The 72,089-nt window shown below is 36.3% G+C and overlaps 1 protein-coding gene and 2 pseudogenes across 1 annotated transcript; 2 read left to right on the forward strand and 1 right to left on the reverse strand.

The window, feature by feature from the left end:
• The first annotated feature begins 13,009 nt into the window (after positions 1 to 13,009).
• LOC149166663 (serine/threonine-protein kinase PEPKR2 pseudogene) lies at positions 13,010 to 13,348 on the forward strand (annotated as a pseudogene).
• Positions 13,349 to 14,383: 1,035 nt separating this feature from the next.
• LOC149166664 (auxin-responsive protein SAUR76 pseudogene) lies at positions 14,384 to 14,773 on the forward strand (annotated as a pseudogene).
• A 9,778-nt stretch (positions 14,774 to 24,551) lies between these two features.
• LOC149166665 (uncharacterized) lies at positions 24,552 to 25,100 on the reverse strand. The gene has a single exon (XM_089430217.1). The coding sequence runs from the start codon at positions 25,098 to 25,100 to the stop codon at positions 24,552 to 24,554; it is 549 nt and encodes a 182-aa protein (XP_089286343.1).
• Positions 25,101 to 72,089: the final 46,989 nt, after the last annotated feature.

The following is a 72,089-nucleotide window of genomic DNA, read 5'->3' on the forward strand; positions in this document are numbered from 1 at the left end:
AATTTATAAATTAAGGGAGTTACCTCAATCATTCTATATAACATATTTTTTTGTTCTTGCTCTAAGTGTTTGAGTTGAGCAATATTGGCTACTATTATGCTTGAACCCATCAAACATTATAGCTTGTTCAGTGCTTCATTTCTTAGAATTTCAATTCCATTGGTTAGGACAACAAGAGGAAAATTGTTATGACAACAATAGTTATGTTGTTAGATTTAGCCTAACAATATTTTTCACACAAAAAGCAACTATCTAAAGGATAATGGAATGTTTGAAGATGAGTATGACAAGTCTGATCTAGTTGTGTCTCTTTCACCTCCACCGCCAAGCGTACTACTGCCAACTCCACTACCGCAACTAGCAGTAGAATATTTGTGCATTTCTCCTTAATAAATACGGCATACTGCCTCCCACACTAATGCTTGTATAAAAGACTCCACAAATGTTTAAGAGTATCAGATAACCATAGCATGCCAATGCAAACAAATTACTCTTCCAAGAAAGTTGGTGCATCGATTATGTAATCCAACCAAAAATAATTCGGGTTCAATAAAATTACACAAATTACACTTAGAAAGAAAAAGGCAAAAAGGAAGAGAGTAATATAGATTAATGGCTAGAATCCCATTACTTTTAACACTATTAAACTAACTGACAATAACAAGAACATCAATAAATTATGTCTAACAAGTCAGGACAACCTTACCGCACTATCATGGGCAAATTTTTAAAAACATATGTCTTCCATAAGACATATTAGCATAAGGACCAACTTCCACATATGTAAGCTAAAATGAGCTGTGATATTCAAAAAATTGATCATATCACAGCAAACTGTAAATAAATATTGTTCAGATTAATATCAACTATAATTGCTACATTATACCAGGTTTTGTACTATATTAGAATAGATTCCAGGGAATAGAACTTTATCTCGACTTTCACTCCTACTAAAACTTGCTATCTTGATTTATTAGTCCCTGCCATCTGGCAATGGCCAGGGACTATAGTAATTGAAAATGATGTAGTTAACATTAGTTGACCTGTTTTCTCGCGCCTGTTTATCGAGTATAACCAAAGTTTTTTAGTCCATAGTGATTTACGGTCTTATTTGGCCTCTTCCTGAGGCAGAGGCGCTGAAAGCATATATTATCTTGCATTTGTCTGGTTCTTTCTCGTTCATTTTTCGGAGCTGTTGATTAATGCTAACATTAATCTAGTAGTATGAAATGCTAGCTCCCGGATATTGTTTATGCGGGACTGATGGGCTTTCTTTGAAGTTGCCAGCAACAATGTCTCTGAAATTGCCACCTGTTGCAATGTGTCTACTTTGCATGCTGCTGTGGTGTTCGATGTTGTGGTGTCTACGGAACAGATGTTATTGCGCTGTCATCTCCGTCGATAAGCATAAAGCCGAAGAATCAGAAGGTTGGATATGCAAAAAGAGGTTGGATATGAAAAAAAAGGGGAGAACCAAAGGGTAGGGAGGCTTATAATAAGATTGAAGGAGGGGATTATGCGTGGCTCTGAGGACCACCAGCGGAAGTCGATGAAGCCAAGAATGGAATGAAGAAGGAGGGGTGATTCGCCAGCTATGTGAAGTATAATATGGATATATAAGTACCATTAGAAAACGGAACAGGGAGAGTTAAGGGCCTACAGGAGATTGCCGGTTGAATACTCGGAATACAAACAGAGACATGAGATTGCTGGTTGAATACCAGGAATAAAAACAGATACATGAGATTGTTGGTTGAATACGAGGAATAAAAATAGAGACAAAAGATTGCTAGTTGAATACCCAGAACCATGATGTCTTCTTTAGCAATTCAGCAACCCCGGACACCAGACCACTGGAGGCAAAAGAATCCCCTGCACGGCCTGCAAAAAATATACATTAAATTTAGCAGTGCCATTAGCTTTCTGTGCAAGAGCTACCAACAACAATTACCAGTTTTTTGTGCAGCAATGGCGAGCATGGCGAGAGGAGGAGAGGAGGTGTATTGCTGCCATTACCTTTCTGTGTAACAGCTACCAGCTTTCTGTGCAACAGCTACGAGTTGGTCTGACAGATGTGTCGCAGGTTCGAGTCACATCGAAGAAGAAGCCTCTTTTCACTGCTGAAGCCTATTTTCACTATTTTTTTCATCTGCAGTTGGTCTAATACCATGATTTCATGCAGAAATCATGGCAACAACAGAGATTCATGGAGAAATCATGGCAATAACAGAGCTTCTAGAGAGCTAACAACAAAGCTTCTAGAGTGCTTGTAATGGTCTTGACAGCTCTGCAGAGAAGACAAACCACATTCACATTTTCAATTTCAGCTCTGTGGAGATGACAAGCCACATTCACATTCTCAATTTCAACCTCAGCTACAACATCAGTCACAAAATTTACAACCCACAACATCAGTCACAAAATCTACAACCCATCAGTGGGAAAACCAGTGGGTTGTTTTTTTATTGATGTCTCTTTGACATTTCTATTCAGTTTGATTATGAAATATAGCAAAGGAGAAGGCAATTACCTCAGCTGCATTGTTTAGACGATTTTGGGGCTGCAGATTTTGTATTGTAAATACCGTAATAACACAACGCTCTGGATTTTGTATTGTAAATACCGTAATAACACAACGCTCTGGTATTCCAGGTGTTTGGCACTGGTGCTAAATCCTGTCCTTTATGCCTTTCCCAACAACCCTGTAACTTATGCGTGTCCCTTGTGAAGCCTGGTCCCATCATCCCATTAATTCCAATGAGGCTCTATGAGGAACCATAATCCAAGAATTCATCTGGCACAATTCAAGCAGTTAAATCAGTTCAACGAGATAAGTGAGCTAACAACCCTATAAGGCTACTTGACTATCCCGCAGGAGCATGGTGAGCGAGCATGGTGAGCTAATACAAGGTCCTTGACTGACCACCCACAATCTATCCATCTGCCCCTTCCTGGTCTGATATCAAGCAATCTATCCCATCCATGCAGGTTGGCACAACTTTCTTTTTGTAACTGAGAGCAAATTACTTGAGGGATCTCAATTTTTTTTAGCAAACCGTTGATGCCCAGCATAGTAGCAAACCGCTGATGCCCAGCACAGGATGAAAACTCAAATTAGGGACTGGGACTAGGACGGAGAACCAATAGAGCCCCTTATTTCTCCTCTCATATGTCGTTCTAGCAATCGTTCAAACAATCTCTGTCTTTTTCCTCTCATATATCGCTCCAGCAATTGTTCGAACAACCTTTGCCTATGCTCTTCCAAATCTATTTCATATTTTTCACATAAATAGTGAATAGGTATCATCGTGTCAAATAGTGATATGTATGCATGTTGGTGCTCATAACTGATAGATACGTGGTTGTAACATGAGCCAGCTTTTACATTTTAATTCATATTTAATTAAATTGATATATTTCCTTTAATACCTAGTTAACTGTAACAATTATCACCATGCACTCTGCCAGATATTAGATTTCGGATGCATTGCAGGGTATCCTGGCCACATGCGTTAAGTTTATACATGCACTCTGCCAGATGCATTACAGGGTCTCGTCACCACATGCTCTAGCCAACATGATATTCTGGTATGCCAATGTCAATGGCCTAATATACCGAAAAATGATGGGATAATTCGCATTTGTTAACAAATTTTTGGGAACAATGGGTATCAGGGGTTCTGCGTGGATATTTCAATGAAGTGCCAATCTTTAACTCGGTCGAGTACTAATAAATCATTTTTACAGGTCGACTGTTCTATACAGTGGGTGTACATCCTACAAGATGCAAAGTAAGTTTTCCATTCTTTCGCTCTTCTGTGTCTTTTAAATTCTGTTGTTTATGGAACCTGTTATCACTCAGGTTGTCCTTAAGCTCCGGAAAAGGATACGGCCGAGGTAACCACAGACCAACTTTGGACTGCAGGTTCTAGCCAACCTGCAATCAGAGAGGGCTCTCTCTTTTAGATTTAGCTTTGTTTTTTAAAAAGGATGTTAGGCTAGGTCTCGAGTTCAGAGGGTTTTTTGTTTTGTTTTTTGGTGGGAAAATTGATGTTTTCAGACAGAGAGGCAAGGCATAGTCTGGAAGTTTCAAACCATTGGGCGTGGAGTCAAGGAGTCGGACTACTGGTGCGTTTTCTTGGTCACAAGAGAAATAAAGAGCAAGGTAGCTGCTCATGAAACAACACTTAAAGCTTAAAAGGATGGAATGAGGGATAAGGAATGAGAGGCAACGAAGAATCTCTCACTATGCTTAAAGGGGGAAAGTGAATGAGCTCTATCTAGGAGCAGTTAAGAATTCCTAGACAATTGTCAAAGATGAATGGATTAGGGGAAATATGAGCCGAAGGGAATTCATATTCATGATTGATCCAGAGGAAAACATAAAGAAACAACAGAAATTGAGCATAGAGAGTATTTAAACTAATTCTAAGCTATTCTTTCTTCTTGCTATTTAGACGGTATATCAATGGAAAAAACAGAGATAGGAAAACTTATTGAGTCATGTTGCAGCACATGAATTCCAAATTCACTTCTTGAAACCATTAAACACAGAGCAGACAGTATTTCCTCCAAGCTTTTCAGCAGTCTTTGATTACAGAAAACATATCAGGTATACAGTACGAGTCTCCACTGAAAAACTATCAACCAACCGACCCTTTAAACAATACAGAGGGTGGTATATATAGGGAATATTTATCCAAAATTATCTATTACAGCCGACCTAATAGGTCTGACAAAAATTGATTACTTTAACCTAATCCTATCTAGAAATAAATGCCAGAAAATATCTTTGAGCTTTGCTGGGGGCAGCTGTATCAAAATGAGTTAATATCTGTCCTGGTGGCTCTGTGCTCTTCATCTGTCATAACTGTGCATTGGTCTTTGCACCCTTGCTGTTAGGCGGTTTTAAATGCCTCTGACTGTGATTTGAGAGCTAGGATGGGCTTACTCCTCTTGATTTGACTTTCTGGAGGCTCATCAATGTTTAAGTGCTTCGAGCCCCTTAAAAAATCTTCGACTGATACTCTTTGGCTCTCCCTTCCTCTGATACCCTTTGGCAATAAATTGATGTTGTTCTGAGGTGCTGTGGGTCTTATTCACAAATAAATGGCCGCTGTTCGGCCTCTGTTTCTTTCGAAACTGTTTTCTGCCCCTTCCGGCAAGCTTTGCGAGGAAAAATGGATCATTCGGCGTCTTTCGGGCTTGCTGCGGGCCGCAGAATGAAAAGATTCCCTGAAGATTCCCCATTCAGGCCCAAAAAATCTAGCGATGAGCGATTTGCTGCTCATCAAAAACTGCCTCAGAATCGGATTCCGGGGCTCCGAAGTGCGATTTTCACGCCTTTGCGCCCAAAAAGTGTTGATGACGTCAGCATGATGTGACAATGTACGGCGGGTGACGTCAGCATGATGTCAGCAGGACGACGTGGCGGGATGACGTCAGCATGACGTCATCATGTACAGATGGTGACGTGGCAGGTACGGTGGCAAGGATACGTGGCAGTGACGTGGTAGGAGGCCACGCAGGTAGGTGACTCGACATAGTGACTGGGCAGGGGGTGACATCACTTGGCAGGCGGGTGACACAGGCAGGGGCGGTTTCCGGTTTTGTGGCGCACTGCTTATGGTCAACGGTGGTTTCGGGGGAGAGGGCTCCGCCACGGCCCAACGCTTGACGCGTGGCGGGAGGTACGGCGGCAATACCGCCCATCTCCCGGACACTAATGGCGGTAGATGCGAGGCGGTAGTGGGTTAGTGGGCGGGGATATTCGCGGGAATATTCCCATTTAAATATAGCGCGCGGTGGGTTTAGACTTTAGAAAATGGCGGGTTTATGGGTTTTTTGAGCGCGGGTTAGCAATTTGTGTCCAAAACTTGGGGTAAACGGATAAAAAGTGGGTTTTTGAGGGTTTTTAGAGTAAAGGAAGAGGTTATTAGTCTGACCAGGTGTCAGATTAATCCCTGCTATGACTCGGATGGGCTAAAAACAACCCCAGATGGACCATTTTTTCCCGGACTTTATAAAAATATGGCTATATTGCCAGGGAGGGAATATTTACATAGGGGAGTTTTATATGCATAGTTTAATAGGGGAATGGGAAAACTGATAGGGATTTATATAATACTGTTAGTAGTTAATATGAAGGTGACCAACAAGCGCTAAGGTTAGGGACCTTAGGCTAAATTTGGGAAAAAGGACTTATAGAGAACTGAGATCCTTGAGTGAAGCAGATCTTCACCAAGGCAACTGATATGGAGTATGATGAGACTAAGAGGCAAGCAAATCTTGACCTCTTTGGGAAGTTAGTAAGTGGCTTTGGGGAATTTAGAAGAAAGGGGAGTTAGTGATGTTCACCTTTGAGCCCTTTTGCATAAAATTGCCTGTATTGTGATCTGAAAAGATAAAATACTTTGTACCACAAAACTGATCACAAATTATCATTCTGCAACCACACAGCTACCTACCCAGCCTACTTTTCTAACATTTTTTCTTCTTTTTTTATGGGTGGGTGCATTTAGACTTGCAGACCCAGCTTTACAATTTTTCTTTTTTCAAATTTTCCTATCTAAATCTACACTTATTTCTGCCAGGGCCTAGATTAAACAGTTGGGTCCCTTTGATTCTCTACTTATCTACAAATCTGCCAAGATTTAGCTGTTTGGACAGATACATTCTCTATATTCTACAACAGGAAATTGAAATCTGGGGAGACCAAGATTTAGTTGTTTGGTCTTCCCTTAACTGAAAAACTTATCAAAAATGGAATACAGCAGTGGCATTTGGACCAGCACACTTTCATTGCTTATTGTGAAAATATGGAACACTGCAGCTTGCAGAGTATGACATATTTGGTATGTAAAAAATGTCAATCATGAAAAATGAATACCTGCTGCAGCAGGAGGCTGACAGTGGCTCCACTTGGGGATGGCTTTTTCTTGTGAAAAGCCAAGAACAGTAGGTCATACTGTCTTGTTTTCAATTGTTGCTGTATTCTGCAAAATTTGCTTGGCCGGTTGCCTTATTAATCCTACCTACCTACCCTAACCAGTACTTACTTTGCCGTTAGGTGAAATGAAACAGCCAATGCAGCCACTTAAGCATTATAAATATGAATGGACCCTGCTGCTTGTGCTTGTTGTTACCTGAAATGGAGATCTTGCAATCTGATATGGCTTTATTAATCTTTGAGAAGATCAGGAAGCTGCTGACCTTTTTTGCTGAAACAAGAAACTGTACAAAAGGGTCCTGTAGCATATATACATTATTGCTGGACTGAACTAAAGAACTGTACAAAAGTTTGGGAGAGCTATCATGCTTTAGAATTGAGGGATCATCAACCACTTGATACCATGGTTCGCAGCCTACTAGCGGAGAAGAGCAGTGTTTTACCTCATCACGCAGTTTACCATCAGATGAATTCTGTAAAACATGGGATGGTAGCTGTAATTCTTTGAAAGCTGGCTCAGATGGCACTTGACAAATTTGTGCTGACTGCTCCTTTTCTTCTTCAAATATCTGAGATGGCTGGTCACATGCTGCCATTTCTGAGTCGTCCTCAATCTGACATTCACTAGCACTTTGGGGCTGCAAATCTAGTGTTAATGCTTTAGGAGCAGGGCCTGGACTTTCCTCTAGCTGATCAGTACCAGAACATGGTGATACTTGATTATTAATGGCATGATATTTTCCCCTAATAAACTGAAAAGACTTGAAACAAAATGGTAAAGCTCCTTCGCTGAAATCAACACATTCTGCGCTTTCTTCCTTTTCTTCATGGCTGAGATGGGCATTCTGATCATTGGGTTCAGGCAGCTGAACCTGAACTGAGCTTTCGGCCAGAATAATGTCTGACTCCTCTGTAAGGATGATTTGGTCGTTAGGCTCACAGTCATCATCATACCGATCATATTTGGGCAGACAATTGAAGGAAGAGAAGCTGTTATATTCATACATTATATCAACAAACTGCTCCATTAAGTATGGAGGTATGAATATGTCATCTATTTTGTGGCAGGTTTGTGCATGCATATCATTACTTTCCTTTTGCAAAACAGATATGTTCTGGTGCTCTAAATTTTCAACTTCTGTTGTGCACATCTGCCTTAATTCCTCTGCTTTCTTTACAAAAATATCAAGTTCATCCCCTTTTTCTGCTTTCAACTTCTCCTCCCTAACTTTCAGATTAACCTCTACATCTAATGCCATGTTCTGCATCTGTCGCATAGTAGAGGGGCTCCTTTCTCTCAGATGGAATTCTATTTCTGGATCAAATGCTGTTGGATAATGTAATAGGGCGAAATCAGGGGGAGGTCTTATATTCAATGGTATAGAATGATAAACTTGATTGAATCGGTCAGAAAATTGCTGAACAGATTCATTTGGAATCCTTTTTAACCGATTATATTCTTCTATGAGCACGAGGAAATTGACTTTGATCATCCATGTATCAAGGAAGAGTTTGAATAACTGCTGGAGATTTGAGATGCTTGCCTCAGGCAATGCTTTAAACCAAGTCCTAACTTCACTTTGCAAAGAAAGGGCAAACAGCCTAAGACTAACATCCTCATCTTCTACTTCAAAAATGTTTAAATAATCATCAAAAGCCTGGATATGCTTTTGGGCAGTAACTCCATTCTCTCCATCAAATCTTGGGAGATACATGGGATGATTTTTGGGCAAAGGATTAAGCACGGGAGGCAAAATGAGTGGCTTATATCTATCAGGAACCTTACGAGGCAGGGGATTGTGTACAGGGGCTAAATGATTGGGTTCGGTGTGCACAGGGATAGGATGATTTGATTTGACAGTAGTGTCCCCCTTGACTATAAGGTGAGCATCAACAGCATTTAGAGGCTGTTGTTCTAATGTGCAAGGAGGGCTTTCTTCAACATTTTCTACGGGAAAAACATAAAAGTCAAGTTCAAACAATATGTACAGCAAAATTTTATGGAGGAGAAAGAACATGACCTCTTGGATAATAATCCAGGTCAAAAGCCTGATCTGCTCATAAATTTCTTTTGGGTTCATTTCTCCAGTGGAGTCTTTATTATGAGGATGATGTGGAGTCGCCAGGTGGATATATTAACTTTGAGTGCCTGATCTCTGTCCACCATCAAAGATCAGAACTAGACTTGAAAAATGGTTGTGAAGGTTTGGTTCCTCCTAGTGGAGCTTTCCAACTTTCTTTGTGATACTTTGTAAAATTATCTGAGGAAGGTCCCCAGTGGAGTCGCCATTATGTTATCACTCAGGTTGTCCTTAAGCTCCAGAAAAGGATACGGCCGAGGTAACCACAGACCAACTTTGGACTGTAGGTTCTAGCCAACCTGCAATCAGAGAGGGCTCTCTCTTTTAGATTTAGCTTTGTTTTTTAAAAAGGATGTTAGGCTAGGTCTCGAGTTCAGAGGGTTTTTTGTTTTGTTTTTTGGTGGGAAAATTGATGTTTTCAGACAGAGAGGCAAGGCATAGTCTAGAAGTTTCAAACCATTGGGCGTGGAGTCAAGGAGTCGGACTGCTGGTGCGTTTTCTTGGTCACAAGAGAAATAAGGAGCAAGGTAGCTGCTCATGAAACAACACTTAAAGCTTAAAAGGATGGAATGAGGGATAAGGAATGAGAGGCAACGAAGAATCTCTCACTATGCTTAAAGGGGGAAAGTGAATGAGCTCTATCTAGGAGCAGTTAAGAATTCCTAGACAACTGTCAAAGATGAATGGATTAGGGGAAATATGAGCCGAAGGGAATTCATATTCATGACTGATCCAGAGGAAAACATAAAGAAACAGCAGAAATTGAGCATAGAGAGTATTTAAACTAATTCTAAGCTATTCTTTCTTCCTGCTATTTAGACGGTATATCAATGGAAAAAACAGAGATAGGAAAACTTATTGAGTCATGTTGCAGCACATGAATTCCAAATTCACTTCTTGAAACCATTAAACACAGAGCAGACAATATTTCCTCCAAGCTTTTCAGTAGTCTTTGATTACAGAAAACATATCAGGTATACAGTACGAGTCTCCACTGAAAAACTATCAACCAACCGACCCTTTAAACAATACAGAGGGTGGTATATATAGGGAAGATTTATCCAAAATTATCTATTACAGCCGACCTAATAGGTCTGACAGAAAATTGATTACTTTAACCTAATCCTATCTAGAAATAAATGCCAGAAAATATCTTTGAGCTTTGCTGGGGGCAGCTGTATCAAAATGAGTTAATATCTGTCCTGGTGGCTCTGTGCTCTTCATCTGTCATAATTGTGCATTGGTCTTTGCACCCTTGCTGTTCGGCGGTTTTAAATGCCTCTGACTGTGATTTGAGAGCTAGGATGGGCTTACTCCTCTTGATTTGACTTTCTGGGGGGCTCATCAATGTTTAAGTGCTTCGAGCCCCTTAAAAAATCTTCGACTGATACTCTTTGGCTCTCCTTCTTCCTCTGATACCCTTTGGCAATAAATTGATGCTGTTCTGAGGTGTTGTGGGTCTTATTCACAAATAAATGGCTGCTGTTCGGCCTCTGTTTCTTTCGAAACTGTTTTCTGCCCCTTCCGGCAAGCTTTGCGAGGAAAAATGGGTCATTCGGCGTCTTTCGGGCTTGCTGGGGGCCGCAGAATGAAAAGATTCCCTGAAGATTCCCCATTCAGGCCCAAAAAATCTAGGCATCAAAAACTGCCTCAGAATCGGATTCCGGGGCTCCGAAGTGCGATTTTCGTGCCTTTGCGCCCAAAAAGTGCTGATGACGTCAGCATGATGTGACATTGTATAGCGGGTGACGTCAGCAGGACGATGTGGCGAGATGATGTCAGCATGATGTCATCATGTACGAATGGTGACGTGGTAGGTACGGTGGCAGGGATACGTGGCAGGAGGCCACGCAGGCAGGTGACTCGACATAGTGACTGGGCAGGGGGTGACGTCACTGGGCAGGCGGGTGACGCAGGCAGGGGCGGTTTCCGGTTTTGTGGCGCACCGCTTATGGTCAACGGTGGTTTCGGGGGAGAGGGCTCCGCCACGGCCCAACGCTTGACGCGTGGCGGGAGGTACGGCGGCAATACCGCCCATCTCCCGGACGCTAAAGCTCGGGCGTTTTGGAGATGGGACGGCCCGCCCACCGTCGATCTGCGGGGCGGAAGATCCAACGGTTGGCGGTAGATGCGAGGCGGCGGTGGGTTAGTGGGCGGGGATATTCGCGGGAATATTCCCATTTAAATATAGCGCGCGGTGGGTTTAGACTTTAGAAAATGGCAGGTTTATGGGTTTTTTGAGCGCGGGTTAGCAATTTGTGTCCAAAACTTGGGGTAAAGGGATAAAAAGTGGGTTTTTGAGGGTTTTTAGAGTTAAGAAAGAGGTTATTAGTCTAACCAGGTGTCAGATTAATCCATGCTATGACTCGGATGGGCTAAAAACAACCCCAGATGGACCATTTTTTCCCGGACTTTATAAAAATATGGCTATATTGTCAGGGAGGGAATATTTACATAGGGGAGTTTTATATGCATAGTTTAATAGGGGAATGGGAAAACTGATAGGGATTTATATAATACTGTTAGTAGTTAATATGAAGGTGACCAGCAAGCGCTAAGGTCAGGGACCTTAGGCTAAATTTGGGAAAAAGGACTTGTAGAGAACTGAGATCCTTGAGTGAAGCAGATCTTCACCAAGGCAACTGATATGGAGTATGATGAGACTAAGAGGCAAGCAAATCTAGACCTCTTTAGGAAGTTAGTAAGTGGCTTTGGGGAATTTAGAAGAAAGGGGAGTTAGTGATGTTCACCTTTGAGCCCTTTTGCATAAAATTGCCTGTACTGTGATCTGAAAAGATAAAATACTTTGTACCACAAAACTGATCACAAATTATCATTCTGCAACCACACAGCTACCTACCCAGCCTACTTTTCTAACATTTTTTCTTCTTTTTTTATGGGTGGGTGCATTTAGACTTGCAGACCCAGCTTTACAATTTTTCTTTTTTCAAATTTTCCTATCTAAAACACTTATTTCTGCCAGGGCCTAGATTAAACAGTTGGGTCCCTTTGATTCTCTACTTATCTACAAATCTGCCAAGATTTAGTTGTTTGGACAGATACATTCTCTATATCCTACAACAGGAAATTGAAATCTGGGGAGACCAAGATTTAGCTGTTTGGTCTTCCCTTAACTGAAAAACTTATCAAAAATGGAATACAGCAGTGGCATTTGGACCAACACACTTTCATTGCTTATTGTGGAAATATGGAACCCTGCAGCTTGCAAAGTATGACATATTTGGTATGTAAAAAATGTCAATCATGAAAAATGAATACCTGCTGCAGCAGGAGGCTAACAGAACCCATGTGTGAAAACCTCATCCTTGAAGTAGATTTTCATGCATCTTGACGAGTCTGTCCTTGGCCATCTCCACACTTCGATAGATGAATGGAGGTACAACATAGCCTTCCTTCCATCTATTGAATATCCATCTTGGGTGCCTGCTGATGTAGCCCCTACCTAAATTGGTCTAAATCCGCTTAGTAAGGGCCATACCCCTTTGTATCTAAAATTACATTCAGGTGTAAAACGATCGGTTTGTTTCCTTACCTGCCTGAAGGAGCCAACCAAGGCAATCACTGATTCAACATTTGAATTTATGCAAGAAATGCTTTCTTTTAGTTTGAATCATGATTGCACTTAACAACTTTGCATGTTGGTATAGGCATTGTTATCTAACTGTCTTTTGGGATCCAACAGGCAATGTTTATCATGGGGCTTTATAATTCAGCCTACTGGTTGACTTGGCTGACTTGGGAAGGCATCCTCACTTTTGTATCTGCGATTCTCATGGTCCTCTTTGGAATGTTGTTCCAGTTCAACTTTTTCCTCAAGAACAGCTTCTCAATTTTGTTCCTTTTGTTCTTTCTCTTTTAGTTCAACATGGTGAGGACATGAACATCCATCCCAGTTATTTTTGAACCTGCAGAGTAAAGACTTTGATTTTCTTTTTAAAAAAATGGACTGAGAATTGGGATGGGACAAATTGGTATTCTCAAATTCTTCACAGGCAAGGCTATTGGAGAAAAGTTGACCTGCAAGACTTTCCCCAAAAAGACCAAAGAAATTGTCCATGTGGAAGTCAAGATCATGCAGCACCTTTCTGGTCATCCTAATGTTGTCACACTGAATGTTATTCATGAAGATGCAAATACTCTGTATCTTGTGGTGAAGCTATGCTCCGGGGGACGCCTAATCGATGACATGTCCAAAAACCGATGCTACTGTCAGCATCAGGCTGCAGAATTGATCAAAAACTTAATTGCCACTGAAAAAGCAAAGGAGTATCGTCAGTCGGTAAATGATATTTGTTGATAAGTAATAGTGAACAACGACATGCTTCCAAAATTATGTGTATAAGAAGATCTTTATATTAGATTGCCACCAGCATCTCTTGCTTGAGCCTTTTAATTTTTTGAGTCTTTTTCCTCAGCTTCAACTCCAACTCCATTTCATTTTTGATAGTGGACTCGTTTTGAATGTTGGCTTATAATTGAAATGCTTTTGTTGCATTCTGGTATCACAAAGCAAAGTCCTGGCAAGGAAACAAGGACAGAAGTACTGCGTAGAGATGTATATTTCCTTTCCTCTATCCAATAAAGGGGTGCTTTTTTTTTGTGTGTCCTAACTTGAGAATTTAGTGCTTGGGCCCTGAACTCGTAACATTTTATGGAATCAAACTTAATACCATTTTTAATGTGAAGGAAAAAGAGGATTTACGGTTATGTTTTTGTTTGGTGCTTGTTATTATGTGAGCAACTTGTGTTTTAGGCCTTTTATATATTCTTATGCATATCATATCTCTCTTATAGTTGGATACCTTTTCTAGCCATTAATTCTTGCTTGGTTTTCCAACAGCTAAAGTTTTGGAAGATGGAACTTCAACAACAAAGTATTTGTCTTCTAAGAAGTTTTGCAAAAGAAATTGTTGTTCATAGAAATTCTCACGACCATGCAAAATCATAAAAATGGTTGTAGCGAAAATTGTTGTTCATGGAAACTCTCATAGCTTAATTGTTCGTAAACAAAATTTCTTGGGAAGCAACGCTGGTAAGTTTAGCACAAATGGTGCAATCGCTGAGTCCCTATAATAGAAAAGCACAAGCCGTTGGTAAGCAACCCTGGTGAGTTCGCCAACACTAGTTTTTGCATAAATATGAATCCTACTGTCTTCTTGCATTAGATATAAGTCTGGAGTGAACTGTATATATTAGCTAATTGGGTGAACTGGGTGTATTAACTAATTTCATTGAGGCATTGATAGTTTTCTGGAGTGAACTGTGTATTAGCTAATCTCAAAGTAGATAGTTTTCTGGAGTGAACTGTGTATTAGCAAATTTGTATTTAAACATGACTAATCGTGGCAAAATTGAAAGCTTGGGCAGCTCCAACCATACAGACAATTCCTGCGATTTTGGACACCAAGATGAGCAAAATTTCGAGGTGCCTGCAGGGCATAGAACAGAGCAAAATTTCAAGGTGCTTATAGGGCATAGAACAGTGTACGTTGGTAGGTCTAGGAGACGTTATGTTGTAAGTGAAAATCATCTCAATCATCCATTGCTGAAGGTGCTCATTGAGAAATCTCATGAGGGTTCATGTGGAGCTGACCTTAGTGGGGAAACAATTTCCTGTGAGGTCGTTCTTTTTGAGCATTTGTTGTGGATGCTGAAAAATGCAGATCCAGAAGCCATTAAGAGCAAATGTTTGGAGGAATTGGTTGAATTCTATGCCTCTTAATAAAAAGGGGTAGGGATATATTTATGTAGAGCCACAACTAATTCTAGGAGGAAATTGCAAATAATGTCATAATGAAGAAAACAGTATAATCCCTCCTCTGAATAATGTCAAGGTTTTAGAAATCTAACTTTCATTTTGCAAGCGTTTCAATGGGATTCTCCCTACTTGCAGTGTAGGGCTAAGTTTTGAGTCTGAATTATCAATAATACTTGAAGAGATCCATGCTAGTCACTTAGAAATGTCAACAGAAACAAGCTTTGGTATTGTATATTGTATTGAGAACATCTCAGCTTTCTGATTTCTGTGTCATTGTATATTGTATTCAGATTGGGCTTTATGAATTCTATGGCAATGTATATTGTATTCAGAACTTCTCAGCTTTATTATTTCTGAAAGCTTATAAAATCTGTATTACTTTACGTGCATGATAAAGTACTCAATGCTTGGTGCATCAAAAAGATGTTATAGCTACTCTTGGATTTTTATGGCTTGCTCAATAAAGTCCTTGCTTTGCAATTTGGGAACTCTGTGCTTGTCATCACCTACCCATGTGCTTTAGGTTTGGCAATTGGTTTGTTGTTCTCCATCCTGATTTCTCCAACTGTCAAATAAGTTGTTTTGTTTGTGATGCTCCCTCTCTAGGTAAAATGTGTCGTGTTTGACAAGACTGGAACATCGAATATGGGGAGACCTGTCGTCATTGCCACAAAGTTGTTAAAAAAGATTGCCGCTGCTGCCTTCTATGATATAGTTGCTTCAGCCAAGGCTTTAACTCCATGAAAATTAGTTATGTCGCTCTATCTACTGGTTCTATGATGGAGGCAGAAAGTGCCCCTGTTTCTTACAAAACCCTAATCATATATGGGGGGCTCAAAGGAGGAATTTATTTCAAAATTCCTCTTATCAAGTATTCAATTGCACATCCAGCTTAGGAATAACGTGACATTTCAATTGAATAGATGGAAAGGATGATAAGGAGCACAAACTTTTCCATTTACGAGTTGACTGAAACAGGGCTCAAAACTCACATCTACCACTTCAAGGACTGATTTTAATCATTTCATACACACTGATTCTAAAGCATTCTAGTGTATAAGGGTGTAGACATCATTGTCATGCAGTGCTAGGATATATTTTGGAAAAAGGCCACTTGAGCATTCCATAGCCGAGATTTGTGATCAGGTCAACTTATTCACAGGTAGGTTCTATGCAATCAATTCTATGCTTGCAGATCCATCTATTAGATAACTTTTTTTGCCCCAAAATGTAGCCTCTCTTTGGTCCGTACCTGCTCTGGGTCTTGTATGGTCTAAGTATATTGTAGCCTTTGTTCATAAGCACTATTACAAGCTCTTATATGAATTGTACGTGAAGTCATCGTTCAACACCGCGTAGCTGTTAAAAAGTTTAAAGCAACCCATGTTCCTTCATGGATGTTTATAGTTAAAACTTTTTTTCTTATAGGTAGATAGACTTGGCAGAATTCAGGGAGGAGAGTTAAGGGCACATTTATACCAGCAGTTAAAGAAAGTTAGTCACTAAAGCTAGGCCTACCTTCGAGGCCTATTGTTTGTTATTTCTTGTTCTCACCAATTTTTATGGGAAGAACAAATGGCAGGTATGCCTTTTTAGCATTCTTATCCATGTTTGGCTGGATGGCTTCATTTGCTCTCGCCGCTTGCTGGCTAGGACACGTTGCTAAAGCACTCAAAGCTGCTACGTAGCCTGTCTTGTTTTTCTAGAATCAGATATATTAAGAGACAATGTGCCTAAGATTATTAAAGTAACTCAAAATGTTGATCTTGCAACAACATCCTTACGCATATAGTTCAAGGGGATTCCATCTTCCTTGATGGAAGCTTTTAAGAAATGGCAGTGTAAAACCCCCTCTAAGCCGTATTTTAATTAACCAACGTGTGAAAAGCGACCTTATTTCTGTTCAATTTATTCGAATTTTAGAGCACATGCCACTGAACTCAGAAGAGAACCCATAAACCCAATGCCCACGGAACTAAGTTATTAATTATACCCAATAGTAAGACGCAGTAACGAGTTACAGGAAATTATTTAACAAAAAAACTAATTTTTTAGATTTGCTCTTAAGATACGCTATTAACGAATATTATTATAACTCAAACTTCATATTGTTTTGCTTCCCGAATCTAAATTCCAACCTTAACATGCATGGTCATAATTCAAACTTTATGCATACGATAAGGTATATATATGAGTCTCAACATGCATGTGTATAAGAATATATATAAAACAACATTAGAAAATAAGTAAAATAAAGCAAAATGTTTTAAAAATTAGTGGATTAAATGTTTTAAATTAGAGAAGGTATGCTTTATATATATAGTTTTATGTGAGTGAATGAAAGGTATAAGAATATATATAAAATTAAGATTATACAAATTTGTTAAAATTTTATAAATTTCTAAGTAATGAAGCTATCAAAGATAAGATTTTCACTCTATAATTTTAACCAAGTTTTGAAAGATGAGATTTCTATTTTTGAGACTTCAAGAACTAGACCAAGGAAAACACATGTATTTCTACTTCACACATTGTAAATCTAGGATTTCCGGTGAGTTGCTCGCTCATTGCTCCTCCTCGAGGTGGTATAAGAGTCGCTTCTTAAAGGAAAGATTCTATGATTCCTACAGAGTCTAATGAAGTCTTATAAAGACACTGCTTTGTCCATATGCCTATTAGAGCATGTACTGCTAACTACTATGTTGCCTACTTCAAAACTATGAAGTAATGTGTAAGGGAGATTGTTGGACATTGGATAATCCAACACTTCTCGTGTCTTTCGCGACATGGACTAACCACCTCTTATGGATCCTTATCTTTGGCAATGCGATTGTTGACTAACACCTGCAAGTTTTGGTCTAATGGCAATCGTGATTCCCAATAAGTGGTATCAGAGTGTAGGTCACGAGTTCAATACACACTCAGCTCGCGTTGGGGGGGAGATTATTGGACATTGGATAAACCAACGCTCCCCGTGTGTTTCACGACATGGAATAACCGCCTCTTGTGGATCCTTATCTCTGGCAATGCGATCATTGACTAACACCTGCGAGTTTCGGTCTAATGGCAATCGTGATTCCCAACAGAACCATTTTTGTTTTTGTGTTCATTGGAACCATGCTCTTCCAGGAAGAGCACTAGAGACAACTATGTCTAGACATAAAATCTAGCATTCCCAACAAAGAGGTAACAGATCCATCTATTAGAGAAGTCATCGAGAAGTTGTTACTCCATCCAAATCTAGAATTGGCTAAACTTATTCAAAGGGAATGATCAGCACCTTCTTCGAAAGGAATTATAACTTGTCTTTGGAATAACACCAAGAATATCAAAGCTATCGTCACTGGTGCAATGACTCAATGTATTCCTACTTTGGATTACTACAACGAGGGCTCACCCTTGGTATGCACTATGTACTCTTCTTTGTAAGGCTCCTTTTAGCTCAACCTGAACCCTCTGTAACAATATTCTATTACTCACAAAATTGTTTCAAAGTACATAAAATACATCCATTATATAGCAATGGAGGAGACCTAGTGTTCGTTAAGGATAACCATGACAACCGGGCATATGAAAATCCATATGTGAGATTACAACTCACTATAGCTAGCTCATAGGGAAATGAAGCATTGGAAAAGCCAAATCTAACACCCCCCCCTAAGAGAAACACAGGGAGTAACTAAAAAATAAAGAAAATAAAGAATGGGTCTTGAAAATGAGGCCTACTTAGGTACAACCTCTCATAAGTGGAGAAAGAGAGAAAAACCCATAGGAAAAAAATCCCCCCCCCCCCTCACAAAAGAGAGAAAGATGCAAGTGCTGAAATAAGCATGGAGCTAAAATTATAGATCCCATAATGATCCATTGAATGGAAAGAACACATGCTCGATCCAATCAAGAAGTATGAAATGTTGAAGTACAAAAACTATGAAGATGAGAGCTATGAAACCTCAATGAGGTCATTCAATCTCTAAAGTAGAAATGTTGCAGAGGCACAAGGGTGGAAAACACTATCAACTTCCCCAAAAAATCTTCAGATAAAATAGGTAATGGTAAAGAACTAGTACAAAGGCTTCAAACAAAAGCAACATCATCAACCAACAAATAAACAATGAGGCATATAAGTATGGAAAACTTAGCTCAAATGCCATATAACAACACTCTTAAAGTTGTCTGAACACTATCACCATCACACTGATCAAACACAAAAAATGACAACAGTTAACAAAGCAATGACAACATTAACTATCACCATCTAATTTCTCCCCTCTAAAACAAAATTGTAGAAGGAGTGGGAATCAATAATTTATGTTGTCAACAAATTCTCCCCCTAAAGCACAACTAAGGGAACAGTGGCAATCAACAACTAACAAGAGGAAATTTGTATAACTGCACAATTGATGTAACACAATGATATTAATTTTGCAAGCATTGGTTCAAATGATGTCATGACCATCCATAAATCCATCCACAAACAATATTGATGGTCATTACTAGTCCATGATTCATTCGCTCGCATCTCTTCTATAATGTTTTAAATGTAGGATTACTATGTGACCAAGAATGTTGATTTTTCAGTGATTTCCTCTGAACCTTATGAAGAGATTGAGAAGGATGCATTTTTGTTTATGTAGACTCAAATCTATATGCAACAACATTTTCATCTATAATGATATTACCAGCCATTCTGTCAATCTACTTATCACAATGAGTAAGAGAATTTTCTTCTAGCACCTCAGTCTAAATTTCTTTGACAACAAATGACACCTCTCGAGTCTCAAAAGAGTTCGATGTAGGTGATGAGGAAATAGAAGGATCATATCCAAGACTTTCTCTTGATGTAAGCACTATAAGGTTAAGAGGAACAATGATTCCTTGTCCATTCTTCCCAAGTCTTCCTCCAATATTTCCCATTTTTCAAAACAATCACTACCCAATACCAGTAGTATATTTTTCAAAATTGGGTGCAACAAAAGTATGTGATGAGTCATGATCATCAGCATAAGTTTTCTGACAATCAACATCATGAAGTGTGGAAGAAAATGAGCCTTCCAACTCATCATCAATTGTCTCCATCTCAGCATTTTGTAGATGACTAACTTCCAATTCAAGTTGTTTCTTAGAATATTGCAAATTTTGAATAACATCATCCTTCTCAATCAACTATTGTGACAATGCATCATAATCTTGTTTCAAAAATTGATATTGTTCCAACATTTATTCTTTTGAACAACTAATATCTATAACCCACTGATTATTTTTCTCTTCTAGTTGCTTCTTCAAATTTTTAGTTTTTGAGTCAGAAAAAGGACTCAACTTCCTCCTCCAAGTCATCAAGGAGGTAAATTTTCTCCTAAAATTCATCTACAAGTATATGGAAATATGTGCCCATTGTTGATTTCAGATGTTCAACCTTCTTGATTTTCTCAACTATTGAAGTTTGCAATCTATTCTTAAGAGTTGCATTTTCTACTTGCAATGGAGCTACAATTGATTACAACTGAAGGACCTCATTATGAAGCCTACCTTTTGCCTTTTTTTCACAAATCACCTACAATATTTTACCCATCTTGATGACATCAAGTTGGCAAATGTGTTTCCACTAGAAGAAAAATTGCTACAAAACAAGGTTGATGATGACAATAACAACAAATTTACACTACAAATTAGAGAAATCCACCTAGGTTTGGATGACTAGCCAACAAGCAAGCATTTCATAACCATAAACCATAAAGAATCCAAATACATTGAAATGTCAACTAAACAAACATATTTTCATAGGATTTAACTCCATTTTTAATCCCCGAGACTTTATTTTTTAATCCCCAAGACTTTATTAAAAACTTTAGGACCTCTTCTTTTTTTTGCTTTTTAAATAAATACCAATGAGAGCATATATTAATTCCCCCAAAAATCGAATTTTTACAACATTGTGCTTTTTCAACTTGGTCCATTGAACCTGCTTCAGATCATAGATAGGTGGCAATCATATCTCTATTGAGGCGAAGCAGAAATATGCCAACGACCACATAGTGGGAAAGATAGAGGGGTACAACTCCCAACTCATGAATAATTCCAGGGGCAACTTGAATAAAGGACTATGATTTCCACCTCCTCTTCCCTGAACACCGTAGGGGCATGACCACTTGGTATAAACACGTATATCGATTCATATAGTAGCAAAGATTTAAACATCAACAACAATCACAATGATGAAAGAGGCATGATCCACAAATCTAGTATATGGCCTAGCACATAGCAGAAATGATAAAACCACCTCCAATTACCTCAAATTTATAATCATTTTAGAGAAGAAAATTTAAAACTGCTCCGTTGTGTCTGGAGATAACATGTAAAATGTCTTGTTTGAAATTTTATTGAAAATTTCCAGAGTAGTGACACCCTATCATGTAGTAGATTCACCTACAACAAGGGTTGTCAGGTCTTCAAATAGAAGAAGAAGGTCAAGCTTTTGGTTGGTCCCCAAGTACATTGTCACTTCTCAGATCCATAATGAAATTTGGTGGCCTCAGATCTGATGATGGTAATCAGGGGTTAAATTTGACGGGTCCTCTTACCCATAAGCAAATTTTTTTATGATGGTTTTATATTTAAAGTGCCCTTCACATGACTTTTAACATTTATTTTTATTAGTTTTATATAATTTTTGCAAATTATATTTATATTTTCTCTCACATCAAAATAGAGTGAATGTAGATATTGTTGCAAGTTTAAGATATCGTGATTGTGAAAATTATTGCTCCAATTTTCTCACATTGCATGTCATGAGCATTAATACTTTCACTAAGCTATAGATGTCTTCTATGGAAAAAAATTCTCTAACCTGAAAACATATACAAACACAAATTTGGAAAAATCAAGTACAATATTTTAATATGTAATAGCAAACATGTTCTAAATTATAGCTTTTAAAATAGAGAAATCTTAAGATTATGATTAGTTTTGTATGGAAGTTTAATTGGTAAAGGTTGTATCATGAAGTATGAGGTATTTTACAAACTACTAAATTCAAAATTTTACAAATTATAAAATTCAAGATGTGAATCTCCTTGATTAAGTAATAAAAATAAAAAAATTAGACTCCATAATAATAAAGCAATTTTAAAAATCAAATTTAGTTTTATTTAACAAATATATATGCACAATAAATCTGTCAATTTTTTTATCTTGCAACCATTCAACTATTAAAATAATAAGAAAATCACTCATAATTATTTCCAAATAGCAACTTAATAAATCATCAAGTTCAATAAATTAATTCAAGTAATTAAATGTTATGGACCAATAAATTAATTCAAATAATTAAATGTTGTGAATTTCAAGTGAATTTTATAAATTCACTTGAATTTGGTCATTATATTCGGAAACAATAAATATAAACTTAGCTCATTCAAAGATGAGAGTAATGAGAGTCGAACTGTATAAAAGTTGTTTATTTTGAGGGAGAAGTTTTTTCCTATGATCTTAATCTTACATAGATATACTAAAATATATTTGAAAAATATTGGGAAAAAATGTACCTTTTTCTTAGCACCACTGATCTGAGTAGAATCACAATCTCATTATTTTTCGCATTATAAAAAGGCATACAGAAAACAGGGGTAATCCTCCTCCAACAACCCTGCATAGAATAATCAGGTTTTTCGAAGGTTTTTCGAAGCGTCAACGTTTATTCATCTTTAGGAGAAATCAGAGCACTCAAACCCAGATAATAAGAACTTCAACAAGAAAGACAAACCAATCTAAAATAATAATAAAAATGTTTTAAGAAATTGATTTTGGGAATTACTCGGCCTTGGCAAATAGTGGCGAGAAAGGGCATGTCTCTAACCGAGCTCTGCAAATTCCTAATAGGGCTTCACCCCCTTCTTGCATTGTGAGATTCTGCAATTTCCTAATAAGGATTCACCCCCTTCTTGCATTGTGAGATTATAGAGACTCATGAGAGCTATTGACAAACATTATCTGCACTATTCCAAGGACAAAACCATATTGGCATTGCGCAAAACCATTATATGTCGATACTTCGACAGCCTCCAGTATTTGTACAGACTAAGAAGTCCAAACCCTATATTCGGACGCAGGGTTGGATATTTCTTATCTCGTGGATGCTTCAGACTATGAGTTCGGCATTCCCCTGAGCACCACTCTGGACTTTCCCCTGAGCACCACTGTGGACTTGAAGGACGAAGTCTGTCTATCTCGATTCTCTGTAGGAAATATCTGATGGTTTGTTGGAAAACTGGAAACTGAAATACCTTGGCAAGAGATGGGACCAGGGGTTAAATTTGATGGGTGACCCTACCCGTCAAGGAATTTTTTTATGACGTTTTTATTTTTAAACTGCCCATCATATGACTTTTAAAATTTATTTGTACAAGTTTCATCTAATTTCAAATTGTACAATAAAAGAACAATAGTTGTGAAATAATTTTCAAACCAAAAACATAATGTGCATGAACTATGTAAATGTTCAAAAAGTAGATTCAATATCACCATGTACACAAACTAAATATTGGACAGTTTCACCAAAAGAGGTAATTGTCAAAACACCACTATTACAAACATAAAAATAAAAGCAAAAACTTTAAATATTTAAGGTTCTCCTTTCTTTAGCATCTTTCCAGATGTCAAATACCCTATCCCATTCCACCATCGATGAATCAAGCCCTGTTAGAGACACCCGCATCAAGGCATCCAATGCAACTAATGATAGCTTTGTTCTTCGGACATCCTTTATTATGTTTTGTCTTGAGAATCCTCTCTCACAAGCAACTGTACTTGCAGGAATAGTAAGTATCGCCTGCCATAATTTTGACATGTGAGGAAAATGTGTATGCAGCCCTGTAACATAAAAAATCCTCCATGCATCTTTCATGGATGATCCCTCACAATTAACACGAAGAGTGTCAACAAATGGATGCAACTCTTTTAAACAAGCCTCAAAATCAAATGTAGTTTTGTTTTCTTCACTTTGATAATAAGGATGTTGTAAGTGTTGAGAAATCTTTTCGAGCCAACGCTTTGAATTCCGTTCTCTGCCATGAACATCCTCTAAATAATGGCAAGGGCTAAACAATCTTGCTGAGTTGAAAAATGCAAGATCAGGGAATCTTGCATTCAAATTCTCTACGAGAGCTTGAACATAATCTTTTGCAAGTTGTTTGCAACTTTCTATTGAACCTTCAATACATGGTTTCCATGATTGTTTTTGTATATCAACACAATCAACATATGCATGTGGAATTGCTACAAATCGTAATTCATGCTTGTGAACAAGCCCCTCCTTATTACAAATTTCTAGAAAGCCAAATTTAGAGGCATCTATAAATCTAGATAAATAACATGTGCCATCTGCAAATGTGTCGCTTCTTAAAAACCACCTTTTCAAAGTGTTTACCGTGACATCTATGGCTGCCCCTAAAGAGCTGACATCAATGTACTCTTCTTGGAATTGCTTGTTGAACTTGTTTAATTCACACATTATATCTGCAAGCATATGTAAACAAAATTGTACTGAAAAGATTCTTGCCTTATCATACCATGAGTCTTTTCTTTCATTTTTCCACAATGTTAATATGGGAGGCATAAGTGCAACAAGTCTTTCAATGATTTGTCCCCTTGAAAGCCATCTAACTCCATGGATTTGAAGAGCTTGAAGAGTTTCGAGTTGCATAAGTTCCTGTAGAGCAATAAGTTGACTATTTCTTTTCGTAGAATTTTAATGCCAAGAATATACCTTATTTGCTAATTTCTCAACAAATAATAATTCAAGTATTTTTTTTGAAGCATCTGATGCAGCTAAGGCTTCACAATGAGCAATGCAATGAACACCTACAAGATTAGGTACATCTTTCTTCAAGAAAGTGATAAAACCATTTTCATTACCAACCATTGAAGAAGCGCCATCTGTGGAAACTCCTATCAATCTTTGTATTGAAAGGCCCCTTGATTCCATTAAATGTTTGATTGCATCATAAGTTGTTTTCCCTCTTCCATCGCAAACATTTATGAGCTTTAAAAACTGTGAAATTCGAGGACCCAATCCTTTTGAGTTTAAAAATGTGGCATAAACCACAAGATGTTTTTCTAAACTACGGTCTGTACTTTCATCTAACATCAATGAAGAAAAAGGGCTATCTAGCATTTTGGAATTTTGTAGCTCTTCAAGGTACTGAGATATAGCAAAAAGGAATTCTTTTGCAGCCATGTGATTTGTATATGATGTGTACTCTTTGTTCTTTGGCATATTTGGCGTGTGTAAAGACATTGTAAGCAAACAAAGAGATTCATATTTTGAAAGTGGTAGATCCTCTTGCACCATCCAATATACTAATTTCATAGTAGTGATGACTCTTTCTTTGTTCATATCATCAATGCATGCAATGTGTTCTATAATAGACTTCGCCTTCTTCTAATTTCCACATATCCACTTTGCCTGTGAGAGTTTATGAATGCTTGAATTAGCATGAACAATTATAGAATCATGCTGCAATGTAGAGCAACCAGTCCCAATTCCCCATGGCCCTATTTCCTTATGCATTTCACAATATATGCATTTCATAACTGTTTTTCCTTCATGCTTTGCCTCTCTCAACCACTTATACTTAGTTTTCCACTGATCACGAAACTCTCTTTTTACTTTCATTTTTCTTTTCTTTTGGGTGCTAGGTTCTCCGTGGTGAAATTCTTCATCACTTTTTTCATTATGCTCCAAGATATCATATTCTTCATTATGCCCCAAGACATCTAAATCTTCATTTAGATCAAAATCATGATCTTCTTTATCAGGCAATGAAGCTTGAGATGTATTAGACCATCCAAAAAAAAATTGATAGAAAGTTGATTCCCTTTTTTTGAAGACATTTTTGATATATAATACCTATATAATAAAAATAAAGTATTTAGTATATATGAATTTCATTTCATCAACTAAAACCATATTAAAAAAATATTCTTGCAGTGGTATGCTGCTAAAAATCCCAAACGCTAAAAATAAATCTAATTAAATCATTTAATAAAATTATAAAAATACATCTTTAACAAATTCAATTAACTAATCCAACAAATGAAATTTTACAACAAAAATCGAAAACTAAACAATATAACAGAGCTGTTACAAGGACATTTATCTAATTCATCAAAAATGATATAACAAACTTTTACATGAATTGATATAAAAAACTTTTACATATACAATTTATTACAGTGAGAAATCTAACTCATCAAATTTCACAAAAAATTTAACAATTTAAATACCACTTCTATTCTAAATACATTTAGAATTCAACAACATATTAATTGATTCAACATTCTGTCATTGTCCTATTTACAATTTTGGAATTTTGAAATAGAAGATTTCATTCATGGCCAACCAAAAAGAAACTAAAAAAATCAGGGACTAATATTACACTAAAAGTAGACGGACAACAGCGCCAGATAAACTAACCTTCACAAAGACACATCCAACTTGGGTCCATGTGAACACATGTGCGCACTATCTATTCCATCAACACTGGAAATGAGCTATGGGAATTGACAGTCAATATTTACCTTCCAAACCCTATCTTTTCACAAATCCACTTATGGTATATTTATCGACTACTTTCTCACTACCATTCATGTCGAGTGGGTCATAAATTTTCCGTTGAAGGCATCCGAATGCATTAGGCTTCTAGATGCTTATGGAAAGTTGCAGGCTTCGATCTTTCCACCTTACCGTGGCACCTTACCTGTGTGCCTTGTCACACTGGTAATAATTTTAAATTTTCCATCTCTATATTGTATTATAGTTTGGGTTATTCCTCTATTTTTTGTAGTAGGAGTTCAGGTTTTTGTCAATATTTTGTTTAGAGGCCGCACCCGTGGAGGTCAGAAACTGATTAAGTTCTCAACTAGGTTCTATCCAATGTAAGTTTTATAGCCTATATCAATTTCTGGATGTTTTATCGATAGGCTGACTATCCCTTGCGGTTTTATGATATTGTGCTTAGTTTGTAATTTTTTCTTCTCAGTTTATGTCTTCCACTAATTCACATTTGAATTCCTAATTTGTTTACTCAATATTATGTAAAATTTGGCACCACACAATTATATCATCCATGAATCACTTCAAGAAATTACCAGCTATAACAGTGTAGTTTTTATTTGTACAGAGAGAGAGGGACGGATTTCAAAAACCTGGTAACGCAAAATTTAAGTTGGGCACTGCTCTTCTGCCACGGCGATGTATATAAACTGATGACAGACGCTGAAAACTCAACAGAAATCGCACCAGACACACGACGAGAACGTTGTTGGGGTTGATGTTGGTTTTAACTGTGTGTAGCGTCTCTGGCACAAAAGTATCTGTATAGTTGACGACTGGGGGCCTCGGGCATACATTCCCAGAATTGTATTTTTTTAATGAAAATCCAACTGAGAGCTGGGACTCTTCATTGTCAGCGGCAACTAAGCACGCTTACCCGAAGTTTTCTGTTTAAATTTTTGATGAGTCGACCAACCAAACAGCACTACGCTAGGTTAGCAGGAAGTCCTATGCAACTTACACCATATGCTATATAATGCTCCTCCTCATAACCTCATATCAACTCAGTGGAGTGACTAAGTAGCTATTGCAGCTTGCAGGTGCTTTTGTTTCTTTTCCCATGGCGCGTCTATTATCATTCGTTGTCATAGTCATCACTATTTTTGCTCTCTTCATATGGAATATTGAGGTAAAACGTTACAACTTACAGGCTACAGCACATCACAAATTCACAAGTGATCGGTATTTGGTGGTAAATTGACGATAAAGCTTTAAGCGATGGATTATTTCCCTGCGGGCCGCGACAGGACTCATTAATGGAATCTTGTACATATTAAAGTTTACAGGTGGTAAGTTGGTAACTGGTAACAGTGGTAAGTTTCATTCTAAATGCTCAAGCGGTAAACCCGAATGTGAATTGAATGCGAATTGAATGCAAAATCCGCAGATCTGATAGCCATCCAATCACTGTACTTTGTCAATAAACACTAAACTTGCAAGTTGCCCCGGCCGGAGTCTGGAGATTATAAATTTATAAGGTTACACTGTTACAGATTCACACCATATTAAAAATGCCATAGTCATTCTAAAAAGTTCTGAATTATAGTAATTATTATTCAACAATCCAGTGGCTGTCATTATTAATATTATAATTATTTCACAACCAAATCGCCACATCGTCAAGATCCCTGTAGGCTGTAGCAACTCGTGAGATGAGGAGAGAGATTTGTACTGTGCTGAGTCTGATTGAGTCATTTGACATGATCCAGTCACAAACAATTATTCAACAATCCAGTCGCCACATTGTAACTTATAGCCTACAGGTATAAAAAATATATGACGTAAGGTTAAATATATATATAAAAAAAAAATTATAATATTTTTTTTTTAACTTTTAATTTTTAAACATGCCCTTCAATATGACGTTTTTGAAAATGAATGGCAAGCTGCGCATGACATGGAGGTTTAAAACTAAAACGTATTTTAAGGGTAAAAATGCGAAATATGGGCATACGGGCGTCAAATTTAACCCCTGGATGGGACTTTGAGGACAGCTTTGAAAGTTAAAAGCAGTTTGCACTGTACTAAGATGATTAGATAGAGAGGCAGGGGCAGGATTATTTTATCCCAAAATGTAGAAGTTGGGGAAAGTTATTTGGCGGAGATTTGTCTAAGCAAGAGAGATTGTAAACTGCGACATGTAACCAAGAGTTGTATAATATAAACTTTAATCATTTTAACATCAAACACTTTTTCTCTGAATTTATTGGGAAACTATACAACATAATTTGTGTAATGGTCTGGAGGCCATCAAAATCCATACTAGTACAACAAAATCTATACATAGTACAAATATTTGGTGTTCATTGTGGAACTGCGAACCTGGTGTATTATAATTATATATATGTAATTTTTGAAACTCTTGATTTTTCCATATGCCCATCATTGTGACAATTTCATAAAAATTTTACAAAGTTATGAATGACGTGTTTACCTGAGAATAAATTGTATTTTACTTGTAAAAAGTGAAAATACGTGTAAACAGACGTCAATTTTAAAGCCTGATGGTAATGACATGGTTGAAGAATCAAATCACCCATGCTACTAATCTAGAATAAATCGGTCATAGATCTGATCTCATCTACAATTTCATTAATCAAATCTCATCAAAAAATAGACTATTACATGATCTCAATGCCATTGGTGGCCTTCCCCAAGATTTTTATTGACCAGTTTGTTGAATTTGAATTGCTTGATAAAGTACATAAAATACCTGGAACAAAATTTCCATGAGGCAGATGTCAGGCTCTCATTTCTCGGTCCCTTTTTTATTTTATTTTATTTTCCAATATCATAAAAAATGAGAGGACTACAAGGACAACTGCAAACAACTAGTCAAAATCATGTGTCTTTTCACGAGTCCTTTGTTCTGACCTTGCCCTCTAAATTTAGATCGGCACTCAAATCTGCTGCAGAAGAACTCGACCTCCTCTCTGAGTTCTCACTGAAAGTCGACATGTTGTAGCCACACACAATTTCTAGCAGAAACGTGGCATCAATAAATAATCAGAGAAGAGAAAAAAAGGCTTTGACCCCAACAGAAACCAGTCAGACAAATCCTTATCATCCTTACATAGTCATCCAAGCAATAGAGTGCAAGACTCATGAGGCACATATAATAACCCTCACCAGGATTTAATAGATAATTTAGATCTAAAAAAAACCATCATCACTCAACCAGATTGTAGATCTGGAATAAGAAATTTTGAGACCTCACTAAAACAGAAACTCCATTTAGATCATAAAAAAATTAATAAACTCTAAAAAATAATTCAACAAGGAAATAATCACCCACTTTGATGCCATGTAAGAGTATTATATTACTCACAAAATTATGTCAAAGTACATAAAATACCTTCATTATATAGCAATAGAGGAAGCCAAGTCTCAATCAAGGATAATCATGACAGCTAGGCATATACAAATCCCTATGTGAGATTACAACTCACTATAGATAGCTCATAGGGAAATGAGGCGTTGGAAAAGCCGACTCCAACACCCTCTTTGCAAGCTTTCAGAAGTGTCTTAAACTCCACCTCCAAACATGGCCTATTTTGAGTTCCTTCTAGTTCTTTGACAAGAATTTGGCCTGACATTTGAATCGTCAACATCCCCTAAAACACTCAATGAATAGTTAAACTTGTTGACGTGAAAGTTGGGCAATAATATGAGCTTGTTGTCACAATATATGCATGTACTACATGTGTAGCATAGGATTTTTAGCTAAATCTGTTTTTGTAATGGGTGAAATAATGTTTAATTGACTAACATAATGCGGGTTTGTATCCTTATAGAATGGGAAATTTGTTGCAGGTGATTGGTTTTTACAACATGAAACCTCAATTCCATTTTGTCATGTTGTGTTAATTATCCACACAGATGAAGCAGTGCTTCAAAGTTTGGTAGAGAATTAGGTTAAGCATCACAGTGATGGACTATATAAGTTTTTTCGACACATCCACAATACCTAGTCACTATGTGTTATAATTGGAACTTCTCTTCTCTAAAGACGTTGTAGATGCAGTTCCATCCTCATTTTTTGAAGATTTGTGTCTCGATATTGAGGAATCCCTTAATTTTATCAACTAGCAAGGAAGAGAAGTCAATAAGTCAATAAGTGTATGAATGCTGCATACATCATGTCTAGTCCAGATTTTCATAGCTTGTTGTGGTTTAATGGGGCAGATCGTGTCCTCTTTTTCTCCCCAAAAAACCTCTTTCACTGTTAGCAATTGTTGAAATTGTAGAAAGAAAAGGCTTCATTTGACTAGTGTCTTAGCCAAATGGAGAAAAAATGATTTTCCACATCAACAGTGATGCTTGGATTATAGATAGCTATAGTGACATGGCCTTGTCTACTAATTAAGTCAGTAAATTTGAGTTTGTAGGCTAGAAGTAGAGTTATGCATGAGCTAATTGCTAAGATATAGTAATCTAGTTGAGTTATTGTTAGTTGAACTAAATTAATTGATCTCTAGTCATTAGTTAAGTTAGTTGAAGGTTAGTTGAGTAGTTATGACTGTTGTTAACTCACTGATCTCTTAGTTAACTAGTCAATCAACTAAAAATAGATCAAGTCATGCATGGAATTTGAATTTCCTAGTTGAGTGGATGGAAAAGGCACATTTGTATTTATAATTGTATATTGTTGAGTGTGCAGTGCTTTTGCACTAAGGATGTGATTAATTCCCCTTGGATTTGTGCAAGGAAATAGGGAATTTCCCTATTATTTAGGACCTTAATTCCTCTAGGGTTGTGTAAGGAAATAAGAGGCTGGATGAGGCTTGAATTGGCTAAGTGTTGGCCAAAGAAGGTTAGGAAGCAAGAGAACAATTTTACAGTGCATAGTGTGCTTCAAAGTTAAAGCAATACATTGTAATTGTTTCTCTTTATCATATGAATTAATTTAAAGTAGCAAAGGCAATTTTCCCAGATGGGTTCCACTATAAAATCATTGTGTTCCTTGTGTTTTGATGGTTGCGTGTCATTGCATGTCTTTCTATTGTGTGTTTTCCTTTCTGCAAAATAATAAAAGAAATTTATATCTCTTAACTTCAGTTTGATTTCATTAGCAATAGAAAATTTCTTGCAATTTCTACATGGTATCAGAACTTGAAACCACACTAGAAACTAGTCAAAATATATTCTCCTTCAGAAATTTCGATTTGCAGATTTAGAGTAGTAGTTTTTCTATCGTGTGGGAAAATGTCTTTTAACGAATTGAGATTGGTGTTTTCCCTAGAGGGGACCTCTAATTTCATAGCATGGAAGGATGGGATGGAATTTGTACTTGATGATAATGGAGTATTGGAGTACACCAAAACTGACATTCCAAAACTAGCAGTATCGGATGTACAGTTTTTAGCCAGGTGGAAGAAGATACCGTAAAATTCATGAGGGTCATCCTGGAGGGTGTGAGAGACCACATACCCTTGAATTTACATGGAAAAGAAACTCCATTTCCTATGTGGAAGACCCTCACTGAGTTATTTGAAAATGGTAGTGATGCCAAGAAATTGGCATTGAGGGATAAGCTCATAAACACCCGCATGCAGAAAAATGAAACCATTCCACACTACCTCTCCAGATTCACTCAGGTTCAAGATGAACTTAGAGGAGTATGAGAAAATGTGCCATCTCCTGAGCTAGTGAGCCTAGATCTCCAAGGCCTTCCAAAATCCTAGCATAGCTATGAGGACTCTATAAATGGAAGGGACAAATTACCAAATTAGGAGAGACTTTGGTCTGATTTGGTGCAGGAAGAAATTTGTAGGAACACTAGAGATGGAGTAACATAGAAAGCTGAGGAGGAAGATAATTTTTCATTGGTTGGGAAGGGCAAGAAGTCCTAAATCAACCCAAAGTTCAGCCAGAACAATGGCAAGAAGAAGGACCTAAGCAAGATAAAATGTTTTCATTACCACGAATATGGGCACTATGCAACAAAGTGTCCATGCAAGAAGTATAATAAGGAGCCTGCGGCAGGAGCAAGAGGATATGTTCTAGCATCTCAATTCGAGTTAGATTTCACCCTCTTTACTTGCATGGAAATCATAGTAAGAGGGATTGTGTGGTACCTATATTCTGGTGCCCCATATCATATGACAAGAAATAAGGAATTCTTCAATATCCTAGAGGAGAAGGATCTCAAATTGCACATAGAATTTGGAGATGACGGGAGGTATAATACCAAAGTAATTGGCATTTTCACCTTTAAGAGGGATTCAAGGTCCCACCTTCACTTGAAAAATCTAATGTACGTTCTTGGGCTGAAGAAAATATTGATTTATGTAGCTGTATTGGAGGACAGAGGTTATGATGTGGTATTCAATAAGGGAAAAGATTTTCTAAATCATGTTGTTATTGTACAAGTGAAACATATTGGAGTTAGATGAAAAACATCTATAAGATAGAGGTATATTTCTCCTTGCATGCATTCATACCTCCAGGAGTGAGGTTGGGAAAAGTAAAGCCTTAGTCCTAGAGTTGCAAAGATTTGTGCAGGGTCCATAGGAGAGGAGTAGCAGTTGCAGTATACTCTTCTCAAGGATCATCACCCTTGCTTAAGGGGCCCATAGTATTCAATAGCAGAAGGGCCAATGTCATTTGATGCAGTCATATATTGAGCAATAATTGCAAACAAGTTGCAATCAAATGTTGAGGAGCACAAAACAATATTGATAGAAGCGCAGAAGGCACAGTGTAGAATCAACAACAATGTAGCTTTTCCAATAGACAATGTAGAGATCACTAGTAGAAATCATATTCTCAGGAGACAGTTGTAGCTCATAGACACAGTTGATTCAATATTATGGATGGTTCTTAGTTGCAGTTGTTGCAATAGCAACAACAAAAGTGAGAGGGAGTCTTGTTACAATGCATTCCTACAGAAGCAAGATTGGGTTGTGAAAAACCATTTTCTTGCTAAGAGGGAGTGTTGAAATTGTAGCAAGAAAAGGCTTATTTGACTAGTTCCTTAGTCAAATGGAGAAAATTAAATTTCCCACATCAACAAGATGACTTGGATTGTAGTTAGCTAGAGTGACATAGCCTTATCTACTAGTTAAATCAGTAAGTTTGAGTTTGTAGGCTAGAAGTAGAGTTGTGCATGAGTTTATTTCTAAGATCAATCAATATAGTTGACTTATTATTAGTTGAACTCAGTTAACTATTCTCTAGTCATTATTTGAGTCAGTTGAGTAGTTATGATTGTTGTTAATTCTTTGATCTCTCAGTTAATTAGTTAATCAGTGAAAAATAGACCCATTCATGCATGGAATTTGAATTGTCTAGTTGAGTGGATGGAAAAGGCACATTTATATTTATAATTGTATATTGTTGAGTGTACAGTGATTTTGCATTGAGCAAGTGATCGATTCCCCTTGGATTTGTGCAAGGAAATAGGGAATTCCCCTATTATTTAGGAGCTTAATTCCTCCAGATTGTGCAAGGAAATAGGAGGTTGGTTGAGGCTTGAATTGGCTAAGTGTTGGCCATAGCAGGTTAGGAATTAGGAGAACAATTTTACAGTGTAGAGTGTGCTTCAGAGTTGAATTAAGACATTGTAATTATTTCTCTTTCTCATTTGAATTAATGCAAAGCAACGGAGGGGTTTTTCCCCGTTGGGTTCCCCTGTAAATCATTGTGTTCCTTTGTTTTGATGTTTGCATGTCATTGCACGTGTTTCTATTGTGTGTTTTCTTTTCCACGGAATATTAGAAGAAATTTCTATCTCTTAAATTCAGTTTGATTTCATTAGTAGTAGAAAATTCATTGCAATTTCTACAGCAATAAGTGCAAAGCATATGCATGACCATGATCTATATAAATAACTATGCTCTATGCACTCTGATATGTGAATTGGGCGAAGTAGTTGAGTTATGAAGAATGGATGGGTCACCTCATCCATTTCTTTGAGTTCACCAAGTTTTTGGCATCTAACCATGGTTTATCCATAATATTCATCACCTCCAAATTCATGGTGTCTCCTTCTCAAACCACTTACACAAAGTATTTGGCGTCTTCAGGACTGCGTTATGAAACCAGCTCAAGAAAAGATAGAAAAGATAGATCAACGCCTTAGAATTCAGCCTCTTCGAGGGGGCAACCTCCTTTACATTACATAAATGAACAATTCTTGGATGATACAAATGAAAAAACCTCCTTTCTATATATAGGAGTCTAAGGAGTCACAATATAATCCAGCCGACCTAACAATAATAATATAAAGCCACAAAAATAACAATAGAGGGATTCTATGGGGCACAAAAATGACAACATGGGGGTAATAGGGGCACAACAATATAAATAAGGGGTATAACTACAATAGTAATGGGGCAATCACTAGTATTATAGGGACCCAACATGCCCCTCTCCTTCAAAAAAGTGTTATCCTCAATGCTTGAGTAGTTCTGGATACTTCTGCATAAAATTCTCATCCTCCCATGTGGAATCTTCAGCGGATAAGTTCTTCCACTTGATAAGATACTCTGAAATTGATCGATTTTGTAGTTGTCGAGTTCTTGTTTTTGTGACTACTTCCGGTTCCAATATAATTTTTCCTTCCTCGTCAAGTTCTGGAAATATTGTTTGAAATGGGAGCTTGTCGCCTATAACCTTCTTTAAACATGAAACATGGAAAACTGGGTGTAATCGAGAAGCTGCAGGAAGCTCCAATTTGTATGCCATAGTACCAATCTTTTGCAACACCTTGTATGGACCATAATACTTTGGTGATAATTTATTATCCTTCTTAGCTTGCTTTAGGGACATTTTCTTATATGGTTGTAGCCGTAGGAATACCCAATCACCTACATCAAAACTTCTTTCACTGCGATGTTGATCTGCCTGTTGTTTCATTCTATTTTGTGCCAACACAAGGTTATCCTTTAAGAGTTGGAGGACTTGTTGTTGATGTTCGATGTGATGTTCCACTGCCTGAACCTTAGAATTTTCTCTTAAATATGATGTGATGGATGGTGGTTGATACCCATAAAGTGCCATAAATGGGGTCATTTTTGTTGTTGTATGGAAGGAAGTGTTATACCACCATTCAGCTAGAGGCAACCATTTGACCCATTGTGTCTGTTTATCATAAACAAAGAAACGAAGATATCCTTCCAAACATTTGTTTACTATCTCAGTTTGCCCATCAGATTGAGGATGATAAGATGAGCTATGAGCTAACTGAGTACCAAGACAAGAAAATAATTATGTCCAAAAATTTCCAGTGAAAATGGGATCTCTGTCACTTACAATAATCTTTGGGTTTCCATGTAGCTTTTGAATTGTTTCCATAAATGCAGTAGAAACTGTACTGGCTTTAAATGGATGTGATAATGCACAAAAGTGTGCATACTTGGTAAGTCTGTCAACTACCACCATGATTACACTCTTTCCCTCAGACTTGGGTAAACCTGTGATAAAATCCATTGAAACCTCCTCCCGTCGTTGGCTTGGAAAGGATAAAGGTTGTAATAGACCTGGTGTCTTAATTGTTTCAACTTTATTTTGTTGGCAAACCAAACATTCCGCCACAAACTTTTGAATATCTGATTTAAGGCCATCCCAAAAAAATTCCTTCTTAACCCTATGGTAAGTTTTTAAAAATCTTGAGTGCCCTCCTAAGGGAGAAGTGTGCAATTCCATAAGAATCTTTTGTTTTAGCTGGGAATTCTTACAGAGGTATAAGCGATCTTTGTACCATAACGAATCATTTTGCCAGCTAAATGTATCAGACGTACTGGAATCTTGTTGTAGCTTTCGAATAAGTGCCCACACTTCTTCATCATTTTTCCATTCCTCCCTTGCTTCGTTTATCCAATCTAGTTGGATAATAGAAATGGCGCACAACAATGCTTCCACATCCTCATCCTTTCTTGAGAGTGCATCTGCCACCACATTTTGCTTCCCTTTTTTGTAGATGATTTCAAAGTCATAACCCAACATCTTTGTGACCCACTTTTGTTGCTCTTCAGAGGATAATATTTGTTCTAAAAAGTATTTAAGGCTATCATGATCCGTTTTTACCTTGAAGTGTCTTCCCATTAGGTAGGGTCGCCATTTCTTAAGTGCATGGAGTATTGCCAACATTTCCTTCTCATAAATAGCTTTGCTTAAAAACTTTCCCTTGATTGGACGACTTTCAAAAGCAATGGGTCTTTCATCTTGCATTAGAACAGCACCAATTCCATTTCCTGAAGCATCACATTCCACAATAAAGGTTTTTGTGAAGTCCGGTGTAGCTAAGACCGGTGCTTGGCACATTGCCTCTTTAAGATGTTCAAAGGCCTTTGTTGCTTCCGGAGTCCATGAAAATGCATCTTTCTTCAATAATGTTGTTAGAGGTGCTGCTATTCTCCCATAATTCTTAACAAACTTGCGATAATACCCTGTCAACCCAAGAAATCCTCGCAGATGCTTTATGGATGTGGGGATTTTCCATTCCTTAATGGCTTTAATTTTTCTAGGGTCTACCTTAACTCCTTCATGAGATACAATATGACCCAAATATTCCACCTCCTGGACTCCAAAGAAACATTTGGATCTTTTTGCATATATTGTTTCTCCTCCAATAGTTGTAGCACCTTGTCAACATGTTCAACATGATCCTTCCAAGACTTGTTGTAGATTAGTATATCATCAAAAAATACTAACACAAATTTTCTAAGGAATGGTTTGAAAATTGAATTCATCAAACCTTGAAATGTTGAAGGTGCATTGGTAAGGCCAAAAGGCATGACCAAAAATTCATAATGACCCTCATGAGTTCTAAATGCCGTTTTTGGAATGTCTTCAATCTTCATTCTGATTTGATGATATCCTGAACGAAGATCCAACTTGGTGAAGTAAATTGATCCATGCAATTCATCCAGTAATTCATCAATGACAGGAATGGGGAACTTATCTTTAATAGTGAGCTTGTTGAGCTCCCTATAATCCGGACACATGCGCCATGATCCATCCTTCTTGTGCACCAATACTACTGGAGCAGAGAAAGAACTTTGACTTGGTTGAATTATACCAGCCTCTAACATTTCTGCAACCATACGTTCAATTTCACTTTTTTGGACATAGGGATATCTGTACGGCCTGATGTTTGGAGGAACACTTCCTGGAATCATATGAATAGCATGATCATGATCACGCATAGGTGGGAGACCCTTGGGAGTCTCAAATACCTTGGAATGATTGTCTAGGACTTTTTGGAGATCTGGAGAAATAGATGATTCCAATGTGGAAACATCTAGCGAGCATAATTGTGCAATTACACCTCTTTGCTCCTTTTTTAGAAGCTTTGTCATACCATGAGAGCTGATTATCTTTCCTGGTTTCCCTGCAATACCCCTTAATTCAATTTCCTTTCCTTCCGTAGAAAATTTGATGAAAAGTTCTTGAAAATTAAAAGCTATTGTACCCAAGGATTGTAGCCATTGGACTCCTAGTACAACATCAGCACCTCCCATTGGAATGGAAAGCATTGGGTTAGTCAATACATATTCTCCCATGGATAGCTTGATATTATGGCACCTTCCAGAGCAATTTATTGTTCCTCCATTTGCAATCATCACTTGACACTCTGGTGCTGGGTATAGGAAGCAATTCAATTCTTTTGCTACCCTACAATGAATAAAATTGTGGGTGCTTCCTGAATCAATCAACACTATTACCTTTTTCTTCTTGATTTGTCCTTCTATCTTGATGGTTTGAGGAGTGGTAATTCCCGCTAATGCATTACAAGATATGGTCGGATTTATTTGTTCTTCATCTAGGCTTTGTTCCTGGAGTATATCTTCTTCTTTTGACCTTTCTTGCTCCTTTTCTTCTTCCTCTTCACAATCTATGTAGAATAATTTCTTCTCAGCACACTTATGACCTTTAGTGTATTTGCTATCACAACTATAACAAATCTCTTTTGCTCTTTTTTCTTCCAATTTTTGTGGTGTCAACCTTATATGTTGTGGAAGACTAGGGGCAACAACACTTCTGTCTTTATAGCTGTGAGTGGTATGCTTCCTGGTTGCCATAATTTTGCTTTCCATTTTTCTTGCTAACCTGAATGCTTTCTCTAATGAATCAGGTTCCCAAAGGCGAACATCATATTGGATATTATCCTTTAAAGACCCTATGAACACATCAATCCTATGCTCCTCTGGAATATCTTTTACCCTTATGTTCAATTTTTGGAACTCCTCAATGTGCTCCATTACTGAACCCTTTTGTTTGAGACTTGTCAATTGGCTAAAAAAAGTGTTGCTTTTTGTATCTTCATAATGTGCTATCAATTCTTCCGTAAAAATTGCCCAAGTGATAAATTTTTTATGAGAGCAAAGCCATTGATACCATACAAACTGATTTGGTTCCAAATATACAGTTTCCATACGTACCTTTTGTGTGTTTTGCACATTATTGAGATCGAAGAACTGCTCCATCTGTAATATCCATGTGGTGGGATCCTTGCCATCAAACTTCCTCATATCGATTTTTGGAATATGGTGGGTCTTTGATCCAACATTAGAGTCTATGGAATCATGATTAACATTACTTTTGTTCACATCATGAGTTTCCTTTACAACCTTTTCACCATTAGTAAGTATTTCTTGTAGAAAATTTGTCAAATCTGTCTTCAAAGCTGCCATGTCTGTCTTCAAATCTGTCTTCAAATCTGCCATGTCTCTCTTCAAATCTGTCTTCGAATCATCCATCTTAGCTTCCATGCCCTTTATCTTAGATTCCACGCCATTTATCTTAGCTTCTGTTAGCTTTTGTGAGCGTGACATTTATTGCACTTGTTCTTGTAATTTTGATATATCATGTAGCATTTCTTCCTCTTCTTCATGAGTCATGCTAGAGCTTTCAGGTTTCTTACTAGGTGTTTGCATTTTCTTTCCTCGGGGCATCAGTTACCGATAATAATTCTTTACTATGCCCTTTGAATTCCTTCAAACCCAGCTTACACAAAAATTAAAAAAAAAAACTACACACCTTTTTTCACTTTGTATAAGCCTGATATTGAATCTGATGTATCTCTGTAATTCCAGATCCTCCAATTCTGAAATTGCGACTTGTAGTAGCCTTCTGTGTCCTCTTTCCAATGCCACAAGTCTGACCCAATTTGGATTCTCCAAGGAAGAGTTATGCAAAATCTCCCACAGTGACTTGATTATAGACTAGTTCAGTAGAGCGAACTTGTACAACGTGCCACGAGTCACTATTTCAACCTATGGATCTGAAAAATGAATAAAAGAAACTACAGTCCATCCTCTTTCTATACCTTCTTACGAAATTTCAATCCGATCCCCAGAGAGAAAGTTATGACGATTTTCCCCAGGTCACCTGTTTTGAATGTAATTCAGGAGTCTGCAAAAAGACCAACTTCCTCAGATCATATCTCCGCAAATATCGTGCGAAAAGCTCTGAAATTTGGACCCAAGGTTTAGCGTGATTTCTTCTCAAATGGGTTTTTTTTGCTACTTCTGAAACGTCACAGAAAAAAAAGTTATAGCGAAAATGCTACGATGACCTGTTTGGAGCAGCGAAACCCTAGAATCCAAAGCTCTGATACCAAATGTTATGAAACCAACTCAAGAAAAGATAGAAAAGATAGATCAACGCCTTAGAATTCAGCCTCTTCGAGGGGGAAACCTCCTTTACATTACATAAATGAACAATTCTTGGATGATACAAATGACAAAACCTCCTTTCTATATATAGGAGTCTAAGGAGTCACAATATAATCCAGCCGACCTAACAATAATAATATAAAGCCATAAAAATAACAATAGAGGGATTCTATGGGGCACAGAAATGACAACATGGGGGTAATAGGGGCACAACAATATAAATAAGGGGTATAACTGCAATAGTAATGGGGTAATCACTAGTATTATAGGGACCCAACAGACTGAGCAATCGTATTATTGAGCTCCTATAAGTGGAAATGGACTCTAAAGAAAATAAGGTGGATCTCTTAGTAATGATATTCAAAGTAATGGGGAAGTCCACAAGATTAGTAAAAAATGTTCTTAGGATTATGCTTACTGATTCTTCTAATTCCATAAGTTCTTTCATCATTGATATATTATGCATTGGCACACTCGAGTTGGGAAAGAATATGTAGATACCCATTTATGTTTTGTACAGTAGATCTACCTTCAATATTTTCCTCATTCTCTACCATCCCAACATGGATGACAAGATGCCATAATCTTTGAAGGATTTGGACGATGTGTTGAAGGTGCTAGGACATCCATCCATACCTGCCCGGGATTTACCGAATCCGATGCAGGACAAGTCAGTTCCATTTTATCATCTCTTCCTCCCTCACTTTCCCACTAATTTTTAAATGCATACGAGATTATCATAAATACATTTCATGATTTGGAGAGGAGAAGCATTGAATATCTCCTTTGCGGCCAAATTGACAGGACAGGGATACCTTCCATTTATCTAGTCAGGACCCTCATTCCTTCCCCTTGTTGGTCAAGGATTAAAAAATGTGGATTGAAATTTTACTCAACACGTAATTGTAATGAATATTTTTATATGGTTACTTTGATCACAATTACAGCTAGCAAATACCGACGAATAAACTGAACTACAAATGATGGCTTATGGGCTGCTCACAATAGTAATTAGATGCAACTTATGGTGGAGGTCTCTAGTGGCTCTCTCCTCTAGCATGCTCTCTACATATGCGGCGACGGTTGTTGTTTGTGCACTTAGGGCTTCAACCTTCACAACAACAACGGACAACTATGCTTTGAGAGAGATCTATTGCTCTGCTCAAAACTTGGGAAACACGCTAGTAGGAACTTATTTAAATATGGATGGGTTTACAAACCCGAATGTATGGGTTTCCAATTATAACAAAATCTCTCTAGGCTACTTATGACCCTTATTGATTCTTGAACTTGGTGGCAATGGCTCTTAGCAAATGCAGCGGCAGAAAAACTTTTGACTCTAGGCATTTTCCTCTCCACCGTGACATATCACTCACACAAAGGGGCTCTGAAATCTATGGTTGTAGACTCTCTAGCTCTGATAACCATTAATTCATATGACAAACTCTCTTTATCATTATCAAACTTAAATGTCTCAACCTTTGATGCAAAGAGGTCATCATCAGCTGCAATCTTAGCAATTGGATCACACACGTTATTCACTGCTTTATTGGAAGCTTCACTATCATCAGCAAGGTATATTGTTGGATTAACCATTTCAGAACTCACATTATAGCCATCATCCAAATGTATGATGACCCTTGGTATTGAAAAAATAATGTTGCAACTCCCAAGGCTACCAACTTAAATTATCAACCCAGGGTTCATACAAACTTTAGAAGGGTGGGCATTGTATGTCCATCAGGCACCTTCCTCTTCCTAATTTGACTCCCTTTGATGCAAATGAAAGAAGGCAATGAAGCAACTTCAATTGCGCAAATACCTAGGTAAGTCGCCAATCCTAAGCTAAATAACAATAAGCAAACCTATTATACTTTTTCTATAAAGTAAATAGCAGAAAGGACATTGATTCTTTTTGCGAAAATGTAAAGCATAATGACAACTTCAGAAAATTTAATGTATCTTGCTGAAACGGAAAACTATTATATTTTGTAGGAAAGGCCTAGATTATTCTTGCAAGAAGGAAATCACACTTTTCATGAAGTAAATTGCAAGAAGGAAATCTAGACTAATTATAGAAATTAACATTCAAGGTGCGAGCAATGTAAGAGCTAAATGGAAACCTAACCAAGCCTCAACTCAACCAAAGTGACCTCATAGCATTCATAGGCTATAAATATACTTCTACCATGAATTTGGAGTGAAATTGGGTAAGGAAGATCTCGGAACAAATTTCTACAGGACTGCTAAAGGACTACTGCAAAACTACTACTCCTCAAGATAACTTGTCAAATGTCCAAGAAAAAAAATGAAAAAGAGATGGGAAAATTTTTATTATTAATTAGGATATCCTAGGACTCTATTCCAAGTGGAAATACTCAAAAATACCCCTGTTAACATGTGCTAAAAAATAGCAGAAAAATGCTACTCTAAAAACCGGAAATTCTAGAACTAGTGAGCTAGTTAACCTACCAAATGCCTAACCTAATCAAATGAAAATTATATGGGGTAGATTATGTTATTAACTTGGATGTTTTTATGACTCAACAAAATTCTAATCAGCTCAAATGAAGCTCATTAACATGTTCTAAAAAAATAGCAGAAAATTACTACTATTTTGCTACAATAGACTTCCAGAAATTCTAGATTTGTGAACTAGTAAACCAATCCAAGTAGCTCAATGAAAAATATCACTTTTCAAAGTTTTTATAAGGATGAATCATGCTTGTGAATCTATAAATAACCTGCTAAAAAAATCACTTCAATCATTTAACCAATATAACCTACAACCAAAGAGGCGTGAACACTAAATGCATAAATAAGAGATACGAGTGAAAAAGGCATTCAAAGAAAATAAAGAAACTGTACAAGAGGGATCTCAGGCTCCTAGGATGGTCAAGCCCAAGGATAATCAAAGTCCTATGAATGAAACCAAGATTTAGAAGCTAAAAATTGCACCAAAGTTCATTATTTCAATCAATCCAAGTACATCCCTGATAGAAATGAAAGTGGAGTTACTAAATAATAAGTTTTCTCCACAAGAAGACTAAGAAACACATGCCTCTAGAGGAAAATTCGAAATGGTACTTATGCAAAGTGATGAGGAAACATTCTCCTTGAAAGGAGACATATTTCCCCTCCAAAATCCCTCAAAAAGTGGATCTAGTTCCCAACACTAGGAATTTGCATTAAATGACAAGGAACACATTCCTAGATTTTCTCAATCATTGGAGCTCTAGAATTTGTCAATAATTTCATGATATTTTATTCATTTATTATCCAATCTTGATCCTCTTTTAGCAGGAAAAAGGTCTCTAGATTATCTCATCCTCCAAGTCTTCATAATTTGCTCAATATTCTCACAATATTCTATAAAAATAAAAAATATTAGGCACATAATATGCAATTATCTCTAAACCTTCCTAAGAACATATTAAAGCTAGAAAAACATTATTAAGTGTAGAAAGAGAGATTTAATATAGCCTTTATGTGCCTAGGAAAAGTTATATGGGCCTTAATTTGTGTCTAATTTGGAGGCCCGTCATACCCCCCTACTGAAGTTATTGATCATCCTATGAGAAACCTATCCAATGTCTTTCCATGATGTTCTTCTTTTATGCCTCAGATGTCTTTTCATGCAATTCCCTTCCTGAGCTCAATGGAATATGATTTGGATGGCTGCTTGCATTGGATGGCTTCCATGGAAAAAATTTCCCTGGTGGAAAATTGTACCTCCTTTTCTTGTATCTTCTCCCTTAGCCTATTGTTTTATAACTATAGTTTCTCTTTCATGACATACCCCCTTAGCCTTAAATCATTCAATTCCTTGCTCATTTCTTGCACTTTTTCCTCCATGAGACCCACATCGCATAATTTCTTAGACTTTTAATTTGCATCCACTAGTGAGTTCTGCCTATTTTTGTAATAAATTTGTAATAGGATCCAATACCAGGTTGTGTAGTGGGCTCTTGGAGTCCTTGTGGACCTTATCCCTCCTATTGAGTTGTCGTTGTCCCTTCTTATAACACTTTTTTTTCATGATGTAGCAATTCTTTTTTTCACCTGTAGCATCTCTATTTGCACCCTTGTCATTTCCTTTGAATATTTCCTTGCTCCCCAAGGCTCTAGTGGTTGTTCTACACAAAATTTGTCTTCCTGTAGCACTCTGATAGCTTCCTGTAGCAAATTGTTCCTTCCTGTAGCAACTATGTTCTTCCTGTAGCAGTTATGTTCTGGTCATGTAGCAATTCTATTTTGGTCCTGTAGCATCTTGTTTTGATCCTGTAGCACACAACCCGAATCCTGTAGCAACTAATCTTTGCATGCCAAGAGGTGGTGGGTCCACCTTTTATTTTTATTGTTGTTTATTTTTATTTATTTTTTCATTTTTTCTCTCTTTTAATTGTATGCAAAAGAAGCTCAGAGTGCTTTGAGTTAACTTGGTTGGTCCCCAACTACTTTTTGAACTCCATGATAACATCCCACATTCTTAAGTCTTTTTTCACTTTTGTCTCTTCTATATCCCAGATGTGTGGTTGTCTTTTTGAGAAAAGTTAAGTGACTTGCTAGATAAGACCAAGGCTTTCTGTTATTAAGTTTGGCTATAAAATACCTTTCCTTCTCACACTTTTAATGTTTTCTCAAGCTAGAATAGGTTCGAAGGGTGAGATTAGAGAGTTGCATATTTGTGCCTTACCATGAGTGTTTTCTTGTGCAAGATTTTGTTGTAGTTGTGGAGGTTTCCTTTGAGGATCCTAAAGCTGCATGTGATAATCTGTTGGAGGTCCTCAAGTTTTTCTTGTTGTTGTTGTTGCTTTTCTTCTGAGATGCTCTTGATGTGAGTGTTGTCACTGATCATATGTCATTTCTAAACAGAAGTAATGTTGTTTTGCATGCCTTCTGCAATTTCTTGAGAAAAATATATATTTTTATGTTATCTTGTTGATTGATGCTTGATTATGTAGATGCTCTGTGGATCAGATGTTGTTATTTGTTAAGTGAACAAGAATATTGTAGCAGCTAACAAAAGGTCTTGTACCTACTTTAGGATCATATTTATCATCTTGAAATTCTCTATGGTGGTTTACTTCTGGATATGGTACTCTAACTATGGTCTAGCAGTGATGTGCATACTGCTACAAGACTGTGTGTCTTCCTGTAGTAGTCACATAGACCCTTCTAAGATCACAATTTACTTTAGGTTCTAACTTTAAAAATACTAATAATTCGGGAGTAATCTGTTGACAAGGATCAGAGCCCTTTTTGTGGTAGAAGAGATGGAAGAAGGGGTGAAATGTGGTGTTTTTTATGAACACAGGTGGAAATGAGAGTGGAGAAGAGGTCAAGTGGTGTGGAAAATTAATGATGATGTTATGGTGGACCCCTCCTCTTATTCCTAGATGAAAAACATAAGATCTGAACCATTTTTCTATGTTGATCACAGTCATGTAGCAATTATGGATAGTCATGTAACACTATAGGACAATCCTGTAGCAAACATGTTTTATCCATATCTCTCAAATGGTATACTAGATTTACCTGAATTTTTTGAGCATGTTATCATCATCCTTATGCACCTCCCCTTAAAAAATATTGTCCAATGGATTCATTAATCTCGAGAAAAAATAAAAATGGTTGGAGGTGATGGAGGTGAATTTCTCGAAAAGTGTGCACTAGAATTTGATAAAATTCCTTGAGAATTTTACCATCATCCTTATACATATCCCCATGAAACAACTCAGCAAAATGATGCATGGTTTTTGAGATATGGTCAAAACAATTTTTTCCCTGTGAATTTTGTCAGTCTTGTAGCAAAACAAAACCTTCTTGTATCATTTTAGGAAAGCGAGGAAAATGAAAGGGAAAAGTTTGTGAATTGTGGATGGATGTTGGAAATGGATGAGGGTTATGGATTGAAATGGCCTTGGTCTTGTTGGAGCATCTAGGAAAAGGAGGAGAAAGCCCAAGTTTGACTTTCTTTAACTAGGTTTTTGATCAACTCTTTATTTTGTTGCTAACTTGTTTTTGTTTCTTACAAAGGTTGGAGAGCACATGCATTCCCAAGGATGAGAAGGTACTGGTAGTGGAGTGTACAAGCCTAGTTTTCTATTGTTGGGCTTGCTTTTAGCACACATAGTACACCCTCTTACATATCTAGAAACTGTCTCATTCATTTTAGTCCAATAACAAAATCTTTGCAGCTGTGCCACTATTTTACTTACACCAAAATGACCTGATATTAGAGAAGTGTGTGCTTCTCGAATTATCTTTACTCTTTTAGTTTGCGGAATGCATAACTTTCCCAAATGATACAAGAGTCAGTCCTTAACATGATAATCCAATTCTTCTACTTGTTTGCCACGACTTAAAGTTGCATATACATCTTTAAAATCTATATCTTGAGCATACTGTTCAATGTAGCTTTCATGCAATACTGAATTATGCTTAAGTATAGTAGATGCATTGATGATTGGTCTTGACAACATATCTACAACTTTATTGCGTATTCCCTTTTCATATCTGATGACTAGATGAAACTACTGTAGGAAACCCATCCACCTATAGTGTCTTGATTGTTGCAACCTAGTTTGGGAGTGTAAATATTGAAGTGGTTGATGATCAGTATGTATAACTATCTCTTTTCCCATTAAATAATGTTTCCACTCTTTCACACTCTGTACTGATGCATACAATTCTTTATCATATGTGGGATAATTAACTATTGTCGAATTAAATGTCTCAGAATGATAACATATGGGTTTACCGTGATGCATCAACACTGCTCCCATGGCATAGTCACTGGCATCTGTTTCAATCTCAAATGGTCTTTGAAGATTAGGCAGTGCTAGTACTGGTGTTGTACTAATCTTTTCTTTCAAGGTGTCGAAGGTTTTATGTTGTTTGCCTTCCCACTGAAACACCTTGTTCAATCCTGTCAAAGCATGTAAGGGTGCTGCAATTAAGGAAAAGTTAGCAATAAACTTTCTCCAATATTGTGCTACCCCTAGGAAGCTTCTAACTTCAGTAGCAAAATTTGGGTTTAGGCCAGTTTACAATCACTGCAACCTTAGAGGGATCTATCTTCAATTCACCACCCCCTACTATGTGACCCAAATAATTCAAAGATGTTTTACCAAATTCACATTTTGAGAGTTTAACATAAAGTTTTTCTCTTTTTAAGACATCTAGAGTCTACTTGACATGATTTAAATGATCCTCCCATGTTTTACTAAATACAAGAATGTCATCCAAATATACAATTACAAAATCATCAATAAACAGTCTGAGTACATCATTCATTACTCTCATGAAAGTAGCAGGAGCATTAGTTAAGACAAAAGGCATAACCAACCACTCATACAATCCCTGCTTTGTTTTGAAAGCAGTCTTCCATGCATCTTTCTCTACAACTCTGACCTGATGATAGCCACTATGCAAGTCCAACTTGGAAAAATAAACAGCTTCTTTCAACTGATCCAGTAGATCATCTATGCAAGGAAGGGGATAACGATTTTTTATCGTTATCTTATTCAGTGCTCGGTAATCAATGCACATTCTCCAGGAGCCATCTTTCTTTCTCACCAAGAAAATTGGAGACCCACATGGTGATGTGCTAGGTCTTATAAACCCTTTCTCGAGCAGCTCATGTACCTACTTCTTGATTTCTGCATTCTCTAAAGCAGACAACCTGTACATTCCGATGTTAGGCAATGGAGCATCTTGTTGCTGTACTATTTCCTTTTGGGGTGGCAGACTTTTAGGTTCTTGGAATAGTAATCATATTCTGAAACAACTTTTTCTAAATCAGCCTGTTGTTTAGCATTACAGCCCTCAAATATTTTGGTTTTATCAAGTTTCTTTTCCTTTACAACCATCAGTAAAAATTGCTTGCATGAATTTACAATTCTTTTCATCTGCCCTGAGTTTATGAGAGTATATTTTTTTTTTGAGTTTGTGAGCTCTTACAATATATTCGATTCCATCTTTAATGAGTTGATACTTGTTTTCTATCATACAAGTAAGGACTTCCTAAAACAATTCCACATATATCCAAAGGAACTATATCTAACTCAACTTCATCTACAAATGCTAATCCAAAAGAAAACCTAAGTTTATATTGTCTAGTCACTTGTAGTTGTGCTTTATCACATAACCAACCTAATGGATAGGGCTTCTTGTGAGGTGTAGTTAGTAATCCCAACTTCTTACAATTGCTTCAGAAATTAAATTTACTTGTGAGCCACTATCAAACAAAGTATCAATATTTTGATGCTTGGAAATAACTCGAATATGACAAAGCTCATGTCTTTTCCTCTCATTTTCTTCATTATCAGTAGATTGTGCAGAATTACTAGTAGATGCTTCAGAATTTTTACCTTTTATACCAGTGGTTGCAATGGTTGTTTCATCTCCTGAGTCTGACACCAAATCTTTTTGAATAGTTGCAGCAACCTTCGTCTTTTTGCCATTGAACTTCTTAAGTCTTAGATCCAGATGCAAAATCCAGTAGTGTTCATCATCATGCCCATCCTTTTTATAGTGAGTGCATGAAGACTTTGTCTTTTGTACAACATTGGCCTTCCTCTCTTTCCATTTTTGTTTTCTCTTCTCCTTATTCTTGCTTGCAATGAGTTTGGATGATCCCCCAACTTCTGGGACCACATTCTTCCCTCTAGCCTCTAAATGGATAGCTTGAACAGAGATCTCATCTATGCTAGTAGGGTTAAACATGAGAATGGTATGTCTTAAATAACTATGTAGACCACCTATATACTTCAGTAGAGTTTCAGGTGAGTCTAAAGAAATGCCTAGAATCAAAGCTCTTTTCCTAAATTCTTGAGTGTAACCTTGTACACTTTGCCCTTTCAATTGGCGAAGAGTTTTCCAGCTCATCATGGCTTGTTGCATATAAGCTAGTGGATAGAATTGCTTTTTAATTGCAGAAACAAATTCACTCCAGACAGATAGAATTTTACCATGCTTCTTCATGTCAGCTTGTGTTCGACCTTCCCACCATACCAAGGCAGTTCCTCCAAGGCGTAGGCTGGCCAGCTAAATCTTACTTCTGTCTGAGTCAATATTCTGCACCCTGCAATACATGTCAATCTGTCTAATCCAATTATCCATCTTCTCTGCATTCAACTCTCCATCATAGATAGGAAAATCAAATTTAACATCTAATTTAATCAAAGATGTCCTCTTCTTATTTTCAGGGCTATTAGGAGGTGTGAGGAAGTTTTCTTCTTTCCCTTTGCCTTTAGAGTGGTCATGGAGGAGAGATTCTTCTTCTCTTTTATCTTTGAGTGTGATGAATCTGCATCTCTACCTTTATTAAACTCTCTATACATTTCTTCTACCATGGACCTCATGGTCAAGAAACTATCCATGAACTGGAGCTCTGATCCCAAGGGACTTTCTTCTGACATTTTCTTCTTAGGATAGAATCTTCCAATTTTTGGGTTAGCTTCAACCAACTTTTCTTCTCTTAATTTAAGCTTTGACCTAGTTAGCATTCAACAACAAAATCCAGCACAAGCTTGTCTAACCTTAACAACCTAAAGCTCTGATACCACTTGATCTGAAATCACTCGTGAATGATCTCAGTTAATTAATAAAGGTATTACAGACTCATGTGTTGGGTGTTCCTATGTTACTTTATGCAATGGATCGATAAGATTGCGAAATACATAGACACTGAGGTAGTTAGAGAAAACATAATAGGAAAAACATATAAATACAACAAGTTTAATAAGGAGTTCACCAAATGCTCCTAGGCTACATCTCTTGGTCCAGCCTTTAATGGTGGCCTCTCTATTATGTTTTCAAAGCAAAACTTTTACAACAGTGAGCTCAATTTGAGTCTCACTCAACAGATATGAATCGGTATGTTATGAAACCAGCTCAAAAAAAGATTGAAAAGATAGATCAACGCCTTAGAATTCAGCCTCTTTGAGGGGGTAACCTCCTTTACATTACACAAATGAACAATTCTTAGATGATATAAATGAAAAGACCTCCTTTCTATATATAGGAGTCTAAGGGGTCATAATATAATCAGAGCCGACATAACAATAATAATGTAAGGGCACAATAATAACAATAGTGGGCTTCTATGGGGCACAATAGTAACAATATGGGGACTACATGGGTACAGCAATATAATAAGGGGGTTGTACTAATAACAATAAGGGGTTACACTAGTAGTATAGGGGCCTAACATGTCCCTCTCCTTCAAAAAGTGTTGTCATCAACGCTTGAGTAGTTCTTGATGCTTCTGTATAAAATTCTTGTCCTCCCATGTGGAATCTTCAGCGGGTAAGTTCTTCCACTTGATGAGATACTCTGAAATTGATCGATTTCGTAGCTGTTGGGTTCTTGTTTCTGTGACTGCTCCAGGTTCCAATATGATTTTTCCTTCCTCTTGAAGTTCTGGCAATATTGTTTGAATTAGGATCTTCTGCAACTTTTGAATGAGTGGCCATACTTCTCCGTCCTTCTTCCATTCATCCCTTGCTTCATTTATCTAATCTGGTTTGATAATAGAAATAGCACAAAACAATGATTCCACGTCCTCATCCTTTCTTGAGAGTGCATCTGCAACAAAATTTTGCTTCCCTTTTCTATAGATGATGTCAAAGTCATAACACAACATATTTGTGACCCATTTTTATGTTCTTCTAAATATAATAGTTGTTCTAAAAATTATTTAAGACTATCATGATCCATTTTTACCTTGAAGTGTCTTCCCATTCGGTAAGGTCATCATTCCTTAAGTGCATGTAGTATTGCCAACATTTCCTTCTCATGAATAGCTTGCTTGAGATGTAGCAGTAAAAATACCCAATCACCTATATCAAAACATTTTCACTACGATGTTGATCTACCTGTTGTTTCATTCGATTTTGCACCAAAGTGGTGTTATCCTTTAAAAGTTGGAGAACTTGTTATTGATGCTCAATGTGATCTTTCACTACTTGAACCTTTTTCTTCTTGATATGTCCTTATATCTTGAGAGTTTTAGGAGTGGTAATTTCTTCCAATGCTTTACAAGATATGGTCGGATTCATTTCTTGATGCTCGATGTGATCTTTCACTTCTTGAACATTTTTTTTCTTGATATGTCTTTCTATCTGGATAGTTTGAGGAGTGGTAATTCTGGCCAATGCATTACAAGATATGGTTGGATTCATTTATTCTTTCTTGATGTGATATTTCACTTCTTGAACCTTTTTCTTCTTGATATGTCCTTCTATCTTGAGAGTTTTAGGAGTGGTAATTCTTGCCAATGCTTTCCAAGATATGGTCGGTTTCATTTCTTCTTTATTTAGGGTTGGGTCCTGGCGTATATCCTCTTCTTTTGATGTTTCTTGATCCTTTTCTTCCTCCTCTTCATACTCTATGTAAAATAATTTCTTCTCAGCACACTTATGACCTTTAGTGCATTTGCTATCACAATTGTAACAAAGCTCTTTTTCTCTTTTTTCTTCCAATTGTTGTGGTGTAACCCTTGTAAATTGTGGAAGGCTAGGAGAAACAACACTTCCATCTTTATAGTTGTGAGGGGTAGAATTACTTGTTGCCATATTTTTTCTTTCCACTTTGTAACCAAGCCTTTTTTCTCTTTTTTCTTCCAAATGTTGTGGTGTTTCTCTAAAGAAGATGTTGCTCTTTGTATTTTCATAATGTGCTATAATTTCCTCCGTGAAAATTGACCACGTAACAAGTTGCTTACGAGAACAAAGCCCTTTATACCATAAAAATTGATCTTGTTCTAAATATGAAGATGCAATGCATACCTTTTGTAATAGTGATACACCATGTAGATCAAAATATTTCTCCATCTGTAGTATCCAATTTACCGGATCCTTGCCATCAAACTTCCTCATCTCGCTTTTTCTTGATTTTAGGAGCTCGATCTTGAAAGGACTGTAACTCTGCACTTTCGGATCTTTATGTTCTCAAGTTGCGACCTATAGTAGCCCTATGCATCCTCTTTCCAATGCCACCAGTCTGATCGAATTTAGATTTTCCAAGAAAGAGTTATCCACAATCTCCCAAGATGACCTGATTATATACCTTTCAGAAGAGCGAACTTGTATGAAGTGCCACGTGTCACTTTTTTACCTTAGGATCTTAAAATTATACACAGGAAACTACAGTCCGTCCTCTTTCTATAACTTCTTACAAAATTTTCAATCTGATGTTCAAAACAAAAGTTATAACTATTTTCCCCAGGTCGCCTATTTGGAATGTAATTCAGGAGTCTGCAAAAAGGCAAACTTCCTCAGATCATATCTCCACAAATGTAGCGCGAAAAGCTCTTAAATTCGAACCCTAGGTTCAGAACGATTTCGGTCCAAATGGGTTTTTTTGTTAGCGTCTCAAACATTGCAGAAAAAAATTATAGCTCAAATGCCACGATGACCTGTTTGGAGCAACGAAACCCTAGAATCCAAAGCTCTGATACCAAATGTTATAAAACCAGCTCACAAAAAGATAGAAAAGATAGATCAACGCCTTAGAATTCAGCCTCTTCGAGAGTAGGGAGGCCATTTCCAGGAGTGGGAAAAGGGCCCGGGAGGGAAGGAAGCAAAGGGCCCATACTACTATGGGCATGATTCGATTAGTCATGATGTCCTCTCCCGTTGGTCGAGCCTGCTTACGCATCCTCTCTTTGTCAGATCGTAGTGTCTTATATATGTCATTATGGCATGACTCGATAGCAAGCTCATAAGCCAGCCTATGCCAGCCTATGTTGCGGTAGTTTTCCAGAGGCATGCATCGAGAGTGGAATTTCGTCTGAAGACCGTCACAATAGTATGAGCCCAATCTGAGGCTTATACATGACAGACCTATGTCGAGGAGCTTGCTTGAATCTCTCAAGCTTTCTTTGGAGTACACAGACTCTCTGACTCTCTCTGGCTCTGTCTGACTCGATGCTGCCTTTAGGTTAGCTCGGCTTCTTCTCTCTATTGTCTTCTCTTAGCTCCCGCGTTTAACTAACTCTCCTCTGTGTGTCCTCTGCTTCTGTCAGTTCATGGATTTAAAGCCAGTCTGCTTTTTGTCAGTTCGTTTCCACTCCCCGGCGTTCTGGTTTTTCTGCCGCTGTCCGTTCGAATTCCCCTGCTCTGCGTCATCATCACTGTGTAACGCTTCGTAGGGAGGTGGCCACTTGTCTCATACGAACTGAGTTTCAGTTCTCTTGGAAACATTTGAACGACCGTTATTTCTGTTTACTCCCAGATTACCCGCGAAACACGAATCTTTTGCCAACTCATCGTCCACGTCGGACTTCAAATCCCATGTAATCTTGCTTTATAACCTTGTCAAATCCGGTCATTTATTGGGACACGCCTCTGCCATTGATTTGGGCTCCCCAAATCCTGCGGTCGTCGTCCATATCGGGCGGGTAAGTAATGTGATGTTTACCCATCCAATGTGAGTGGTTTTCTCTCTCTTCTGCCGGACGCATGTCACTCAATGTGTGGCATCGGGCGAGACTCGGTTGAAACTACTTACCGCCTTGAGGCCTTCCGATATCCTACCGGTTTTGTGAAATCCTTAATTCTTGGGACTTGCATATTCAAATTCAATTAATTCAAAAATATTTTGGAATTAACTCTTGCATAAAATTTGTAATTTGAAAAAAAACAAAAAAAAATCACCACCATTTCCTTTAACATAGCCTTACCATTAACAATATGATATAGATTTCTATATTTTGTCAACATAATTACTCTTCAATTAAGAAAACCACAAATAACTTTGGTTTTTTGGTTTTTTCCCATATTTCAAAGATTATATACAAAATTAACATTTTGAATAATATTTAATATGATTGATTTTTTAAAAATATATATATAATAATAAAAATACCATCTTAATATTTAAATTATATTTCCATTTTATTATTTTATCTATTAATATATTAATTAAAATATTTATCTTATTAGTTTATAAATATTAGAAAAATTTATATCTTATTTGATCATTTTATAAAATACTATAATAATCATTAAAAATTTATCTATATATATAGTTTATGAACGGAAAGTAACGTTAATAATTCAAATCCATAAATAATCAAATGTTTTGTCAAATCATATAAATTCCCGTATTCATATCTTTATTTAACATTAAATCATATTTAGATATCCACTCACTATTATATAGTTTATGAATGGAAAGTAACATGAATAATTCAAATCTATAAATAATCAAAATTTGTTTGGTCAAATCATATAAATTCACGTATTCTTATCTTTATTTAAGATTAAATCGTATTTAGATATCACTCACTATTTTAACAAAGTCATTTCATCTTTAGCACGTATAGCCTTATTAGTCTCGGTCGCTCACTATTTTAACAGTCATTTCATCTCTAGCAAGTATAGCCTTATTAGTCCCGGTAGCAGGTACGGATGGGACTATGCTAATCGAAATGAGCTGATACTAATTCAAGCTGATTACTGGAGTAACCAAACTTTTTAAAGAGTCAGCGGATGCAGTGTTGTTTGCCATGGGGACGCTAAACTATATATTATATTCATTGATTTCATTTACATTTTGAAAGTGTTAAACTAATGTTGAAAGTGTTAAACTAATGTTAGTACTAGTTCGACGCATTAAATGCTATGCGAGGTATCGAATGCAATATCAAAGTGTGCATTAAATGCTATGCGAGGTATCGAATGCAATATCAAAGTGTGTTGATCAAATGCTTGCTGTCTTCGTGACACTGCCATTTGGTACTTTGGCACTACCATCTGCGACTTTGTAACAACTGTCATCTGGTAATTTGAAACACCTCTGGTAATTTGAAACACCTCGGTGTTTCAAGCTTGTGGCTAGCGAGGTGTTTCAAGCTTGTGGCTAGCACATAGGGCCTGGCCTGTTCCCCTTCTAGTTCATTCTGTTAATGAAATGTTAATGAAATGGATTAGCACATAGGGCCTGATCCCCTTCTAGTTCACTCTGTTAATGAAATGGATTATTCACTAGTTCCCCTTCTAGTTCATTATGTTAATGAAATGGATTATCTTCATTATTGTCTCGTTTGTTTTGCAGTTTTGTAGTTCCAGTTAGTGAGGTGAGGTACAAACCTACCATTCCAATTCCAATTCCGGGTACAGCCCTTCCAATTCCAATTCTATTCTTCTAGCCTTTGCGGTACAACCCTAGACTATGTTGCATATCCTACAATTCTATTCTTCTAGCCTTTGCGGTACAACCCTAGACTATGTTGCATATCCTACAATTCTATTCTTCTAGCCTTTGCCTTTGCCTTTGCGAGATCATAGTAAGATCAATTCTTCTAGCCTTCTAGCCTTTGCCTCTGCGAGATCACAGTAAGATCAAGGTGAGAAATTCAATTCAGCGTCTCATATTGCTTTCAAATTCCCAAAGAAAATGGAGGTTTTTAATAAAAAAACTAGGTTGCACTGAAGAATATGATGTAAAATGAAAACCCTAGAATCTAGTTATTTGTCATCTGTTTTTTCTAAACGAGTTAAGAAACAGAATAGAGTACAGAATAGAATAAGTACAAAAATTGGTTTAGAAACAAAGAATATAATTACCTCAACATCTGGTTGTTCTAAGCTAGTTGTGAGATCACAGTAAGATCAAGGTGAGAAATTCAATTCAGCGTCTCATATTGTTTTCAAATTCCCGAAGAAAATGGAGGTTTTTAATTAAAAAAACTAGGTTTCACTGAAGAATATGATGTAAAATGAAAACCTAGAATCTAGTTATTTGTCATCTGGTTTTTCCAAGTCCAAGATGGTTAAGAAACAGAATAGAATAAGTACAAAAGTTAGTTAGTTCAGAAACAAAGAATATAATTACCTCAACATCTGGTGTTGTTCTAAGCTAGTTTACATCTTGAGCTCCTGACATAGAAACTTTGATTTCCAAATCAAATCTCAATTTGCCCCGCCCTCGGCGATCCCACAAGAAAACAGACTCATTCTTGTTTATTATTTTGGTAGGAGTTGGACTGGTTATCGTTCTTATGATGGTAGTCTTCGCATCCGCCAACAGTGACCCTACGTGGTTGAATCCAGTGATGGGATACATTTTTCTACTACCTCTACAATGACCCTACGTGATTGAATCCAGTGATGGGATACATTTTTCTACTACTTCTGTTACTGGCTCTAGCTTACATTCCTATAGAAGAACAAGCTCACTGACCAGCTAACAAAAATTGTTCTCAGAAATTGTAAGCTAGAAATCGACCCACATTCATTCCACATTCAACCGTACCTGCTTGTGGAACCTTGTGGAACAAGCAACCATATATGGCACGAAAAAAAGAATTCGGTATTCATATTCTCAAAAGAAGGAAGCCCAAACTCGATGGTTCCTAACCATAGACTGCCACTATACGAGGTGGTAAGGAAAAATATGTTTATTCTCCTTCGTCAATTGACTCTCTGCTCCATCGAACTGTTCCGTCAGTGATTGAACCTCTGGTCAGTGCAGGAATTATGCTCTTGTCGGTACAGCTTTCACTCTTTCCTATCAGTGCATTGATGATGCCTCTGGTCGATTCAAAGTTCTCTGTGTCGAGAGTTGCCGATAGCCACTAGTCAATCCACTCCATGCCAGGTTTCAGTGGCAGTCATAGCCCATAGGCTAACACTCTCATAGCCGGGAAGATAGAGCTCTTCTCATTCCTGTTAGATCTCTTCTAAGTGCTAGAAATAACTTATACTCTTTGCATTTACCTCTATTCAGGGAGCTCTACTTAGAAAACCTATACTTCCCGGGGTTGGCGCTTAAAGAACTACTTATTTAACAGGGTCTGTTTATCCTCAACAGGATTAAAAGTGGGAACTGGGGCTACTTATATTTTGTTGGAACAAGGGCAATCTCTTCTTAGTTTATCCTCAACAGGGTTAAAAGCGGGCACTGGGGCTACTTAATATTTCGCTGGAACCGGGTCAATCACTTCTTATGCTTCTGCAGCTTATATCATAATTAGTGGATGGTATTAAAATAATTTGAAACCAACCTTGTCTAACATGCATGATAGATGTTATAGTAGGCTAGACAAGTGGTCACCGATGGGCCAGAAATGTATTTAATGTTTAATTAAATTAAATAATATAAAATCGTTAGATTAATTGTTTTTTAACACCGAACATGGAACACCACACATGTATTACATGTGGATCAAGCATGGCATGTGCATTGCAAGTGTCAATTTAAAGGAAACATGTGTATCATTGACTGATGTTTTGTTTTTCTCATTACCAGCAAATTCTGAGAAGGTTTGCTAAAGGTCTTGGAACGTGGTGGATCACAATGAGATCCAAGCTTCCTGCCTTGAAAGGGAGGTCTTTTACCTTAGTATTGATACGGCCATGGTATTTTTCGAACACGGCTGGGCAACTATGGTATCAAGTATGCCATATTACTTATAATGTGTCATACAATTGTGTGTGCATTGGTGAGTTACCTTGAAATCGCATGGTTAAAGCTGGTGTCGATGCACACGATTCAAGCACGGTCTCAGGAATTATAGCCATCCATGAATTTGTGTGTGCCATACTCGTGTTGTCTTTTCTTTCAAGTAAAAGTGTGTTGAACATATCAGAGATGAAACATTGAAACCTGCTACTAATCTCTTCCTTCTATGGTAGAATCGTGTTCACTTGCTTTCTTGTTTCTGCAGTTAACTTTAAGGTAAAAACACTATTACAACCATTGTACTTTTACTGTACTTTCTATACTATACGTTGTACTAACATAGGTTGTATTTTTATATGAACTGTTCATGGTGAGTGTTGTTATTTTGCTCTTTTTCTTATAATGGCAATAGAATTCATACTATTATCCAACTATTTATAGTTTATAGTCAAATGGCTATTGATTAAAAGGCTACTACTATAAACCATGCTAAATTCTTATCAGCTCCTATGTCAATTTTACGCTCTATTGAAAAGGATTTTAATGTCTAATCGTAGAAGCTTATGAAAAATGGTTGCGTAAGGATGTCAACCTCACTACATTATTGTAAATCTACTATAGTACTGAAATTGAAATAAGAAAAGTAAGTAAATCACCAGCAGTACCCTGAGTTATGATAATTTACTAATGGCTCGCAAGTGAAAGATAGCCTCTTGACACCGTTCACTGATTTACTCAGCATATAACATATAGCACCCTTACTCATGTATTATATCTATGCTTAATCCTATGCAATAATATACATAAAACAATAGGGAAACATAGGGGTAGTTTTCACAATAAGGGCCAATTTCTTTATATTACTATTGTTATATGGTATTATAGGTCTCTTATTTGTCTCAGAAACAAACAGTATTCATTATAATATAAAACTGGGAGATAACTTTCATTCTGCTCCGAATACAGAATACTAATTAGTGTTAATTATACATAGTTGTACAAGCAAATTCAATAGGACCATGATAAAGCAACCCAACCCTTAAGCTAACTGATCCATTCAATTCGGTAACCACTTGAAAGGTAATAATTAGTTACTCTCTCACCACTCAATGACGTATCCATGGAGTACATTGATAAACCGCATGTAACTAGAAAATATCAAACAAGCTTTAATGTTTTCTTGTCTAACTATAAACAGGCTAGTGGTGCTAATTAGCTCATCAATAATAATATACCTGCTTGTTAGTACTAATTCATGATAGTGATATGGCACGATTTATTTAGTCACTGCTATGCATCATAATTCTGATCACGAGTGGCAGTTTATGGATTTACTCTGCCTTTACTAGACTATACACATTATATCCTATTAATTCCTTGAGAGTGAACTGATAAGGTGTAATTCATGGATCGATACTAAGCTTACCACGCGGTTAATTCAGGAGTACTAGAGATTAATGCCCTTATCCACTACGAGCTATCGACAGATGCATTATTAGGAAAGCTTGCATAAGACCCAGTAAGCTCGTTATTACACCTGGTACTTAGTAAATTAGCGTTGGCGTGCTATTAGTTATCATGGAAAATGGAAAATTTTAGGCTTATTATTACATCTTGTACTTAGTAAATTACGGTTGGCATGTTATTAGTCATCATGGAAAATTTTAGGGGCTAACATTCGCCCAGTGGGTTAATTTTGTGATTTTCTCAAAAAAAATAACCAAGTTCCAATTTTTATAAAAGATAATTCGCTCAAATTTTAAAATATAAAATTATTTTACCTTAAAAATCACCAACATTATATAGAGACTATATAAAATCATTATAAATTTGAATAATTTTACAAATATATCAATAAACATTTTATAATTTGCATATTAGCTAATATTTTTAATCCTTATTAACCCTCATTCACCATACTACCCGAGGCTTATTCATTGGATAAGATAAGTACCCCTCTCTATATTAATGGCAAACTAATCCAATAAATGAGCACGGACAACTAGTTCAAGATCTTAGATATGGCGCCTCGTAGCGTTATTAGCACTGATACCATATAGAACTCTTTTGTACCATTTCTGCATGCTAATTAGTGGAGTTACATAGTACGCCTAGACTGTTATAGTACTGGTCCTGTACCATTTCATCACATGGCTCTGTCAGTAAATGGCGAAGCACATTAACTCCTAGTAATTAGTGGAGTTACATAGTACGCCTAGACTGTTATAGTACTGGTCCTGTACCATTTCATCACATGGCTCTGTCAGTAAATGGCGAAGCACATTAACTCCTAGAACATAGCCAACTTATAGTATTATGGACTTATGGAGTTAGAACCACGCTGCTCGTTATCTTTGATTTACCACTTACTTCATTTTCACTCAGTACCACTAAATTACAATACCATATTGCCTCATCTCATTTTCGTCATCTCTTTGAATCCACATCATAATGTTACGTTTTCTCATCACATTTTCGTCATCTCTTCAAATATATATTATGGTGGCAATAACCTATTTTTGTTTTATACACGGCTCTTCTTGTTGCCAGCTGCTTCTGTTTCAATTGCTTCTTTTTTCTCTTCAATCAGCGGCAGGGGCTTGCTACTTGGCAGCCTCCTTGTTTTGAAAGAGAAAACTTAAGTTTTAAAACGAGAATATGATAAGTTTATTGCACTTAATTTTAATTTTAAAGTTATTCATTATAATGTTTATAGCCTTATTGTTAATGGAAGCAAGACTCTTTTCTAAATCGACATTAAGATAAATCGACATTAAGATAAGAGGTATTATATTTAATTTTAATAGTATTTTCTTGTAAGTTTAATTTTAAGATTATTTTATCATAAATGTTTATTTTTTTCAAATGTCTATAAAAATATTACAATTCAAAATTGAATAGTTTTACAAAAAATGTCTATAAAAATATTACAATTCAAAATTGAATAGTTTTACAAAATGATTGGGACAACAAGGTGTTTGAAAGGGATTTTTTTTCATTTCCAAAAATAAAATTTAGTTATATATATATATATAATTTCCATGGATTCTTTTTTCAATACCTCTACATCACTTCAAAATCTATTTGTGATAAAAAATAATTTTAATAACGCCCAGTGTTATTTTAAATAAAATATAAGATATATTCGATTTACTTCTTTTAAATAATTATTACTTTTGATTTATTTATATTTACATAAATCTTGGGGTTAGTACATAAATATTTAGAATTTTGAGTTAAGATTAGGAATAAATTTTGCTAAAAAGATACTTATAACTTATATATATAAATGAGGGCTTATATATAAATGAGAAGGATAATTATTCTCATAAGGTGATGCATATAGGAGAGTGATTATATATAGAAGAGGTGGATATTGAATAATTTTATGAGTATGATAGGATGTTGACTAATTCTACTAGTATTGTGCATATATGAGAAATGAGAATGAGAATGAATTATTTTTCAATATTGTTTTTTACAATTTTCTCAACAATCTTTTATTGTTAATATAAATATCAAATATATTAAAGTAATTTTACTTTGAATTCTTCTTTTCTCAAACACGAGATTAACTCTCTTATTAGTCCCTTGCCATGATAGGATTATAGCAATCAATTTGTCCATTGACCACCATTATTAGTTTAGCGTTGACCAAATAATGTTTAACTTTGAAAAAAAAATCAATATTATTGAAAATTTTATTTTTCAAATATTTAATTGGACCATAAAGTTAAAGATCTTATTGAGGTCTTTGTGCCATGTGGTTACTACCTACCATTATTTATGTTTCCTTCAATGCTTTAATATGTAGGAGTAAAGGTGTAAATGTAACTTACATTAGTTACTACACACTAAAAATTTATGCAGGTCCATATCCCTTAGTAGGCAATTAACTTTTCTACTTCATATATCAATTTGCAATTTTTCTAAAAACACGACATCCACTGAAGTAGCAAAAATTGTTGCTCTACACTTTAATAGAGCCCCCAATCCAAAATTGAAAAAATTCATTAAATTAATTATTAGAAAATATGTTCTTCCATGAATAAACGATTCACTGCTCTACAACACTTTAATGTAGCCCTCAATTCAAAATTGAAAAACCTCATTAAATTAATTATTAGGAAATATGTTTTTCCATGAATGTTTCGGTTGAGTCGCATTCACAAATTTGACTATTTACTATGATATTCAAGAATTTAATTTCATCTTTCAATATAAAATTTCAAAAAACATCTTAAAGTTAATAAAATCATAAATATTAATAATGTAAAATTATAAATATTAATAATCCATATAGAAAATAAAATTATAATAAGAATATTTAAAAATATCAAATTTATTTTTAAAATAAAAAAATAAAAAAAATAAATTTTAATAATATAATATAATATAATAAATTAATTAATAACTAAAAAATATAATGAACAATTAAAAATTGAATATTCTTTAAGTGCAAAATTTTGGAAAGTTTTCTGGTTTATTTTCCAATCTAATTTGTCTAGAATTAGGCAGAGATTCATAGATTCATTAAAATCACAAATTTGATAGTTGAAATCTTCACAATCGAAGTGTCCTAGTGATTTTTGAGGGTGTTGAATCCATATATATAGTAAAAAAAAACGAATTTAAATGACACGAATCAATATTTGACCATAATTTTTTTGTCGGATTCAAGGCAGAATCATCTAGAAACTACAAAAAATCGCAATTAAAAACTTGTCCATTAAAAATAGATGAAAAAAATATGATCAAGTTTCTTGCACTCATTTTAATTTTAAAGTTATTTATTATAAATAGTTTATAATTTAAATGTTTATAGCCTTATTGTTAATGGAAGCAAGACTCTCTTATAAATCGACATTAAGATAAGAGGTATCATATTTAATTTTAATAGTATTTTCTTGTAATTTTAATTTTAAAATTATTTTCTCATAAATGTTTATTTTTCCAATTTCTATAAAAATATTACAATTCAAAATTGAATAGTTATACAAAAAGATTGGCACAACAAGGTGTTAGAAAGGGATTTTTACAATTTCTATGGGTTCTTTTTTTAATACCTCTGCATCAATTCAAAATCTATTTGTGATGAAAAAAAATAATTTTAATATTTTTAATAAAATATTTTTCAGTGTTATAGTAAATAAATATAAGAAATATGGGATTTATTTCTTTTAAAAAATTATTATTTTTTATTTATTTATATTTATATAAATTTTGGGGTTAGTATATAAGTATTTAGAATTTTAAGTTAATATTAAGAATAAATTTTGTTAAAAAGATACTTATAACCTATATATATATATATAAATGAGGAGGATAATTATTCTCATAAGGTGATGCATATAGGAGAGTGATTAGTTTTTTATATATATAAGAGGTGGATATTGAATAATTTTATTAGTATGATAGGATGTTGACTAATTCTACTAGTATTGTGCATATATGAGAATGAGAATGAATTATTTTTTCAATATTATTTTTTACAATCTTTTGAGCAATCTTTTATTGTTAATATAAATATCAAATATATTAAAGTAATTTTACTTCGAATCCTTCTTTTTTCAAACATGAGATTAACTCTCTTATTAGTCCCTGCCATGACAGGACTACAGCAATCAATTTGCCTATTGACCACCACTATTAGTTTAGCGTTGACCAAATAATGTTTAACTTTGAAAAAAAAATCAATATTATTGAAAATTTTATTTTTCAAATATTTTATTGGACCATAACGTTAAAGGTCTTATTGAGGTCTTTGTGCCATGTGGTTACTATCTACCATTATTTATGTTTTCTTCAATGCTTTAATATGTAGGAGTAAAGGTGTAAATGTAACTTACATTGGTTACTACACACCAAAAATTTATGCGGGTCCATATCCCTTAGTAGGCAATTAACTTTTCTACTTCATATATCAATTTGCAATTTTTCTAAAAACACGACATCCACTTAAGTGGCAAAGACTGCTGCTCTACAATACTTTAATAGAGCCCCCAATCCAAAATTGAAAAATCTCATTAAATTAATTATTAGAAAATATGTTCTTCCATGAATGAATGATTCCTTGCTCTACGACACTTTAATATAGCCCTCAATCCAAAATTGAAAAAAAACTCGTTAAATTAATTATTAGAAAATATGTTCTTCCATGAATGATTCGGTTCAGCCACATTCACGAATTTGACTATTTACTATGACTAAAAATTATAGTAATTTGATTAATTATATTTAAGAATTTAATTATTTTCTATGATTAAAATAATGAAAAAAAAAACATTTTTCACTATAAAAGTTCAAAAAACATCTTAAAGTTAATAAAATCATAAATATTAATAATTCATATTGAAAATAAAAATATGATAAAAATATTTAAAAATATAAAATTTATTTTTAAAATAATAAAAAAAATTAAACAAATTTAAAATTAAATTTTAATAATATCATCTAATATAATATAATATAATAAATTAATAGATAACTAAAAAATATAATGAACAATTAAAAATCGAGTATTCTTTAAGTGTAAATTTTTGGAAAGTTTTCTGGTTTATTTTCCAATCTAATTTGTCTAGAATTAGGCAGAGATTCATAGATTCATTAAAATCACAAATTTGACAGGTGAAATCTTCACAATTGAAGTGGCCCAATGGTTTTTGAGGGTGTTGAATTCATCTATATAATCAAAAAACCAATTTAAATGACACAAATCAAAATTTGACCATAATTTTTTTGTCGGATTCAAGACAGAATCGTCTAGAAACTCCAAAAAATCGTAATTAAAACCTAGTCCATTAAAAATAGATAGAAAAAAATATCCAGTCATATCAACATGCAACATTCTTATAAAATTATATATAATTTCATATATTTTAATTATATCAACATTTATAATTAAAAAATTTGCACAAAGATCGAGCTATTATAAGGTTTGCCAAGGCCACCCAAAGGTCCACTACAAAGGTTGTGTGGAAGCGTCAATGCAGGAGTCAATGCATTTATAATATCATGTTTTATTAAAAATATAATTATATTTAACTTCAATGGCATATTAACACTTTGAGCATGTAACTGTTACTTGGAAAATAAATATTTTGGGATCGCATGGTTTTTAATTATGAATTTTGTATTTGAAAACAATTCCATGAATATAAGTAAAATTAATTAAATCCATTCTTGATCAGTGTGTGAGCTAGATAGATATGGTCATGCCATTACTCGTCATTTGTTATGAAGATCCCGAGGAGGCAATCCACCACCCTCCACATGCATGAGGCACATCGAGCGGTGGCCTTGCGCATGTCTCCAATTAATTTCAATCTAGAAGGTGGCAGCATGATAATAGAGGCAGAGATTTTTGGCATTTTCGTTGGTAATGTTGGTAAGTTTCTCACTTGCAAAACTGGTCTGAATTCGATCTGGTCTGAGCAGCACTATCGCTTGGGGGAGGCATCCTTTGTGGTCCTTCACTGGGCGTCGGTCTACTTACAGTCAGTTCAGGGCACATTTCTCAGGTATGTTTTCAATCTCAAACCCTATTTTCGTGTTCCCATGGCTAGTTATTTATTTCTGTTGGTCTCTGCGAAGAATGGCTACGTCTTAAATTTGAGGGTTTGGAAGGAGCACTTTCGAGAATCTTATATGGCACTTGCAGAATTGTATGAGAGCTCCTTTGTTTTCTTTACTCATGTGTTTGTGTACAATGGAATTTTGTTGTCGCATATGGCCATTTGTTGGGCAGTGTCAATGTGGTCTTCTTCATGTTTCTGTGCTTGGTGAAATGGATTTGGTTCTTTTCTAAATGTTAGTGGTTTAGGCCCTGAATCTTTAGGGTTCTGGTATGTGTATGGCCTGGTTCAAACTTATGCCCTCATCCATTCATGGCAGGGTTAGACTCACATTTCTCGGCTTTGGGATTATTTTTATTTCCAGTTTGCAATCTGCAATGGGGGAAAGCAATGGTTTACGTATAGGTCGTGGCCCTCATTTGTGGTTAATTTGGCAGGTCCCCTGGTTCGGTGCGAGCCTTGGAAGCATATTTCTCTTGGAGATAGGCTCTCCTCGGGTCGGTTAACAGGGTCCAATTCATTTGTTATCAATTCTCTCAGTTATTCTCGAACCATGGCCTTTGCTACCTCTGGAAAGGGAAATTACACTCGGGGTTCTCGCGGTTGTGGTAAGCAACTAAAGGATTCTTCGAAGGTTCATCAGCCTAGCGCCCAAGTTGGTAAAACTCGTGGTCGTAAATCAGCCTCCCGCAAAATCACTGAAGCTGCCACTGCTTATCATGAGGGAAGTTATGCCTAGGTCTGCCAGCTTATCGCAAAATGAGAAGTCGAGCTTAGCAAGAACATAGGTATAATGGATATTGACCTGCCTGACTGGAAAACTCTAGTGCCTGACCCTGGACACTCTGGGGGATGATCTTCCCAGTAAAAACAAATTGTCCATTTATACTGGATGATGAAGAACCTCCTAGTTAAAGATTTGGAGCATATCCCTTATGGCACGCCTTCATCTTCCTAGCGGTTCTTGTATTACAGTAAGGATTTCTAGCAGATTCAATTTCAACTCCAAATGCAGAATGGTCGCCTCAGTCGCATCAAGCAACATATCTCGTGCATTCCGCAAATTGAGGTTCCAATCTCAAGTGCGAAGGGTCTTGCTCCTATTAATCAGCTGATGATGAGTAATTTGATTTTATACTCTTCGTTTTCACTTTTTTTGTATGCAGCGATTACAAACATTTCAACAAGTTTATAGTTATCTAAAATATAAGAAGTATATGGACACACAGAGTTATTTAGCTTGGCTTGATAGACTTATGCTATTTTTCTTTTGGATGACTTATCATGTCGTTAGGTGGCCAACAAACCTGGTTTCCCCTCTGGGTAGATTGAGGCCACCTAACCATTTAGTTTTTGGTTGTAACTTGTCGTTTTTGAAAAATAATGAATAGAAAAGTCCTACCAAAAAACAAAAAACAAAAACAAATATCTATCCATCAAACTACATAAATATAATTATAAAATCTTCAATATTAAAATATATATAAAAAAATTAGCAATTAATTTCCAAATGTGCAATAATATGTATCCTCATATAATCCAACATTATAATCCTAAAGTAATCGATTTTAAATTATGCAATAATATATATTATAATCCTAAAGTAATCGATTTTAAATTATGCAATAATATATATTATCATAAAATCCAACATTATGGATTATAATCATAAAGTCCTCATTCTATATTAAGTAATCACAAACAAACACCATCATAGACTAATATGATTTCAAACCTCAACCCTACAACACGCAGTAACATAATTCCAAACTACAACTCGAAAATTTAACAAGTTGCATAAATAATACACATATGATTTCAAACTTCAATCGGAAAATGAAAAGCGTTGCGTAGTTGGACAGAATGTTCATATTGTTAGCGAATGAAGAAGAAGATGGCCAAGATGATGAAGAGACTTTCCACAAATAGATATGCATAATCCCTGGCCAATCTCGCACACCCTGTATACAAAGAAAGAAAGAAAGAAAGCAAGCAAGCAACCAACCAAGGTAAAGAGAAAATTTACCAAAAGAAAACAACTGACATGAATTTGCAATAAATAACTGTTACTTGAGGTTGTAGACCCGGAAGCTAGATGGTTGTCCAAAACTTCAAAGTTGGTACCGCTCGTTGTAGGTTTTACAGTCTTGGATGAAGTTCCAGGGATTGTAATACCCGTTGCTGCACAATACCAACATTTCTTTAAAATATGTTCATTGATTGTATGGTCGTCATTCCTCGGATAATGGACTGGGATGCTGGGCTGCTCATTCATTGTGTTGTCATCATTCTTCGGATAATAGACCCACAGCCCAATAACACCCGACAAAAAAATTATATAAAGGTTTCAACGTCGATACCCCACATATTCTTATGTGTGCTCATATTGGTAATTTGTGAGCACAACCACTTTAATTGTGGCACATGAAAGTTGATAGGATATGGGTAGCAAGAGAGTGGTGTTGCCATGTGTGGGGAGGTGGCTGGGTTGGTTGGGTGAAATCCACGAGGTTAGGGTTTAAATTATATTGAATATATTGTCCTCTTATGGAGGTGTAGACTTTCCACTAGATGAAGTCTCGGCTCTTGCTAAAATCATAAGAAAACACATTGAGTATATTGTCTTGCTATCATGTGCGACTAGACTCCAGCTACTCCCCACTAGTTGGAGTCTCGGCTCTTGCTAAATCATAAGAAAACACATTGAGTATATTCTCCTGCTATGGTGTGTGACTAGACTCCAGCTACTCCCCAGTAGATGGAGTCTCGGCTCTTGCTAAAATCATAAGAAATCACATTCAGTATATTTCCCTGCTATGGTGTGCGGCTCAAGGAGTAGACTCCCCACTAGCTGGAGTCGACTCCCCACTCGCTGGAGTCTTGGCTCTTGCTAAAATCATAAGAAATCACATTGAGTATATTGCCTTGCTATGGTATGCGATTAGACTCCAGCTAGAGTAGGCTCCCCACTAGCTGGAGTTGACTCCTCACTAGCTGGAGTCTCGGCTCTTGCTAAAATCATAAGAAGTCACATTGAGTATATTGTCCTGCTATGGTGTGCAAATAGACTCCAGCTACTCCCCACTAGCTGGAGTCTTGGCTCTTGCTAAAATCATAAGAAATCACATTGAGTATATTATCCTGCTATGGTGTGCGGCTCAAGGAGTAGACTCCCCACTAGCTGGAGTCTCGGCTCTTGCCAAAATCATAAGAAATTAGTATATCTGCTTGCAAGTTGTTGGATGTACTCTTGGTGTTATAGTGGCAGCTACGAGAATTGATCATGGGTCTTCCTTAGAATATGTTTGACAGTTATTGATTCACCATGTTGTTAAAAGAGAGAGAGAGAGAGAGTGGAGTTGGAGGAATCTTATATATATATATATATATATATATATATATATATATATATATATATATATATATATATATATATATATATATATATATATACCGAAAGTGTTCTTATGATGGGTTTGGCTGAGCAGATTCAACCAATAGTAGAGGCTTAATTTCGTCCTCCTCTATCCAACAATTTTTTAACATGTGGCAAAACACAACAATTAGAAAGTTTGGTGAAAACACAAAAATTAGAAAGTTTTAGCAATGTGCAATCCTTTTCTAAGACTATGTAATGACATTGATGATTTTGGAAATTACATCCAAAAAAATTCATTGCATATTTTGGAAATTACATCATGAGTAATACCTAAGAATACTAAAGAAAACCAAGAAAAGCAAAACATCAAACTAGAAACTTTACTCTTGTATAGTGCACATGCCTATACACATGCTTTTTCCATAAAGTGGTGCTTTAATAAAGCTTTACCGTATGACTCTTGATTTTTGATATCCAAACAAAGTCAATTAAAAGTTTAATATTTTTTAATATTTAAAATATAAGTTACACAAAATTGAGATGAAGACACTCTAACAAAATATTGTATTCCAATGAACCAATTAACATTAAGAAGTTACAAGTCTTTAAATGATAAATGGAAAAAATTATATATACATTAAGAAATAAAAGGAAAAATAAGCGTCACGACTCTTGATTTTTGATATCCAAACAAACCCAATTAAGAGTTTAATATTTTCTTAATATTTAAAATATAAGTTACATGAAATTGAGATGAAGACACTTTAACAAAATATTGTATTCTAACCAGCCAATTAACAATAAGAAGTTACAAGTATTTAATCCACCCCAAACTAATCTTTCCTATTTCAAACCCACCAAATAGGCCTTCCATTTACAATACTTAAAGTCTTTTTCCCCATAGGAAAAATTTGAGACTAAGTCGAAATTCAAGGGCCTAGCTTAAGTATTTTGCATGATCCAATTCACAACTTAAAGTACACAGAGTGACCAAATGGAATTTGACCTCAAATTCAAATCTTCAGTTCAGTATTGCACAGATTTTACAATATACACAGTGTCCAGATGCATACTAACCCCAAAATCAAGGTCTTAATTCAACTATTTTGCAGCGCCCATTTTACGACAAGTGTCCACTATGGCCATTACCAGATGCAGCGAGCAACTTAGAACTCATATATTCTTCATACACAACTGAACTTAAAAGTAACTAAATGAAAATATACAAAAGTCATCAAGAACTATAAGTTCTTAAACAAGAGAGCACCCAAATCCACCTAATTTTGTTCAGGCTTGTGCTATTTTACCTACTCTAATATATATTTTACCTTAATTTTACTTGTCATCTACCATAATGATATGTTGTATAATAATTTGAAGATGATTAATCACTCACAATATTTTTGAAGATGATTAATCACTCACAATCTTTTTGATTAATAAAGTAATGATCCCAAAACATACACGATCCACCGGGAAGACCACGACATCGTTGGGGCATTGGAGACAGGATTCGCCTCACAGATCTAGGAATTGACAAAGATTTTTCTGGACGCCAATCAGCAACGAAGTATTAAACTAATTGGACAGTTTATTTTGGAAATTATGGGGTATAGGCAATTTTAAAAGCAATTTTCCACTCGCATTTGTGGCCATATGCATCTTGCTCTGGCGTGTGTTTACAGGAAGAGGGACCTTTTCTCTCTACTTCCATTTTCCTTTGTGATTCTCGGTGCCCAATCTGCTTCATTGTGTGGGGTGTTTTCGAGCATATTAGCAGGAAGAATGGGATATTTTCGAAATTAGGAATGAAAATGTTGTTGCTACCAAGTTGCCAATACCATGGAAGAGGAATGTGTGTGTTAGTGTGCTTCCTTAAGTGATCTGAACTTAAACAAGAATGCAACAAGTTATAGATATAACCAAAGGTACAACAAAAATGACATTTCATTTCATTAATATCAAATACTTGAATAAGCTTACAAATAGAATGGAAATAAACTAGCTCAGGCAATGGTAGCTTATCTCTGAGAAGAGATGTGGCGGCTACATGCCTCTGAACTATGTTACAATGAGGCTCAAAGGCCTATTTATTATTAAGATGGAAAACCCTGAACATCCAAAGACCTAACCCTAGGAGATGAAATGCCAAAACTATGGGCCTCGTTTGGATAAATTGGTACATCACATTCTCGAGGTCATATATTTGGCATATGATCTCCATTTGATTCGCACAATACCTCGTTAGAAAGATCTATTTGAGGAATACAACTTTTGAATGGAAAAAATCAGTTAAAATCTAGAATTTATCCCAGTTTTCCCAAAAAACTTCGTTTAGGGTCTCAAAACGACTCCAAAAGTTTAGGACTCGAAAAACTTCCCAAAATAGTAAACTATGCTACGATTAAGAAAACTTAAAAAAAATGAAAGAGATGGTGGTGGGGGTCCAAGTGGAATAGGCGGGTGGCCACCAACATCCACCTAGATCAGTCCTCCCCTTAGGAAGTAATGGTCCCCATTGGGTTGACTGCCTCCATGAGATGGGGAAACTTCTGTTGAACTTGGTCCCTGGTGAGCCACTTGCCTTGGTGTAGGAGTTGGCCAGCTTTGATAACCCGATATAGTTGGATCTTCTGTTGGCAAGTTTTCTTGATTTGTGTGTCCATAATTCGATCACATGTGGCTTATTCCATGCAGTCTACATTTAACTCTGTTGGTGTGAGTTGTTCTGCAATGTCTTATGTGTCCAATAATGGTGGGAAGTATGGTCGAAGGCGGTCCACATTGAACACTGGGTGCAGGCCAAGGAATGGGGGAATGCTGAGCTCAAAAGAATTGTCTCTCATAGCCTTGGTAATGGTGTAAGGACCATGTTGGAGGGGTCTGAGCTTCTGATGGGCTCTGGTAAGGCATTCTTTCTGCAAATAGAACCAAACTTTGTCGCCCACCTGAAACTTGTGTGGCACTTGATGTTGATCATGTCATTGCTTGTACTTTCCATTTGACTTCTCCAAGATGTCGTGAACCTATTAGCGGATGTGTTGGATGTGTTCAATAAATCTGTTCGATTTATCAACCTTGGATAATACATGTGTGGATTATGTCTGTGTAGTCGCATGAGGCATGGCAACATCAATCGAACACAATGGTTGAAATCCTAGATCCACTTGAGAGGGACTGCGACCAGTCGAGCTATAGAGAGATTTGTTATAACTTTGTAGCACATAGGGAAGACTCTCATCCCAAGTTTATGGATGCTTGGAGTTGTACATGCAGAGTATGTGCACTATCATCCTATTGACGACCTTCATCTGGCCATCAGTTTGGGGATGGAAGGCAGTTGATTTGGTGAGATTGGTGTCCAGTAGTGTCTAGAGGCTTAACTAGAATGTGCTCAGGAACTTGCTATCCTGATATGATATAATGGTCTACGGGATACCAAAATGTACCCACACTTGTTCAAAGAAGAGTTTGGCAGTGTCCTCTGTTGTGATACTCTTCTTGCAGGCCGCCAATATAACCATCTTAGAAAATCTGTACACGACCACAAATACACAATCATTACAATACTTTGTGGAAGGGAGGCCAGACATATAGTCCACAGAGATGGATTCCCACAGCTGGATGGGAGTAGGCAGAGGAGTGTACAAGCCTTGCGTCTTGATGGTTGGCTTGGCAATGG

Source organism: Pinus tabuliformis, chromosome 5_1 (genome assembly GCF_031772625.1).
Source record: "Pinus tabuliformis cultivar Carrire ecotype Pingquan chromosome 5_1, CPIR1, whole genome shotgun sequence".
NCBI lineage: Eukaryota > Viridiplantae > Streptophyta > Pinopsida > Pinales > Pinaceae > Pinus > Pinus tabuliformis.

Excerpts from the sequence above, each read along its gene's own strand:
- LOC149166665 (XM_089430217.1), bottom strand. The coding sequence starts at position 25,100 with ATGTCTTTACACACGCCAAATATGCCAAAGAACAAAGAGTACACATCA.